We start from the raw sequence: 72,089 nt of genomic DNA, 5'->3' as shown, positions 1-72,089 counted from the left end.
CTTTAAGACACTATTTCAAACAGTTTTTCCAAAGAACATATGTCTACAGAGATGCCCTGTGCATATTTAATAGTTGGGGGACGGGGCATAATAACATGCAGTCTAGAAGAAGGCGGCATTCAGAGAGAAAGTGTTCAGGAAACTGGAATAGTCCATAGAATGGCCGCAGGCTTAGCAAATGAATAATTCTTGTTGAGACACAAACCCTTTTCCCTCAGCAAGACACCCTGATCACCTAGTGGTTAACAAATTATAACCTTCACATTCTGTTTCTCTTTCCTTCTTAATAAGGTGGAGGGGAAAGCAAGCCCTGACCTGAATCGAAATCCCTGGCCATCCTGTGGTCAGAAGCATGTGCCTTGTTTCGAAAGCTCAGTGCTCTGAGTTGAGGTAAGCCGCTCAGAACAAAGTGATTTTCAGCTGCCTATGTTTTTTTTCACCATGGCGAGGCCTTATTATGTGTGGATTTCTTGGTAGTACGTTTGGGGGAACATCCCTGAGAATCTGTCCAAGTAAAACCAAGTGAAAGCAGCTTGCCTTCCAGTGGTGTAGCCAGTAATAGCAGTGAGTCTTACAAAGAGTACTTCACATCCTTAAGAACAAAAATGAAGAGCCATTCCATCTTTCTCTTCTTTCAGAGAAAGGCTTGGTGTGACTCTGTTCATCTTATGCTGAAATGGTCCACATTGGCTTCCTAAATGGGAAAATAATTATATTGCCAAAAATACTAAAAGGTTGCTTTTATTTGGTTTGAAAAGGCCAGTGTCTGACAAATATACTAAAAGTATCACCTATTAAACTCCTAGAAATATACATAATGTTTCAGGAAATGAAATCCCAATTCTCCAGCGGGACTCTCTTGGGTCAACTTCTCCTCGCCACCCTCCTCGCCTCTCTCCTCCTTTGCCTTGTTTGGAAAATGATCTTCAAAGGGGAAGGAAGAGTGATCATATTTAGATTCTATGTCAGACACTATCTTAAAAAAAAAAAGGGGGACTTCCCTGGTGGTGCAGTGGTTGAGCGTCCGCCTGCCGATGCAGGGGACACAGGTTCGTGCCCCGGTCCAGGAAGATACCACGTGCCGCGGAGCGGCTAGGTCCGTGAGCCATGGCCGCTGAGGCTGCGCGTCCGGAGCCTGTGCTCTGCAACGGGAGAGGCCACAACAATGAGAGGCCCGCGTACCGCAAAAAAAAAAAAAAAAGCTTGTGAGATAGCTCATCATATCCCCATTTTATAGGGCAGCAAACCAAGGTTTAGAGCAGCTGATTAACTTGCACACAATAAAACAAATAGTACATGGCAGAATGCATTCAAACCCAGGTATGTGAGACTTCAAATTACTCATCTGTCATGCCTCGATCTACCTGATCTTATTTCGAAAGTGAACTCATACTTATCTTTTTTTTTTGAAATATCATTGCTGAAAAATAAAACTTCCTCTCTCTTGTGCCTACCTAGATTCTCACAACAGCCCTTCCTCTGGTCTTCCTGCTGTGAATGTCCTTCCACTACAATTACACCTGCGAGGGCTGCCTCATTTTCCTTGTTAGAATGCTAACCTGCCATTTCCCATACAGAGGCACTGCATCACTCATCATTCCCACCAGCCATGTACCAGAGTCTGTATTTCCATGTAATCTCATCAGCAGAGTATGTTGGACTTTTGCCAATAGAATAGGTGAGAAATGGGGAAACTATACACTTGTAATGAACTCATTAGCTGCTTTCTGAACAACTATTTCTTTAATACTTACCATGTAAGTATTAAATACTTACCATGTAAGTATTTTAGGAGATACATGATGTACTTTTATTTTTATTGAGGGGGTTATTGAATTAAAGAAGGAGCTGGCAGTTAAAAAAGAATGGTACTAAAATCTGAACTATGAAATGACATTTCTGAAATCTATTTCTTTAAATACAGACGTCCGAACAGTAAAAATCTGGAAGACGAGCACTAGACGAACAGAAAGGCTCTTTAACAGACTAATGCCAAATTCAAGTAGAATGTACCTTAGTCACAGATTTACATCCACGGTGCTTTATTTTTTCTTATTGTTTTATTTCATGAACTACTAGTTTTGATTTTGAGGTAACAGTGCAACAGCACTGCTAACAAATTTTCCTTTGCAGTTTTGACAAGGCATATTCAAGCAGGTGCTGTGGGAGACTCCGTAAGAATGCCATGTATTGGCATTATTACACTTAGAAAGACGTGTCTGCAGCTGCTGTGAAATGTTTAGATTGATTTTCATGCAGGATAATCCTTTAGTGAATGAGATAAAAATGCCCCAAGTAGTGAGGTAAAGCCGTTGTTGATGAGGAAATACTGCCATCCTGACTCTGGAGCCATACATGTGAAATATAGATCTTTCCCTGATTTGTTGGTGCCCTCTTGATTGTTTGTAACCTGCTCAGTCTAGTTGGAAATTCTCTTGTGCACCACTAAGAATAATTTTAAAATTTTGTCAACAAACCAAAAGTTATTTTCTTATTGTGCTGGGTAAACAGCGAAAGAGAGGATTCAATGATAATGGCATATTATATCAAGCATATATTTTTTACTTCAGAAATTGTTAAGAAAAGACAACGTCATCTCTACTTTTCCTACTAGAGTGTCTCTATAACTCAATGAGCAGTTTATAAACTTAAACTAAGTAGAGTGAAGCCTGCCCTTTAACCTCTTAAGGTTCTCTTCTAGATCCTTTTCTCTTCTTAGTTTACTTTTATTCTTACTAAATAATCTCATTCATTGTCACAGCTTTAATGAGCATATGTACGCCGAAGACTTAAATGAGTATATCCAACCTAAACCTGTCGTACCTCTGTGAATCCAACTGCCTATTAAGTATCTTGGTTTGAACAGCCTTTTGACACCTCATCACAATATGTATAAAATTGGACGTGTCACCTCTCTTAACCTGTCCCCTTCCTCCACATTCACAAGCAAAATTCTGCTCTACTCTTCATGACCTCTATCAGTGAACGCTAACACCATCCACTGACTTTCTCAAGCCAGAAGTCAGAACTACCTACTTTCTCTTTCCCTCATTTCTCTTATCCAATCAATCATCAAGTCCTGTTGATTCTTTTTGCTGAATAAATTCTAGGAGCAATCTGCTTTTCTCTATCCCAGTGCAACTATGTTCACCCAGAACATTCTCTTCTCCCCACTGGATTAAACGAGACCTCTCATCACAGGTGTCATTTGTCGCCTCTAATCCAGTCCCCAAAGTGCAACGGGTGGTCTTCAAAAATGCATATGTGTTCATAACACGCTGTTCACTCCGAGCTTAAAACTTTTCACTGCCTTGCTACTACTCCTGATAAAGAGAAAACTTTTAACCCTGTGTTACAAGCTGTGTTATGTTCCAACATCTGCTAATTTTTCATCTTCACCATTTGTCTCTTATTCTCTCCACTCCTGACAGACTTGACTTCCAAAGCAGCACTCCTATTTTTTAACCTCTAGGCTGTCCCAATTACCTGGAATGTTCCTATTTTTCCTTCATATTTTAGTTCTTGAATATCACATCTCTTGGGTGTGAGTTGAGGGTGAGAAGCAGATGCACTGGGAATGTTAGCCATCAGTGCATGTGTGGGTCTTATAATCCTGGACCTGCTTACTCCAGATCTCCTGTGTACCATCACAGAATAAACTGCTGTGGGGCATACCTGACTCTATATGATGGTAAATTAGATAATATCTAGACCAGGACTGGCAACTCAGAAGACCCATTGGTATGTAAGGGTCAGACAATCAGTCTTTATCAGGATCTAGTGGTATGACAGGGACTGTTAATCAAAAGTAGAAATGTTATTTGCTTGGCCCCCAAACTCTAAAAGCCTGCATCATGACTGTCCTATCTGAGATTTCTATACATTTCATATAGCATCTTGATATTCCACAGACCCTTCTAGTCTTGTGGGCCAAGGGGCAGAGCTTCTGACTCTAGGGCCTAGACAGTTTTGTGAGCCATTTCTTTCTCTGGATCCCATTTTAAGATGGAAACTTAAGTTATCTGGTAAATTATTTAGAGTGGCAACTCCCAAATGAGGTATATATTGCCTCCAATGTTTTAAGTTCTATGAGGCAAATAAAATCAGTGCATTTATAGGGAATAACAGGAATATTATAGATTAGATAATGTGGTCAGGGGTGGTCTCTCTAAGGAGTTCACTTTCTTTAAAAAATTTTTAATTTAATTTAATTTATTTTTTTTATACAGCAGGTTCTTATTAGTCATCAATTTTATACACATCAGTGTATACATGTCAATCCCAATCGCCCAATTCAGCACACCACCACCACCCCCACCGCGGTTTTCCCCCCTTGGTGTCCATACGTTTATTCTCTACATCTGTGTCTCAATTTCTGCTCTGCAAACCGGTTCATCTGTACCATTTTTCTAGGTTCCACATATATGTGTTAATATGCAATATTTGTTTTTCTCTTTCTGACTTACTTCACTCTGTATGACAGTCCCTAGATCTATCCACGTCTCTACAAATGACCCAATTTCATTCCTTTTTATGGCTAAGTAATATTCCATTGTATATATGTACCACATCTTTATCTATTCGTCTGTCGATGGGCATTTAGGTTGCTTCCATGACCTGGCTACTGTAAACAGTGCTGCAATGAACATTGGGGTGCGTGTGTCTTTTTGAATTATGGTTTTCTCTGGGTATATGGCCACTCGTGGGATTGCTGGGTCATATGGTAATTCTATTTTTAGTTTTTTAAGGAACCTTCTAAGGAGTTCACTTTTAAGCTAAGATAGGAGAATGAAAAGGGAGTAGCCAAGAGTTAGGGCCCTGGGCAGGCCACCCCAAAATATGCCTTAATGGCATATTGATTATTTTGAATTAAAGTTACTTAAGAAATGGCTGATGCGATGTAAAATAGATAGCTAGTGGGAAGCAGCCGCATAGCACAGGGAGATCAGCTCGGTGCTTTGTGACCACCTAGAGGGGTGGGATAGGCAGGGTGGGAGGGAGGCTCCAGAGGGGGGAGATATGGGGATATATGTATATGTATAGCTGATTCACTTTGTTATAAAGCAGAAACTAGCACACCATTATAAAGCAATTATACTCCAATAAAGATGTTAAAAAAATAAATAAAATAAAACCTCAAAAAAAAAGGCTGATGCAAGAGGGTCTTTTTGCCCCTCCTCTCTCTCTCTGAAAGCAGGAAATAAACCTCCCATTTGAAAGCTGCCCTCGCTGTACTCAGAAGTAGAAAGACATCCTTATCACCAGAGGCAGGGAATTCAGGACCAAGAAGTTTATATAAATAAACCTTGTTACTTCTTTACTAGTTTACTCCCCAAGCCCAGACTTTCCCGAAATTCCTTACTAATTAAGGGCTCAAACCTAAATTTCTTTGTCCTGTCAATTGCTCTCAAATTTATTGTTTCTTTGTCTAAAATGTATAAAAGCTGCCTGCTTTGGCCACTTCTTAGGTACCATTGCTATGAGACCTCCATGGACACAAATGAAAAGTTATTGCTTTTTCTCCTGTTAATATGTATTGTGTCAATTTTATTATTAATCCAGCCACAAGATTGCGAGAGGGGTAGAGAGGGAAATTTCCCTCTCCCCAGCACAAGTGAACCGCAGAAGCATATCCATGAAGAGAGAACAGATGTGAGAAAGAGGGTGGTGTGACTGGAGCATGGTGGACAGAGGGCAGGTGGCATCCAAAGTTTGGAGATGAAATCAGGGATCTGGTTATTTAAGACACTATAGCCATCCATAGATATGGATCTGAATTTTATTCTAAGGTTCTAGAGGCAATTGGAGTCACTTACAAGAGTCAGAAACATGTTAGAAGGCAAAGAAACATAGTAACAATGGAGTTTCACATTGGCAAGCCTGGACTGAATTAGGAAACGTTTTCAAGTTCCCTGAGAAATTATATGTAGTTCTTTGCAAAGTGGATGAAGTTTCAATGTATATCAATGAAAGGAATTTTAAAATGCCTAAAGGGTAGACTAAAGTAGTTCTAGATTCTGGATATTAAGAAAGCTAACTGCGGATTTCTCCAGTTTATAGTCAATATTTTTTCTGAGAAGCCTTAAATTTTTCATTCAGGGAGGTGTTTTCAAAATTATCTAGCTAAACTTTTCATGATACAGGTGCAAAAACTGAGGCCCAAGGGGTGTGGAAATCAGTTGAATTTCACACAGGGAAGGACAGAGACCAATATCCTCCTGCACATTGCGGGGGTGGGGGGGGGAGCGCAGGGGGGAGGGAGAGGGGTGTGGTAGGCAGAAACATGGAAGGAGACGATGATGAACCAGGAAACACTTGGAGTGTAGCAAGTATATCGAGTGTATCTAAATTCAGCAAAAACATTCAACAGACCATTGAGAGAAAGTTTAAGTAGTGACAAGTCAATTGGGAACATGGGAAACGTGGAATGTTGAAAACAAATGGACTCAAATATGGCATAAAAACAACAGGAAATTAGATTAGATCTCTTAGCAAGGCCAGAGGCCTCAGAAAGGGAAAGAAAGTAATTTTTCATAGCCCTGCTTATTTCCCCAGGGGCTAATATGTGGCTGTATATTTAAGGATGCTTTCATTAGATTTCAGTACTTCTGATTTAATAAATTTAGTACACCCTGGGATTTTCCAGGAGGAAAGAAGTTGATATCACGTACATTAAATGAAACTGTAGAAGAGAGAGTATGTGTCAAATCTATCCCTTTTCTTATTTCCCAAGTTTGTTGACATAAAGGAGTCATAGGACACAATAGCGCTAGGGTCAAACCACCATTGTCTATTTGTAAAGCGTTAGAGCACTTACCACCTTATGGGAGTTCCCTAGGTTGCTTGTCAAGTGAAATTTCAAGAATTCCCTTATGAAGGATGAAAAAAGCCAAGTCCAAGATATGAGTTCCCTGTTGAAATGTAATTCATATGGGTGCCTCTGGTTAAACAAGTTGCTGTTAAATATTGCTCTAGTGGCCACCATTTAAGAACTCACATATTTGGAAAACTCCACCACCCTTTTTAAATTTTATTTTTAGAGAAAATAGGTACTTGGAAACATTAAACCCATATGATTATTTTAGATTTTTAGCAGAAAACTTAGTAAAAGATAGGGACACATTTTAAGAAGCACAGTCTTAGAAAAATCAATATTTTTCAGCACAGTGCAATTTTCAAAATATCTCTCATTGCTTATGTCATTAATTATATGTGATAAATAAGACTGGTTCTTCTTAAAGTAAGAGAGTTAGAGGGTTTTGCAAATTTAGTTTGTTACTTAGAAAAATTGGGTCCTTCACTCTTCAGTTCAATGGTCAATAGACCCATGATCAAGTCTTGACTCTATCACTTGAGTATCTCACTTAGCTTCTTCTGATTTTCAGATTCTTCATTTGTAAAATCACTCCAATAATTCCCAGAGCTCTGTAGGATTGTTATGAAAACTAATGAGTAGCTTAAACAAGGGCAAGACAGTAGTATGTTATTTATTTTTGTATTGCCAGTCCCTGAATTGCTCCGTGAAACAGTCTGTAATTAATATATTTCCAAAGAAGTTGATAAACTAAAACATGATAAATTATAAATTAACAGCTCACTGTTAATCAGATAACCTTTTTTTCCACCATCATTGCTTGCTGTGAAGCTTTGTCCCACATACTGCCTAGCTTTCCTATAACAGTCAATATATTCTATTTATAGTAGACAGTATTGTCTAAAATATTTTTTTCTTTAGAATACCAGGCTTTAGAAATGGCACTCTTATTAAACAACATGGTAACTAAAGAGTGATGAAACTAAAAAAAAATATCTTTAAAGAATATGAAATCCAGAGATGGGAGATACGTATTCATACGTTTACAGCCTCATTCAAGGCCCGTAACGGTGCTGATTGTTGCACTTTTTTTTTTTTCTGGGCAGGTTTGCAATAGGAGGTACATCATATATACTTATGCTATGTCTGATCTGATTCAATGTCCTCATTTTACTATGGAGGATTAGTTGACAGGATTGACACAGGATCAAAAATAGACCCATATACTAAGAATGTTACTTTTATCTATGTATTTTAAAATATCTACTATCATCTTGTAAGTAAAACTCTGTTTAAATTTGATTTTGCCCCCATTTTGTCTATATTTTCACAGTGCTCCTTTAAGAAACCACGTGATTAAATGATCTTATATGAGATAGGGATGACAGTGTGTAAATTCATGTGGAAGAAACAGATGCAGATGAAATATTTCTCACTAGAATTAAACAGTAAACAGGTGTAAAGTGTTAATTAACACCTAGCATTTAGATAACAACTGAGTACAAACTGAGAAAACAGAATCAGAGACCATGAACATATCTTGAGGTGATCAAGAAAGAGGAAAGCAAGGGCTTCCCTGGTGGTGCAGTGGTTGAGAGTCTGCCTGCCAATGCAGGGGACACGGGTTCGTGCCCCGGTCTCCACGTGCCGCGGAGCGGCTGGGCCCGTGAGCCACAGCCGCTGAGCCTGCACGTCCGGAGCCTGTGTTCCGCAACGGGAGAGGCCACAACGGTGAGAGGCCCGTGTACCGCAAAAACAGAAACAAAAAAGAAAGAGGAAAGCAAGATAAACCAGAAAAAGAATCTGTTAATAGTACAAATTTAGTAATAAGGGATCATTTGTATTCAGTATAAAATATGGACTACTGGCATCTATTTAAGTGATTTCCATCATTTATTCCCAACTTACACTGCTTATTCAAAATTACGCAACCACTCCTTACCTTCGGCAGATGCTAACCAAATTAAAGGTATATGAACTGGTAAGAACTAAATTCCTAAGACGACTGATTCTGCAGACTTAGCACTTTTTTGAGACGATCCTCCTAGAATATTCTTGTGGACTTCCTTCTAAACCAGAAATGTGAATTTACGTTTAGAGCCCATTTTATTTTTAGAAAAAAAAATTCAGATCTAAATAATTCATCTATTTTTTAATAGAAACACAAATTGAAGTACCATTCTAGGCCAAATAAATGACGCCAAACTTTTTAAGGATGAATTTAACCGATACACGCAGCAAAATATTCAAGTGCAGTTCTTTAAAATGGATGCTAATTCACAAGACTAGGTGATACGGTAATCAATCATTACAGTTGCATTCAATATAATTTATTGTGTAACTCCTATCTTGTTTTATGGAAATAGATGAGCTCTTAATTAGTGTAAAGAAGTCAGAGAATTTTCTCAGGAGAGCTTTTAAGAAGCACGTTTTAGGGGATTTGGAGTAAGACTTTAAAGTCAGTTATGGCTACGAATCCAATAAAAAGCTGTAGGCATTTATGTTCTCATTTTCATTTTGTTTCCTCTTGGTAGTTCAGAGAGACATCAGTCTGTTGCTCTTTGTTCCATTTAAATTTAGGGTCCATTTCTTAAAAATGGCACGGGAGCCGTATATTCCCTTATATAATGTTCCTATAGATAACACCAAGGTCATATCAAGTAGAAAGCACACAGTACATGCAAATTGTTATAAGTGAGGAGCCATTCAATCTAAAGAAAAATTGTTGCAATTGAAAACCCCTGTAACTTCTTTGCATCCGTTTCTCTCTCTCAGGGTTCTGGTTCTTAGCTCTTGGCGAAAGGTAAGCAGGAAATCTGTTGACTTTTAGAATAATTCCAGGAAACTACTCCAGCACCAGATCCAAACAGGTGTGGGGTCTCACGTATAGTTGGGTAGGTTGTTCATTAAGGACTCTTGTTCAAAGAGTGACTACCTCCCCTGAGTCTGGACTGACTGACTGTCTTGAAGCTCAACCATGGTGGCCTCAGGTGACGGAAGGTCATTCCAAACGGAAAAGTGCCACAGAGCGTGTGGGCAGACAGTAAGGGGAGCAAAGGCACAAACTGAAGGATGTAGATAAGACTTGCAGCCCAGAAGTCTATTAAGCCTCATTAAGTCTCAGCCTACCAGACACGTCGATGGCTGTGTTAAATTTGTGCTGCCTGGGGAATAAAATAAATGAAATTTATAAAGTTCAGAGCCAAAAGTTTCTAGGCTCACTTCTGACGCTTCTGATTTATTTTCTCAAACAACACTGACTTTGGAGTTCAGACAGCTCTGTGCCAATGAAACACTTCGAGATGGCTTTAAACTTGTACTTAAAAAGTCATCTTTGTCAGCTCTGTGACCTGGCACCAGAATGGCTTCAAGTGAAGCAAGTTCCCGCTCCAGCTCCTTCCACAGCCCCACTGTGGAAGGAAATTCAAATCAAGCATGAACACACTGCTCTTTTCTTTATTTTCCTTTTCAACCCCAATTAAATTGTATTTTCACACTATGGGGCAGTGTGCAGGACAAGTTATTTACATGGATCTTAGAAGGATAGAGGGTAGAGTGTCACTGTCGCATTTCAGGTCGCAGCGGTAAAAGACCTTTTTTATTTTTCTTAAATAAAGAGCTTGAAAGAAAGTTAAATGTAAGAAGTCTGGCAAAGCAGCAGAGCCTTCAAAAGCAGGCTTGTGAACATTAAGGTTTCCATAGCAACATTATCTTGTCCAAAGAGTTTATTTCTTCCGAATTTATCTACCATAGGATATTACTATTTATTTTGACCTATAGACCCAAAGTGATACTTATTACATGCCCAACGAAATTATAATTTGAAAGGCTCTGATCTCTTAGTAGTATTTCTTACAGCCTATTTTAGAGTATTGCTATTTGCCTCTGTTATATATCCAGCAGTATGGTATAGATCTTATTGTACAAAACCTGCATATTAAATAGTTTCGGTAAATATACTTTTGATAGACAAGATGAGATAATAAATAAAATGAGTTCTAAATATACTCCCCCATTTCTTCAGCTATTTTAAACTACTCAACTTCAGCTTGGAGCATTTGGGTGAAACATAACACTTTCTTGCCTGGGATAGATGCCTTTCATTTTGCAGAGATTTTTGAGGTGAGAACCAAAAGATTTCACTTCATCGGAAACTTACGAAAACATTTTCTGCCAGCTTTGATGTGGTGTCTTTTGCTGATGACTCTTGGCACTGTACATACCATCTCGGTCCATGAACAAACGTTGAGTACCTGTGAGCCAAGTGACTCCCTAGGTGCTCCTGAATTTAAAAAAAAAAAAAAAAAGAATCAGGAGAGGCTTTGACCTCAGTTAGTGAACCATCTTGTTGGAGAGATAAGATATCTATGGATGAATCTGACTAAGAACAACAGAGAAGCAAAAAGTCAAGACTGTAAACAAACATAGCTCCTGTTGAATATTTACCATATGTCACATACTGTCCTGTGAGTTTAATGTTCACTCTGTCTATGATGATGATGATGATTTGCATTTTAGAGAAGAGGAAATAAACTTTCCAAGATCCCGTAGAGTGGCAAAGATAGGATTTGAATGTGTCACCATAAAACTCCTACTTGTAATTCTCTCCCAGTGATACAGCTGTTCAAAAGTGAGTGCTATCATTCTGAACCAAAGACAGCAAAGAAGATATTACAGATGGTCCAGGGCAAAGACTTGGAGGGTGCCTTAGATGTTCTCACCTAGAAAGGACAAGAAAGATTTTGACAGCTGGGAAGGAAGAGGAAATTTTGAATAAAGACCTGGAAACAGAATGCCACAAATCCCGCACAGAAAATCCAAATGCAAATGTAGATTGGGATCAGACGGGGAAGGGCCAAGGTTTCTAACCCAAGCAATTTGAAGCATAATCTGTAGACCCTGATATGTGGGCAGCATTCTTAGCTTGTTGAAGGGGTGCTAGAAACACAGTTCTAAGAAGACAACAGAACACAGAATGAGAGTAGAGATGCTAGAGGCAGGAGGACATGAGGGACAAGAAAAGGTCAGGAACAGAGAGGGACAGATGTGAAAATCTGTCACATCCAAAGAGATCATGTAGAAGTAAATACAGCAAAACTCCACCGAAATGCTTCTACCTATGTCTCATTTAATGATCTGTCTGTAAGTAATTTAATAAAACTAATAGAATTTTATTAACTGGGTTGAATGAAGGAGAGGGGTAGATAGGAGGCTATTCTTAAAAATGGTGTAAATCAGAAAGTGTTGCCCCAAAACATGCATTCATTTCAATAATATAGATGGAATTAAACAAATCCATGCCTAACCAGGTCCTTGGGGCCCTTTTTTTAGTGACTAGATAAGGCAAGTTTTGTAAATGGCATGTTAATTGTAAATAGCTACTTCTCTAATGCAGTAGTACGTGAAAATGTCTTACTTTCCTATGACCCCTAAGTTTTACTTAAACAACTCACCTTCTCTGTGAAGAGATGCTAATGAATTCAAGTGAACTTTAGCCAAGCTCTACTTCACATCATATTATGCCATTTAATAATCAGCAAGCTTTATATTTTTTCCATGTGTGATGGAAACAAGGTCTGAATTATTCCCAACTGCAATGTCTGATGCAACTATTTTAAGAGAATTCGGGAACTCATTCAAGTTCTCAAAGAGTCTCCTTGTTTAAATTGTGGAGAGGCTTACCTGGAGATCACTATGACTAAGACTTAGTTTGTGTTAAAGACAGTATGTATCTCACATGACTGAAACAGGTTAATCTTAATGAGATGGAAACTGGATCCACCTTTTCAAAAGGGGAAAGCACTAGTGTAGGCATCACAGGCAGCAGTATTGTTGGCATTTTCACAGGAATTTGAAAGAGTAGAAGACTTACTTTTGCATCAGACCAACTGGCTAATAGAAATGCTTGGTTACATTGTGTCAGTAACCACAAATAGCAGAAAAATAGCCTGAAAGAGATCTGGTAGATTATTGTGCTCGTAGAGATAATGTGTGAATGATCTTGAACTTCTTTTGTTGGAAGGGGTGTTAGTATAAGGAGGCTTCCCAATGAAGAAAAATAAACAGGCAGCTATTATCATTTAAAGAAGAAAGCTACCAGCAAAGGAATAATGTCATTTCCTAGAAATGGCAAGGGTAATTTGCTACTAATCGAAAAGAAGAAATTACATTTAAAGCATCTATTATTTGTCTTTTTTTAAAATTTATTTTATTTATTTATTTTTGGCTGCATTGGGTCTTCGTTGCTGTGTGCTGGCTTTCTCTAGTTGTGGCGAGTGGGGGCTACTCTTCGTTGCGGTGCGCAGGCTTCTTATCGCAGTGGCTTCTCCTGTTGCGGAGCACGGGCTCTAGGCGTGCAGGCTTCAGTAGTTGTGGCTCACGTGCTCTAGAGCGCAGGCTCAGTAGTTGTGGTGCAGGGGCTTAGTTGCTCCTCGGCATGTGGGATCTTCCCAGACCAGGGCTTGAACCCGTGTCCCCCGCATTGGCAGGCGGATTCTTAACCACTGCGCCATCAGGGAAGTCCTTATTTGTCTTTAAAACTAAAAAACCTCTTCTTGATGTTCTGACATTCTTTCAGAAGCCCCTTTGCCTTATCCAGAAGGCTACTTAGTTGTGTGATTATCACATTGTAGGGTTCTGCAGAGAGGCATAAAAAGCTAAAAAGTGAGCTTGTCAACCCTATGAGCCAGGATTAAAATGTGTTTTAATTTTCAGCTACACTAGCTAGACTGAGTGCCTTGGAGGGAAAGGGAGATTGCTTTGACAGGTTCAGAAATGTTGCTTCAACTGAGGGAGTTATATGCCTCAAAGAAAGCCGGGTGCCTTATACAACAGTAAACCCTGTGAACTCAGGCAGGATTCTTGTTATGTCAGTTGAAGTGCTGATACTTATTCTACTTGCTATACCAGTAAAGAATGTGCTGTAAGTAACAGAAAACCCTACTTATGGTGGCTTAAATAAATAAAAAACTCTAGTTCTTTTCCTATAACAAATCCAGGAATAAGTGTTCCAGGGCTGGTATAGCTGCTCTGTATAACTTTCTGCTCTGGCAACCTTAGTTTGTGGATTTCATCTTCATGATCACAAGATGGCTGCTGAATCTCTAGGCATTGCATCTTTGCTCCTGGCAGGAGGAAGGAGAGGAGTAAATTGGCAAAAGGAGGGTTAAGTCTCTCTGTTGTGAAAATCTTGCCTGGAAGTCCAGAAGACTTCCACTTGCATCTAATTAGACAGAACGGGATCACATGGGAATTTCTAGTTACAAGACGTCAGGAAAGTGGGATTTTATTTTTAAATTTAGATTTCTACTTTCTTTAGGGTTGGATTGCCACATTACAAAATGAGAGTCCTGTTGGTAAGGAAGGAAAGAGAAAGGATATTTGGTATCTAGAACATGTTCATTGTTACTGCATCATCCCAGTTTATTACTTTCAGTTTGGCTGAATTGTTACTCATTTCTCCTGCTTATCTTCAGAGTCTGGTCATTATTCTGATTTCAAACAAACAAAAAAAAAAGATGAGAGATACTTATTCCCAACATGCTTAATAAAAATAAACACAAGAATAATGACTGAAACTTATAAAGAAAGGCAGATTAGAATTTTTTTTTCTTTCTTTTTTTTTTTTTAAAGAACCTCCATACTGTTCTCCATAGTGGCTGTACCAATTTACATTTCTACCAACACTGCAAGAGGGTTCCCTTTTCTCCACACCCTCTCCAGCATTTGCTGTTTGTAGATTTTCTGAAGATGCCCATTCTAACTGGTGTGAGGTGATACCTCATTGTAGTTTTGATTTGCATTTCTCTAATAATTAGTGATGTTGAGCAGCTTTTCATGTGCTTCTTGGCCATCTGTATGTCTTCTTTGGAGAAATGGCTGTTTAGGTCTTCTGCCCATTTTTGGACCGGATTGTTTGTTTTCTTAATATTGAGCTGCATGAGCTGTTTATATATTTTGGAGATTAATCCTTTGTCCGTTGATTCGTTTGCAAATATTTTCTCCCATTCTGAGAGTTGCCTTTTCGTCTTGTTTATGGTTTCCTTTGCTGTGCAAAAGCTTTGAAGTTTCATTAGGTCCCATTTGTTTATTTTTGTTTTTATTTCCATTACTCTAGGAGGTGGATCAAAAAAGATCTTTCTATGATTTTTGTCAAAGAGTGCTCTTCCTATGTTTTCCTCTAAGAGTTTTATACTATCTGATCTTACATTTAGGTCTCTAATCCATTTTGAGTTTATTTTTGTGTATGGTGTTAGGGAGTGTTCTACTTTCATTCTTTTACATGTAGCTGTCCAGTTTTCCCAGCACCACTTGTTGAAAACACTGTCTTTTCTCCATTGTATATCCTTGCCTCCTTTGTCATAGATTAGTTGACCATAGGTGCGTGGGTTTATCTCTGGGCTTTCTACCTTGTTCCATTAATCTATGTTTCTGTTTTTGTGCCAGTACCATATTGTCTTGATTACTGTAGCTTTGTAGTATAGTCTGAAGTCAGGGAGTCTTTGATTCCTCCAGCTCTGTTTTTTCCCCTCAAGAATGCTTTGGCTATTTGGGGTCTTTTGTGTCTCCATACAAATTTTAAGATTTTTTGTTTTAGTTCCTTAAAAAATGCCATTGGTAATTTGATAGGGATTGCATTGAATCTGTAGATTGCATTAGGTAGTATAGTCATTTTCACAATATTGATTCTTCCAATCCAAGAACATGGTATATCTCTCCATCTGTTGGTATCATCTTTAATTTCTTTCATCAGTGTCTTATAGTTTTCTGCATACAGGTCTTTTGTCTCCCTAGGTAGGTTTATTCCTAGGTATTTTATTCCTTTTGTTGCAGTGGTAAAAGGGAGTGTTTCCTTAATTCCTCTTTCAGATATTTCATCATTAGTGTATAGGAATGCAAGAGATTTCTGTGCATTAATTTTGTATCCTGCAACTTTACCACATTCACTGATTAGCTCTAGTAGTTTTCTGGTGGCATCTATAGGATTCTCTATGTATAGTATCATGTCATCTGCAAACAGTGACAGCTTTACTTCTTCTTTTCGAATTTGTATTCCTTTTATTTCTTTTTCTTATCTGATTGCCGTGGCTAGGACTTCCAAAACTATTTTGAATAATAGTGGTGAGAGTGGACATCCTTGTCTTGTTCCTGATCTTAGTGGAAATGCTTTCAGTTTTTCACCATTGAGAATTATGTTTGCTGTGGGTTTGTAGTATATGGCCTTTATTATGTTGAGGTAGTTTCCCTCTCTGCCCACTTTCTGGAGAGTTTTTGTCATAAATTGGTGTTGAATTTTGTCAAAAGCTTTTCCTGCATCTATAGAGATGATCATATGATTTTTATTTTTCTGTTTATTAATATGGAATATCACATTGCTTGATTTATGTATCTTGAAGAATCCTTGCATCCCTGGGATAAATCCCTTTTGATCATGGTGTATAATCCTTTTAATGTGTTGTTGGATTCTGTTTGCTAGTATTTTGTTGAGGAGTTTTACATCTATATTTGTGAGTGATATTGGTCTGTAATTTTCTTTTTTTGTAGTATCTTTGTTTGGTTTTGGTATCAGGGTGTTGGTGGCCTCATAGAATGAGTTTGGGAGTGTTCCTTCCTCCACAGTTTTTTGGAAGAGTTTGAGAAGGATGGGTGTTAGCTCTTCTCTAAATGTTTGATAGACTTCACCTGTGAAGCCATCTGGTCCTGGACTTTTGTTTGTTGGAAGACTTTTAATCACAGTTTCAATTTCATTACTTGTGATTGGTCTGTTCATATTTTCTGTTTCTTCTTGGTTCAGTCTTGGAAGGTTGTGCATTTCTAAGAATTTGTCCGTTTCTTCCAGGTTGTCCATTTTATTGGCATGGAATTGCTTGTAGTAGTCTCTTAGAATGCCTTGTATTTCTGCGGTGTCTGTTGTAACTTCTCCTTTTTCATTTCTAATTTTATTGATTTGAGTCCTCTCCCTGTTTTTCTTGATGAGTCTGGCTAATGGTTTATCAATTTTGTTTATCTTCTCAAAGAACCAGCTTTTAGTTTTATTAATCTTTACTATTGTTTCTATTTCATTTATTTCTGCTCTGATCTTTATGATTTCTTTCCTTCTGCTAACTTTGGGTTTTGTTTGTTCTTCTTTCTCTAGATCCTTTAGGTGTAAGGTTATATTTTTATTTGAGATTTTTGTTGTTTGAGGTAGGCTTGTATAGCTATAAACTTCCCTCTTAGAGATGCTTTTGCTGCATCCTATAGGTTTTGGATCATCGTGTTTTCATTGTCATTTGTCTCTAGGTATTTATTTCCTCTTTGATTTCTTGAGTGATCTCTTGGTTATTTAGTAATGTATTGTTTAGCCTCCATGTGTTTGTGTTTTTTATGTGTTTTTCACTGTAATTGTTTTCTAATCTCATAGCGTTGTGATCAGAAAAGATGCTTGATATGATTTCAATTTTCTTAAATTTAATGAGGCTTGATTTGTGACCCAAGATGTGATCTATCCTGGAGAATGTTCCATGCACACTTAGGACGAAAGTGTAATCTGCTGTTTTTGGATGGAATGTCCTGTAAATATAAATTAAATCTATCTGATCTCTTGTGTCATTTAAACCTTCTGTTTCCTTATTTATTTTCATTTTGGGTGATCTGTCCATTGATGTAAGTGAGGTGTTAAAGTCCCCCACTATTATTGTGTTACTGTCGATTTTCTGTTTTATAGCTGTTAGCAGTTGCCTTATGTATTGAGGTGGTCCTATATTGGGTGCATATATATTTAGAATTGTTATATCTTCTTCTTGGATTGATCCCTTGATTATTATGCAGTGTCCTTCCTTGTCTCTTGTAACATTCTTTATTTTAAAGTCTATTTTATCTGATATGAGTATTGCTACTCCAGCTTTCTTTTGATTTCCATTTGCATGGAATATCTTTTTCCATCCCCTCACTTTCAGTCTGTATGTGTCCCTAGGTCTGAAGTGGGTCTCTTGTAGACAGCCTATAGATGGGTCTTGTTTTTGTATCTATTCAGCAAGCCTATGTCTTTGCATTGGAGCATTTAATCCATTCACGTTTAGGGTAATTATCGATATCTATGTTCCTATGACCATTTTCTTAATTGTTTTGGATTTGCTTTTGTAGGTCCTTTTCTTCTCTTGTGTTTCCCACTTAGAGAAGTTCCTTTAGCATTTGTTGTAGAGCTGGTTTGGTAGTGCTGAATTCTCTTAGCTTTTGCTTGTCTACAAAGCTTTTGATATCTCCATCGAATCTGAATGAGATCCTTGCCCAGTAGAGTAATCTTGGTTGTAGATTCTTCCCTTTCATCACTTTAAATAGATCATGCCACTCCCTTCTGCCTTGTATAATTTCTGCTGAGAAATCAGCTGTTAACCTTATGGAATTTCCCTTGTATGTTATTTCTCGTTTTTCCCTTGCTGCTTTCAATAATTTTTCTTTGTCTTTAATTTTTGCCAGTTTGATTACTATGTGTCTCAGTGTGTTTCTCTTTGGGTTTATCCTGTATGGGACTCTCTGCCCTTCCTGGACTTGGGTGGCTATTTCCTTTCCCATGTTAGGGACATTTTTGACTATAATCTCTTCAGATATTTTCTCGGGTCCTTTCTCTCTTCTCTTTCTGGGGCCCCTATAATGTGAAAGTTGTTGCATTTAATGTTGTCCCAGAGGTCTCTTAGGCTGTCTTCATTTCTTTTCATTCTTTTTTTCTTTATTCTATTCAGCAGCAGTGAATTCCACCATTCTGTCTTCCAGGTCACTTATCCATTCTTCTGCCTCAGTTATTTTGGTATTGATTCCTTCTGGTGTCGTTTTCATTTCAGTTATTGTATTGTTCATCTCTGTTTGTTTGTCCTTTAATTCTTCTAGATCTTTGTTAAACATTTCTTGCATCTTCTCAGTCTTTGCCTCCATTATTTTTCCAAGGTCCTGGATCATCTTCACTATCATTTTTCTGAATTCTTTTTCTGGAAGGTTGCCTATCTCCACTTCATTTAGTTGTTTTTCTGGGATTTTATCTTGTTCCTTCATCTGGTACATAGCTCTCTGCCTTTTCATCTTGTCCATCTTTCTGTGAATGTGGTTTTTGTTCCACAGGCTGCAGGATTATAGTTCTTCTTGCTTCTGCCCTCTGGTGGATGAGGCTATCTAAGAGGCGTGTGCAAGTTTCCTGATGGGAGGGACTGGTGGTGGGTAGAGCTTGCTGTTTCTCTGGTGGGAAAAGCTCAGTAAAACTTTAATCTGCTTGACTGCTGATGGGTGAGGCTGGGTTCCCTCCCTGTTGGTTGTTTGGCCTGAGGCAAGCCAACACTGGAACCTACCTGGGCTGTTTGGTGGGGCTAATAGATTAGAATTTTCTAATAAGAGATCTTTCGAAAAGATTTTGTGTAAAAGTAGCTTTCCCGTGGGTACAAGGTTTTATAGAGCTAAAATGTGGGCAGAATCTTTGGTGAAACATGAAAAATGATTAAGTTCACAGGTAACAAAAACACAGAACTACTCTGATATTTTTAGCCAAAACTAAAAGGTGAGAGTCACTGCCCTAAAGACAAGGATTACTTGGAAGGCTAAAGAAGAGTGATGAGTATAGAGCTATAGAAATGAAGTGAAATGCTGGGGAAGAAGTATTATTTTCTGTAGAGCCCTGCCCTAAGGATGAATAATAAAAAGAATAGAAAAAATTCATTAAATATGAAAGCATATCAATACATGCAAAAATATACATTGTGAGTCTAAAGTGGAAAATATTTTTATGTTTTGATAGGGATCTGTGAAATTACTTCACAAATTGGAATGTACTTTACTTGTAATAGTAAGCAATCATAAGCTTCTATGAAAAATGTACTGGTCCTTGCTTCAGACCTTTAATGGGAAATGCATAGTGTCAGTAGATTTTGAAATTAAAAAAGAAAAAATCTTGATTTGAAAATTCTACAAGCATGATTCTGTTATCCAGTCTGGATTTGAAACTTCAAGCCCTAATTGAGGTTTCCTGGATACTTTTCCACACCTGGAAATTACCCCTAAGTTTATTTAGAGATGATCTGAGGACAAAAGTAAAGGCCATGGGGTCCTGAATATGTGCTTTATTGTTTCTTCCTCTTTCCCCCTCTGGATATATACACAATAAAAAAGAGGTAGGAAGGAGAAGGGTAAGAACAAGTGATCTTTTCCAAGGCATTTATCTGGCTTTGTGAGTTTGATGATGGTAAGGGGTTAAAGAGATCATGACCAAACCCTCCACTGTGTCTTTTGAGCACTGCATTAAACACAGGCCACGTTTGATTTTGTTCCAAGATGACCATTTTGTCATTAAAAAACAGAAAGAGGAAAGAAAAGAAAAAGGAATACTAATGGAAAGTGTATCCACCAGCCTTCTGCCACCGAAACTACAGACCAATTTCAGGGATACATTTGTCTTTAAACACATTATGTTGCCACCAAACATAAGCTACTACTGAATTGCCAGTCCAGGGGAGATTTGCTTATGATTGCATTGGCTGGCTGCTTGGAAAAGACAGCTCATGTGCAGGCATCTAAAACAGTAAAATCTACTTACTCTTAGACACATTCAGTTTTTAGACCCTTGACTGACTCCCATCACCAGAGGGGGGAAAAATGGAACAGCATTATCTGCTCATTTGAATTTAAGAAATAAGGCAGGTAAAGTCTTTTTCTTTGTCTTCTTTTTATCAAGTAGACAAGTACTCTCAAAAAGAAGAGAAGTGGAGTCTGCAAAAGGCTCCAACACTATAATCTGTACTAAATTACAGATGATTGGTGTCTTAGAAACCAGTGTGATTGAAATTGTACATGCAAGCTAACCCACAGGATAACATAGTATCTTTTTACTGTCCTGTAAAACTATATATCAATTTCCCCTAAAATTAGTGACATTCACTAAAGGGTAAGGGGCCATATTTTGACATTAATAAGGAATCACAGAGTTTTAATGGCAAAGCAAGGTAATAAAATTAATTCTTAGCTATAATGGGCATTAAAAAACGGATATAATTTATGATTAGGTCAAAAGTGCTAGGTGTTAGGCTCACAGCAGGTTGGAAGAAGCACCTGAAAAATATTCCTCCCCAGAAGGAATTTTTTTTAATAGTCCAGGAAATTCAAGGAGGTGATGTTAACTAGATAGTACCTAGAATTTTTTTCATTACTAGGAAAAAAGACTGTATTTTTACCTATGCTTTTTTATAGTTTATGTATCTTTATTCTTTATAGAACAATTATTGACTGATACATCAATTTAGCTTGCTAATAAAATTTTCAAAACTAATTTGATTGTGTTGCTTTATTAGAATAGTTGGAGTGTAGGTTTAAGATGGCTGGCAGAATACTTGTCGGTCTTTCTTCCGCTTGAGAACCAAAACAATAGTAAATCTGTAAAGTAAATATCATCCAAAAACAATGGGTCAGTAACAATGATGACAGAACAACGAATTTCAGTAGATGAGAGCTTTTAACAAATATCTCAAATGTGGAAATTGAATGAAAACCTGTGGAATAGTGACATAAGGCAACAGAATCTATAGTTTAGATTATGCATGGAGAAAGTAAGCAGATAAGAGAGCTAATCTCCCCTCTAGTGCCCAAACCTCAGAGAGCCCAGAACTCAGAGATAGAATATATAACAGACCCAGAGTGAAAAGTGGGACTGAAAACTTAGTATGAAGATTTATCCCAACTTTCCTTTCAACCTTAACACATTTCAGGAAAGCAGTTAAGAATGTATTTATTCCCAGTGCAGGGTGGGGGATGCAGGGAATGAAGAGTTCTTCTGAAAATAAACTGAAAAGAATGTCTGGGGACTTTTATTCTATCTATGTGAATGTCTGCACTCGATAATAAAGGCTTTCTATTTCAGCATGGAGTGTGAAGTAGGGGAAGGACCATATAAAGTCTTTCTTTGTCTGCTCACACCAAAGTACCTTGAAGTCCAAGTCAGTCTTTCTATTTAATCACTCTAAAATACAAACAGATAACCCAACAACATAAAGTGTTTGAGGACAGCCTGCGGAATGAAAGAAAAGATTAGAATAAACAAAACACTAAACCCAAAGGAGCAGATATATCAGATAACAAAAAGAAATTAAAGAAACAAAATTCCTTTTGTTACTGTCAGAGATATTTGAGAACATATGACATCTATAAGAAAAGAATAGTTAGTATAAAAATTATAATCTAAAAATAAAAAAGAGCCTAAAACTATGATTACTGAAATTCAATTCACAAAAAGGGATCAAATGTAATGACACAAAGGCTAACGTTTTAGAAATATTCCAGAGAGCATAGAGATGGGAAATATAAGAATAAAGGTAAGAGACATAGAGAATCATTCTGATTGTCAAACATCTTTCAAATCGGAACTTCACAAAGAGAAATCATAGAAACTGCAAAGAGGAAATTATTAAAGACACAAAATAAGAATATCTCCCAGAATTAAACAGAGATAAAAATATTTAGGTGAAAGAACTCATTGAATACTAAGATTGAGATAAGAAAGACCAGTGTCTAAGAAGCAATGAGGATATTTTATAAATACCTGGGGGAAAGAAATGACCCTAAAAGCTTCCAAGAAGAAAAAGGCAAACAAATAAACAAAATACTAGGTTGCCAACTGAGGGGAAAAAATCAGACTGACATCAGACTTTTCATCACCAAAATAAATGCTTAAAGATGAGCATGCATGGCCTTTACATGTTCTGAGGAAAATTAATTTTGATCAAGCAGTCTGTATTTAGTCAGTCATCTCATCAACGGCATTTGGGAGAAAATAAAATAATTTCTAACTGTATAAGTACCTTTTATTTTTACATCCAGTGAACCTTTCCTGAGGGTGTTTCTTGAGGATAGACTCCAACAAAATGAAAGTGAAAAAAATAGGAAGATATGGGATATAAGAAATGGTAAGACTAATCCAGGATCTTTATAACAGGAAATATCAACTGTGCACAATACAAAAGGAAATCAGTGGTTGCTAAGAAGTATATCTTCAAAATGAAGACTAGACAAAAGGCTGAAAGATATTATAGATGGCTTATATTTCTTCTTACCCAAAGAAATAAAGGCTATGAGTTATTTCAAGAAATACCAAACAAAATGTACAAGAAAATAATTTTCCCAACGTAAAGCAAATTCAGGCATGACATGATTTTCAGCACTTGATAGACTATAATAAAGGAGATTCTATTTAATATTTTACTTTGACTAACAGTTAGGTTACAACATTGAGCCCATAGAAAAAGAGTGATAATCATAGACTTCTGGGCTTTGCAATAAGCAATATTTACATAGTCATAATAGCGTAAACACTGTTTTTGCTCTTTCAACTTTTACAATCAAAGTTTAGACAGCTCTCAGATGATTTCATTGTTGTTGCAGAATATAATGTAAATGTTTCTACCAGATGTCTAAATAAAGATTAATTTTCTGATATCAGTGGTGGAGGTTAGAGCATGAATTTTTACACAGACTCAGACCCACTGAGTATGATAAGAACAAAAGCAAGCTTTAATGCCATCCCTCTTTCCTTACAAGCCACAGTAAGGAAGAGAAAAGGAGGATTACCAAAGACAAACGTTAAGATTTATAGTTTCTCACCACTCCAAGCAGAGTAATTCTCAAGCTGAAAGCAGGGAAAGAGTGGGCTTTTTTCAGATGGCCATAAGTAATTAAAAATCTGGTTCCTTTTCATTCCGGAGGAATTCCATCAGCAATGCAGTCATTGCAGCAACAGTTGGCCAAGGCTTTGAACTGTTGCCTCAAGCTATCTTGAAGGAAGTGTCCTTCGTTGGATGGAATAGGCAGCCTAAAGTAATGAGGATGGTCAGTTGCTTATATGCTAATCAGCCATAAGTGGTGGTCAAAAAAAGAGGGGTGGAGTTACATTTGGGTCTCTTGCAGCCAAAAACTACAGTTAGAGCACTGGCATTTGCATCCAGATTGTGCTTCTTTCTAAGGTTTCCGGACCTTAGGAGAATGCTTACTGACCACAGAAGGAAAGACTTGTAAAGTACCTTTTCCTCCCTTGTTGGGCCCTAAATTCTGTAAAAGAATTATCCCAAGGAGCCCTACCAACATATCTTTATAACATAAAAATAAAGGTATAGATGATGGAAGTTAGAATGTGTAGGTGGGGCAGACAGTTGAGACGGAGAGAATGTAGCAGTCTTATAAAAATGGCATTCAAGAAAAACTTATCAAACATCAGTTGAACACAAAAGAGGTTTGTGTATTATTTTGAGTTACATACATAATTAATGCACAAACTAAAAATACTGATTTAACTATCAAACTTAGGAACTGGGTATATAGGTGGAGGTGGTTTCAGTGCATGTGCACTAAAACATCTATACCAGTGGCAACTCAGTAGCTAATGTCAACACTAACAAATTAATTATATGTCTTATAAGCACACTAGAGATGGGAGGACATTCACCAGAAGAAGTACAAGTACCAGTTGACTTGAGGAGTAGGATTAGAGATGGGAGTGGTGGACAGGGGTCTGTTGCTTTTCATTTTAAGCACATTTGTGTTACCTTATTTTTCATCATGAGGAAGCATCACTTTAATAAAAACTAGGCATATATTTAGAAAAGGACAAAACTAATTGGACTAGTTGTTTGATTAAAATGATTAAACAGTAGTATTTGTTTAAGTATTTATTTCCTGAAGCTAATATACTATCTGCCTCATTTTCTTCTTTTCCTATCTTATTCCCAAGTCTACTCCTGTTCACCTCCCTTGTTCTACTCACAACATACTCAACAATTCTTTGTGCTACTTCACACTAAGCATATAATAATCACTAAAATGCCTGTTGAATCAATCTTGCATTTAATATACTATTTTTATGTACTTTACACTGCACAGGGTGATTGATAGATTAGCTAAAAGCTAATTTAGCTATTAATAGCTAATAGATTAGCTAATTTAGATTTAGCTAATAGATTAGCTAAAAGCTGCGATTTTTGGATAAGAAAACTGATATTCCTTGTCAAATTTATTTCAAGGGAGAGTCTGAACAGTAAGTTATTGTATCAATGGTAAGATCATAGTAAAAGAAAATATTTTTTTGAGGGGAAAGAATAGATACTTGTAACCAGAAAATGAGTGATTCAGCAAAGGCAATTATTTTCCTATGAAGCCTCAAAAGACAAAGAAGGACTATTTTCAGAAAATAAAGAGTAACCTTGAAATTTGTCAATAAAGTTCTCATGTTCCTGGCTTGCCTGCATAAAACTATCATTTTACTTTTGCCTTTTGCTTTTTTTGGTACATAGTGGACGTGTCAAAGAATTTTTATTAGTACCCCACCTTTTCACTGGGGACAGATTTCTATAACATCTTTTCATTTATTTAATATTGCTCCCTGTACGTTGCCGCTTCTGGTCTTTGGTGAATTAAGCTTTCTTTATTATATGTTAGGTCTTGGATCTTCCAGTTCTTCTCTACCTTCTTCCAAGTCATCATGCTTCTGCAAAGAGCCCAAAATTCTAGTCACTAAGGTGGTGGCTAGCATCCTTGAGTAGAGATGACAAAACGATGGCTCTTTCACTAAACTCGGCTTATGCACTTCCCCAGATTCCCTTGGCCCCATCAACCTCTCTGGCCTTGGTCACTTCCCTGGCTTCCCAACCTGTAACTACACAGGCCATTCCCATGCTTGCAAAGCCTGGCCACCATCTCTGACCTTATCACAGCTTCTAATACCTCTAGTTGTCTTCTAGTGACAAGGGCCAGGTTTCAGCAAAGTCTCCAATGCAGTCTCTGCAGTGGGAACCAAAGCAATGCTCTGGTCCAATCAGTCAAGTCCAAGAATGCTTTGGCTTTCTCAGCAGCTGCCTGGAGAAGCCAAATAAAACAACCTGGAAGTTCAGGAGAGGTAATGCCCTACAAGTGAAATTTGACCAAAGAAAGGTAGTATGTAGGAGGCAGCGGTCAGATAAATTGAGGGACCGAGTAACCACGTTTGTTTCCTTGTAAAGCTGTGTCAACTTGGTAACACATTCCCTTGTGTTTGCTTTCCTTTCTTCCCTGCATCATTGCCTTTATCCCTTACTCTTGGGGGCGTACACTCAATTCTCTGGGATTGTGTTCCTCCAATAAAATATTTACATGCAAACTTTATTTTAGGCTCTGCTTTCTAGAAACCTGGGCAATGCATTTGGCACCTGTATCTGGAAAACAGACCCTCAGGATAGGAATTTGCAGTTGGATTGCCCACCAGTGGAAGGTAATAGAGTCCCCACCTCTGATGGAAAGTGAAGTGGTAATAACCTACTACATACACAATTATTAAAGTTTTCACTTATGGTTAGCTGAATTGAGGTGTTGGTGAAAGATGGAGCATTGAGAGAGCAAGTGTTTAATGCACTTGATCGATGGATAATTATATGACTGTGGTTGGGATGTCTGGTTTTAACATTATTGGAGAACATATGAAAACATTCTTTGAAAGCCAAAGGTCTTGAATGCAGCTCTGAGGAAGGTTCTTATTCCTTGATGTACAGGGCATTCTCAACTAGAAATGAGGTTTAGAGTTTGAACACAATGGTGGCAGAGCTGCAACATGAAGTTGAATGTACAGCTTCTCCTTTGGAAAGAATGGGACCCTGAAATATGTGATCACATCCTCAGTTTATAAACCTGAGAGTCTTCAACCTTCAAATTCCACTGAAACCTTCTGGCTCATAGAAACACCCAGTTTCCCCTTGCTAGAAAAGAACAGTTTCCCTATATCTGAATACTATGCAATGCCCCACCCGAAAGAAAGGTGATACTTGTTTTCTTTAAGACTTACCCCCATTATCCCTCCTTGCCTCCAGGCCAGTAAAAAACACTGTTCTTGGAATAAAGAGCACACCCACAAAAGGAATTGTACGTAAACGTACTGCTAGGAACTGAGGAAATATGTATGGGAATGTATTTGGAAGGTGTTAATCGGGGGAGATGGAATACAAGGCTGAACAGGGGAGAACTCATTGAAACTGCGGCACTCACTGACACTAACGGTTCAACATTCTGACAAGTATACCCAAAGCTAGTCATAGTAGTTCACTCTGATGGTTCCTTGATGATTGGATATAACTGTGACCTATGATCAATTAGGTGGAGGTTTCAGAATACTCAGCATAGTATTGAGAGAAGGGTTAGACAGAGAGTTGGTGATGCCAGGATGTTAGAATGGATTTAAATAGTAAGTGTAACTGAGAAGCTGCCACCTGCCTATGTTCCCAGGAAGGACCCCAGAGACACTGCTTTCACTATGGCAGTAAAGATGTGTTTCGAGAAGCACTTTGGCGGCTATCTCTGTAGGAAGATACTGCCATGGAACTTGGATTCCAGATATTAATGGGTAAATAGCATTTGGGGCCAGGTGGCAGCATGTAACTATCCGAGACAGAGTAAATGCAATTGCTGAAATGGACAACAAAGCCAGATTAGCAATAAGGATGCCTCAGTTCATAGAGATTTAGAGCGATGGCTCTTAGCTAGCTGTGGTATGCTTAAGTTGTATAATAATAAAACAAACGAAATCTGGCTAGAATACCAGCTGGCGTCAACCGTCAAGATGGAGAAATCATAGGTCCTCACTAGGGTTCCAGGTTTCTCAGTTTATTGGGGTAGCTCATTGATTGACGGGGAGGCCAAGTGCTCTTGAGGAGGACCCGCAAAGACACTGTAAGTGTATACAGTAAATAGTCCTACGATCTTTCTCCAAGCAGACTTACCATTTCTAGGGTAACTGTGCTTTGCTGACAGCTTTCCAGGATTTCTAAGATGTGGGTCTGACATGGTACTGACACCAGTGAACAAAAAAATGCCATTAAGATTCTCTGAGTAAAGTGGAAGTTTACAGAGGCCAAATAAATGAAATTTTGTCCAAATTTCTTAATCGTTGGTCCAATGGGCATGTAAGTTCGTTGTGTGATCATTTTCCTGAGCCTCAAATATTTAATTGTGATGATAGCAGCTGGAAAACACTCCACGTTGATTCTCTGACCTGTGGGTAAGTGCCACTATGGTTGGAAGGGAAAAGAGAAGTTTCTGAAACTGCCCCCTCCCCCAGGTGACATAGTAAATTAGAAGAAATACTATATCTAGAGAGGAATCGCAGGGATTAACCTCAAAATCAAACACTAGAAAGCGATAGGGGTGGTGGCTCCAATCACAGCCCCCTTTAATTCACCTGTTTGATTTCTACCAAAACCTGCTTGGTTGAGGTGTATGTCAATGGACTGTCACAGTTTATCCACATGACAGATCCACTTGCAGTTGCTACAGGAAGGTTTGAAGTAGTGTTAAGTGGATGTACCTACGGGTAGAGGTTAAAAGTGTGTGGATCTTTGTGCTTTTATCCACAAGAAAGCATCTACTGCAGATGAGGTTCTCAACAATCAGGTGCCAGCATGAACTATCTGTGATTGTCAACCAACCTGTTCTCAGCCACAGTGTTGCTTGTGTTGTAGGTACATGAACAGAGAGATACGATTACAAGTTACACATAGGCTCGACCACAGGGATTTCATTCCACCAAGACTGGCTGATGCAACTGTCACCACTACTAAATGTTCAACTTGTCATTTTCCAGGTCCAACTCTAAGCCCGAAAAATGTCACCATCCTCAGTGATACCAGGCAACCTCCTTGTGATGGGTTCATTCCATTGGACCTTGGAGGTGGTAGACATTCTTCCTAACCAAGATCAATACAGTCACTCAAGGACTTATAGAATGCCTGAGCTATCAACATGGCGACCCACATAACATTGTCTCAGACAGAAAGAACCTATTTTAATGCAAAGAGGTTTGAAATGGAGTTACAAATACGGGATTCAATGGCCTTACGTCACCAAGAAGCAGCCATAAGTGGAATGGCATTTTGAAGGTTCAGTTAATTTATCAGTTCAAGGAAAACACCTTGTAGCTGTCCTGTGGGTTGCGGTACATTCACTGAACCGATGGCTGGTACATGGTGTTATGTCCTCAGCAGTAGAAGCCCAGGAACAAAAGAAAGGAAGTATGATTGCGCCTTCACACCATCAGTGTCAGTGAGCCTCTTGTAGAATTTGTTTTCTGCCTCTGCAAAATTAGTCTCTGCCAAGTTGGAATCCTGGTTTCCAATGTTTCCACCAGCAGATAACAGAAAAGTTTTCCACTTAATTGGAAGCCATTATTGCCATCTGGCCACCAACAGTGGACCAGCAGGAAAATAAAAGAACTACTGTTCTGAGTTAAAACATAATCCGGGCTTCCCTGGTGGCGCAGTGGTTGAGAGTCCGCCTGCCGATGCGGGGGACGCGGGTTCGTGCCCCGGTCCGGGAAGATCCCACATGCCGCAGAGCGGCTGGGCCCGTGAGCCATGGCCGCTGAGCCTGCGCGTCGGGAGCCTGTGCTCCACGACGGGAGAGGCCACAGCAGTGAGAGGCCCGTGAACCGCAAAAAAATATATAAATAAATAAAAAAAAAATTGCCGTACTAAGCTGGGGTTGATATTGCACAATTAAGGCAGAGGAGTATATCTGGAAACATGGATTTACTGGGATATCTTTTGGTTTTCAGTGTCCACTGATAACTGCAAACGGACAGTAACAGCAACCACAGGTCCCCGAATAGTAAGGTAAGTAAGGGCTTATACCCCTTGGGGATAAAGGGCTGGGTCATTCCACCAGGAAAGTAACCAAGGCTAGTCAAAGTCTTGGTTAAGAAAAACCCAAGGTGACAGTAGAAGAGGGAGATGATACGTATCAATTATTATTCCAGAACCAGCTTCAACATCAGGGGAGGTAGTTTGTTTTGCTCATCCTCCTTCAGTCTCTTTAGGCTATTGCAACCGTTCACTCTTCCAAGAACTGGATTTGTACCACCCCTCTTAGAGTGGAAGTGAAGGCATCATATGCTTAAACAAAAGAGGATGTAAGCAGATCTGGGCAGTGCCAGAAAGGAATTCTGCCGGATCCAATCTTTGCACCTCTGCTGACGTAATCAGTGCTATTTAGCCCCTAGACCTTAGTCATTTGTCCTGTTTTTCAGATGAAGTAGCCCAATTCAAAATGCTCTTACAGCGTTCATGCCCTGGCCATTGCTGTTGTTGCCTCATCTTCAGATATTACCAGTTGACTCAGTTTCTCCCTGAGACGAGAGCTGAGCCTTAGTGCAACTTTCAAGTGTTAGCTGTCATGGGAGCCATTTAGCCTCTCCAATGCCCAGTTTCAACCTGACTGGACCTGCTGGAACTCTCATTTCCCAGGGGCTACCTGGAAGGGCCAAGTAGAATGCCCAGAAGTGCAGAGAAATTAAAGCATTGTGGTCTGACCCTTGATCAATGAGGAACAGAACTTAAGAAGGAGCTGTCAGTTTAAAATGCTTCCCCTTTCTCTCCTTTGGACAGATTCTCCTAAGAAGGGGTAGCTTCACATGGCCACTCCTTGTTACTACCATGAGTTTTCTTATAAAACTGTGGCCAGCTCTTTAACGCAACGTGTGTTTTCTTGTCATTTTTCCTTGTGTCATGTTCTTTTTTCCACTTACTTTTGTCCTGGGAGCCCACCTCTCAATAAAGCATTAGTATATGAGCCCTGTTCCAGGTGCTGTTTTCTAGAAAATCAGGGGTAAGGCAACTTCTATAGGAAAGACATTGAAGTCATTACAATAAAAATATTTGAAACAGAAAAAACAAATAAGCCCTCCAACCCAAGTGACTTGATATGTGTAAAGAGCTTAATGGAGAAGAGTTTGAGTAATATTTTGGAAGAGGAATAAAGTTTAGCATTCTTTTCTTTCTTATTTTTTAAAATTTAATTTATTTTTGGCTGCGTTGAGTCTTTGTTGCTGTGCGTGGGCTTTTCTTTGGTTGCGGTGAGCGGGCGCTACTCTTCGTTGTGGTGCGGTGGCTTCTCTTGTTGCGGAGCACGGGCTCTAGGCACGTGGGCTTCAGTAGTTGTGGCTCGCAGGCTCTAGAGCGCAGGCTCAGTAGTTGTGGCGCACAGGCTTAGTTGCTCCGCGGCATGTGGGATCTTCCCGGACCAGGGCTCGAACCCGTGTCCCCTGCATTGGCAGGTGGATTCTTAACCACCGCGCCACCAGGAAAGCCCGCATTTTCTCTTTCTGCCTTTCTCTGAGACATCACATTGTGGTAAGGCTTGGAAAGTTGCATTTGAGAGCTGGTAAGATTTGTTCAATTCTTGGGTAGACAGCAAAGTATGAACAGCAAACAGGAAGCAGAGACTTTCAAAATATGCATTCTCTACTGTCCTCTTTAAGAGAAAGATGTAAAGGGGAACTTGAGGTTTTATACTTTCTAGTCTAGACTATAGAAATATAAACCAGTATTCTATTTAAACCAAAAGGGCTGAAACTCTGTGTATTTCTCAAGATTTTCCTGAACTTTCTCCCTAAACCAGCTATTATTTGAGTCTTATCCACCTCAGCAAATGTTAACTCTGTCCTTCCTGGTGCTCAAACTGAGACCTCAGTATTATCCTTGACACTTTTCCTAGTCTCAGAGCCTATATTCAAGCTATCAATAAATCCTATACACTTCATCTTCATTTTCTATTTAAAATCCAATCAATTGAAATCAATTTCAGTATGGTTCAGCACTTTCCAATGGTTTTATGTCTCCCTTAGAGTAAAATTCAAAATATTTTTGTTTTGGTTTATGCACTGATATATCTTCTATACATGTAACGATTCCTGGTTGACATTATGAACTTAATAAATATTTTGTGAATGAATTGATATATGTTAAGCCTGCTTTCTAATCTCTAGAGATAAACAAGGAAAGTTATTTGAAAGTTGAAATATGAATTCATGGATATTTGGAGTAATGTTTCTACCACTGGAAGATGTAAGAATGTTCTAATTTCAGAAATTTTAACTAGTTGACTGTGACATGAACTTGGTAGAGAATAAGATGAAAAAGACAATTTTTCTTTCAAAACTAAAATCTGTGTTTTAATCTGCTGTTAAGCATGATCAGATTGACCCATTGGCTAAACATTTCCAACACCCCCAACTAGCAAAATTTTCTTGGTGACCAAATTGTCTCTCTGTTTAATGCCAGAAACTGATGACACTTTGTGGCTAACGTGATAATAAAAATCTTAAGAAACAGCTATTATTAGCCTCATTAAGAGAAATTGTGAAAGAACACCTCCATCTCCAAGTTCTACAGACAAATTTAGTGACCTAAAAGGAAGATGTGACCAAAAACGAAAGAAAAGAAAAAGTAATGGAACACCAATAAAAGTAGACTACCTTGACATTTAGATAAGAACAGTAAAAATTACCAAATGTCTGTGAAGTGTTTCCCCTATATTTAAAAATCATTTTTGTTGTGATACGTAGCTATGCTGTCATTTAAGATTCAAGAATGATTATATAGTATGTGTGATGTTGTATACTCTTATATTTTTAAAAAAATTATGCCATTTTAAAATGTTCCCCTTATCAGTCCAAAAAATTGAGATTGTAGGCATCTTTGAATTTAGGATTCTGTGCAAACTGCTTTGGCAGAACATGGAAGGACAAACCCCGGTTTGGGGGGTAGAAGACTGGCTCCTCACCCTGGCTCTGCGTCATCCAGCTGTGGGATGATGGCATATCCTTTTGTTGCCTAAACCTTAAATGAGGGATGTGGGTTAGGTCATCTGCAAGGTTTCTCCCAGCTCTGGTAGGCTTTATTGATGATATGACATTTCTAACAGTTTTAAGTTTAACCCCACTGCCATTTCAAACTGTTCTTTCCCCAAGCGCATATGATCCTCCCCTTAAAACTGCTTCTAGGGGCTTCCCTGGTGGCGCAGTGGTTGAGAGTCCACCTGCCGATGCAGGGGACACGGGTTCGTGCCCCGGTCGGGGAAGATCCCACATGCCACGGAGCGGCTGGGCCTGTCAGCCATGGCCGCTGAGCCTGCGCGTCCGGAGCCTGTGCTCCCCAGCGGGAGAGGCCACAACAGTGAGAGGCCCGCGTACCGCAAAAAAAACCCAAAAACTGCTTCTAACTTCCAAGCAACTCCATTTTTTTGTAGCCTTACAGCTTGCCAGAGGTAAAAACTTGCTGTCATTTTTGACTCCTCTGTTATTATCATTTAACTTACTACAAAGTTTGACTGCTTCTTTTTTGGAAATACCTCTTAGATTAACCACTTTATATGTTCTGAAATCTATGATTTTACCTATGCGTTCCTCACCTCCTGGCTATATTACTGCAACAGTTGCCTGGCTGGTTTCACAGTCTCTAATGCTCTGCTCTATTCATCCCATATGTCACTTTCAAAAGAATCTTCCTGTACCAATGCTTTCATCCCACTCACCAGCTTTAGAATCTACCCTGGTTACTCTTTATTCCCTGCTGTTTTCCAATACATATTTACCCTCCAGGTGGCTGTGTCTTCTCAATGTGTTTTTCTCTCCCATGCCCTTCCACCTTCCCAAAACTCCCCACTTGCCAAGTTCAGTTGGGCTTATTCCATCATTAATGCTTTTTCTTTCTATTATTCTTAAAACTAGCTTTTGCTCTGATTATAAGTTACCTATTTCATTGTACCACATTTGAAGATACATAAAGTATAAAGAAGAAAATAAAAGTCAACCATAGTCTAACATTCAAAGGTAGCCATGGAAGGCAAGGTCTTTTCCTTTGTACATTTTTGTATTTGTATATGTAATAACAGCAACAAAATGACACTGATAAGCACTCCTTATAAGCCAGATATTTTGTTTAGCAGTTTCAATGGATTATCTCACTTAATACAACTCTATGATGTAGATACATTTATTTTCATTATTTCCAGATAAACTAAATACTGGGGTTCAATGACTTGTCCAAATTCAGAAATTAAATTTTGACCTACTGTTTCTGGAGTCTGAGTATTTAACCACCATGCAATTCTGCCTACCAAAGTCTTTTCTAAAATTTTTAAAAATTTTATTGAAGTATAATCGATTCACAATGTTGTGTTAATTTCTTCTGTATAGCAAAGTGACTCAGTTATGCATATGTATATATATTCTTTTTCATATTCTTTTCCATTATGGTTTGTCACAGAATATTTAATATAGTCCCCTGTGCTATACAGCATGACCTTGTTGTTTATCCATCCTGTATATAATAGTTTGCCTCTGCTAATCCCAAACTCCCATTCCTTCCCTCCCTTACCTCCCCTCCCCCTTGACAACCACAAGTATGTTCTCTATATGAGTCTGTTTTTGTTTCATAGATACGTTGATTTGTATCGTATCTTAGATTCCACATATAAATGATATCATGTGGTATTTGTCTTTCTCTTTCTGACTTACTTAGTATGACAATCTCTAGGTCCAACTCTGTTGCTGAAAATGGCATTATTTCATTCTTTTTGATGGCTAAGTAATATTCCTGTGTGTGTGTGTGTGTGTGTGTGTGTGTGTGTGTGTGTGTATGTATACTACATCTTCTTTATCCATTCATCTGTCGATGGACATTTAGGTTGTTTCCATGTCTTGGCTATTGTGAACAGTGCTACTATTAACATAGGGGTGCATGTATCTTTTCAAATTATAGTTTTGTCTGGGTATATGCCCAGGAGTGGAATTGCTGGATCATATGGCAACTCTATTTTTAGTTTTTTGAGGAACCTCCATAGTGTTTTCCATAATGGCTGCACCAATTTACATTCCCACCAACAGTGTGAGAGGGTTCCCTTGTCGCCACATCCTCTCCAACGTTTGTTATTTGTAGACTTTTTAATGATAGCCATTCTGACTGGTGAGAGGTGGTACCTCACTGTAGTTTTGATTTGCATTTCTCTAATAATTAGCAATGCTGAGCATCTTTTCATGTGCCTGTTCTGCCTACCAAATTCTTATATAAAGTAAGCATATTTGTTTATCAAATTATTTAAGCCTCATTTGCATATTCCTGTACTGAGATAACACAGTTATCCTCATGTTTTAGAGAAAGATAAATATACCTTTCTTCTATGGAAAATCGAAAAAGGCTTAGTCATTTGCTAGATCCATTTCTGTAATGCTATGGGTAAAAAAGTAATTACAAACGTATAGGCTTCAAAAGGTGGACTGCCTTGTACTCATATTTAAAATTATTTTCCTAAACTGTAACTGAAGTTTTGGGGGGAATTTTGCTGTAAATTTATAATAGTAATTTCATAGAACTGGTAGAGAAAATAATTTGGCAGCCTGAAGCAAAAGGCGAATCATTATAAAATCAGAGTATCTGAAATCATGTACTATGTGAGTTGATAAAGCTGAAGGATAGATCTCCTATGATGATAAGTGAATAGTAAGTTATTGTATGATATCTATATATATAGCTTAACTGTGAACTCCAGTAAGTCATAATAGTTGATAAAAAGAGAATTTTAATTTTAAATTTAGCATAGTTCCAGCACAAAATAATGTCAGATGTAGAAAATGTTCTTTTTTTGAGGTGTAAATCTTTCAGAGTGAAGCCACATCATTCTGTTTACTATAGTTGTATGTATTAATCAGGGCTCCGAAAGATTGAACCAATAGAATGTATGTATATATAGGGAAAAAGAAAAAGATTTATTTTAAGGAATTGGCTATGTGATTGTGGGGCCTGGCATGTCAGAATTCTCCAGGGCACGCCAGCAGGCTCGAGACCCAGGGAAGACTCGATGGTGCAGGTCAAGTCCAAAGTGACTCTGGAGGCAGAATCCTCTCTTCCTTGAGGGACCTCTCAGTCTGTTGTTTCTAAAGCCGTCAACTGATTAGATGGGGCCCACCCACATTATGAAACATATTCTACTTTATTCAAAACATACTGATTTAAATATTAATCACATCTTAAAAATACCTTCACAGCAACATTTAGACTGGTGCTTGATAAAAAGTGGGTACCTTGGATACCATCAAGTTGACATATAAAATTATCATATTAAGCAACAGATTCATTGAAATTTATCAAATAAATTTAAAAGCTCCATTTTTTAATGCACTTACCTGCAATTATTTGTGATAAAAGAATAATCATAAACAAACCAAGCCTAAGGTGTGTTTGGACATGCTGTAGACTGCATCAAAATTTTCACATTCAAAGAAATAACCTTACAATTTTTCAGACTGAGCAAAATTCTGAGGAGTCAGATAGGATTAGGGAAGTTTATAATGGCAAACAAGCAGACTGTCCATGGAAATGAGTTCCTAAGTGAACTTAAGGAAAGCTAATGCTTTAGTAATCTTACATGTAATGAAAAGTTGCTGTGATTGTTTTTAACAAATGAGTTCTATTAACATAAGTCCCTGGTGGTTCTCCAAGAAGAAAACTTTTCTATATGTGAAAAAAATTCATATTTATAGGGAAAATTTTGACCTGCTGGCTCACAGCTCACTTGCTTGATCAATATCATTTGTTAATGACCTCCCATCCTGTGTGCAAAGGAAGGAAGGAAATATAAAATCAAGTCGCTTTTTTCATAAGAAACTTCAGTGTGCATGTGAGTCATTTGAGGCACTTGGTACAAGCGTAATCGAGTAGGCACTATGCCAGAGATTTTGGTGTAGGTCTGGGGTGTACCCCAGGAATTTTCATTTTGAAAAGAGGCTTTAAGATGGTATTGAAGCATGTGATATTCAGGCCACACTTTGACTAATACTGATGACATACGTAAGTATAGATTATGCTTCATTCCTGCTCTAATCTCTGTTGTAAGATTATTTATTTTATTTTTTTTTTATTTTATCCTAACAGCTACTTCCAGTTTTCCTAGAAAAACTGGTATAATTTAGACAGAGGGACTACGATTGTTCCCTTACTTCATTGCTATTTTCTAACAAATAAAAGTCCTACAAGATTGAAGCCAAGGTTATCTTTGATAACAGGGCTATTCTTCACACTTGGAACTCTTGAAACAGTCTCATTTTTATTCTAAGGCACACATTAAAAAAAAAATCTGGACATTGCTAAAATCAGTGTGAATCTTATCATAGATGAAGCTTTGTAATAATTACTGGGGCCAAATGGCCTTAACTGCCATGGTCTGTGCATTTGTCAACTTGGACATAACTCTTTAGTTTGTCATTATTTCAATTGCATTTGTTTATTTTTTAGTATAGATATGTTGAGTTTTGTTGCTATTTAAAATGTCTTCCCAAATTTTTGTTATGTGATTTGGCATTGAAACAAAATTTACTATATTCACAGAAATGCACGTAAACAAAATGATGTTGTATAAACTTAATAGTCAGCAAGATAAAGTCCTTGTCTTTAGAGGAATGACAACAATTCCATATTTTCTTGCAAAGCAACAATCAAGTGCTTTATAGCAGTACTTTTCCACATTTATTATACATAAGAGTCACTGGGGAAGCTCATGAAAATACAGATTCTGCTTCAGTAAGTTTGGGTTGGGGCCTGAGATTACAAATTCCTCACACGCTACCAAATGCTGTCCGTGCCGCTGGGCCATGAACCACAGTATGAGGGCATCACGTTACTCAAAGAGGATAGATGTAAGTAGAGGAAGCTGTGTTACACTTTTTAAAGATACATGTAAAAGAATTATCTGTCATTTATTACTCCACATTTTGGTAACACCTTAGCCATTTATTATATAAATATGATAAATTTATAATAAATACAACATTTTTTTCTCTTCTAGGTATATATGAGTGATTGCTACATGAAAAAAAAAACTCAAGTCTAAATTAATTTTTCAAGTTTAAAAACTTTCTGTTAAGGAATTGTTAAATTGGGAATGTATATACTCCAAAGAATTGGGTGTCAAAGAGGTGTTTGTCTACCTTATTTATAGTACTAACATTATTCATGATAATTAAAACAAGAAAGCAACCCACATATCTACTGATGGATGAATAAATAAGAAAACTGTGGTATATACATACAGGGGAATATTATTCAGCCTCAAAAAGGAAGGAAATTCTGACACATGCTACAGTACGGATGAACCTTGAGGACATTGTGCTGAATGAAATAAGCCTGTCACAAAAAGACAAATATTCTATGATTCCACTCATAGCGGGTATTTAGAATTGTTAAAATCATAGAGACAGAAAGTAGAATGGTGGCTGCCAGGGCCTAGGGACAGGGAGGAATGGGGGTTTATTGTTTAATGGCTATAGAGGTTCGGTTTTACAAGATGAAAAGAATTCTAGGGATGGATGGTGGTGATGGTGGCACAGTAATGTGAATGTTCTTAACATCACTGAACTGTACACTTAACAATGCTTAAGATAGTAAATTTTATGGCCCTTTTAAAACAAATTGAAAAAAATGTATTAGGGATTTTGTTGTCTGATTTCTCATTTAAGGCAGAGCCTATACCTGCGTGACGGATAAGTTTCTCAAACGCGCATCTCAGGCATCCTTGAAAAATTGTGAGGTCTAGCTGCCATTTCTTATTTAGATTTTTTCCCCCCATATCCGTAATGTAGCTGCTCTTAACCACTTTGGGGTCTGCTAAAATCCTTTGTCTAGTACCTATGGACAGAGTCATTCTTTTAATTCTTGATATGGCATATCTGTTGGCTGTTTCATAGGGAAGTGGTCCTATCCTAAGGGAACATTTAAGTTGTCTCAATTTAGCCCTTGGTACTAAACAATTTAACCATTTCCAGTTTGTCCCTGTGCATGTGATAAGATAGACTTGCTGCTAAAGAATTTCATAGATATGAGTCCTACTGCTATGGAATTCACTGTGAAATCATATTGTGGGAAGAAAAAATACTACTTTCAAAGGTAACTGAGAATACCTCTTAGGTCTAAAATAATCTTTCTTTAGAGACCTACCTTATTGGGTGTGTTAATTTGTGGAAGTGGAGCTCTTTTCTTCAAGAGTTGGAAAGCTTTCCTAGACCCCGTCCCTACATCCCCAGGTCCCTACACACACACACACACACACACACACACACGCACACACACACACACACACGCGCACACACACACACACAACTCACAAGGGAAACAATCTTAAATGCAGAAAAGCCATAGCTCAGGATACAGAGCAACAGCAATGGAGTAGCTCAGTCATCATAGTGTCACTTTACATCTTTGATAGCTTTGTGATTCCACCCATCCTTACTTTGCTTTTCTTTCTGCTTCTTCCTTCTGCTCCTAACTTCCCATAACTATTGTTTAAGGATCACGGATATCTCTTCATTCATGAGTCTTCTTGAAAAGAGAGCTAATTGATGAGCGTGTTTCTGTTCATCAGAGAATCCCTGTTGTGCAAAACTGTCCCTTCATGCCACACCCTAGCATGCTGGCCAGGCTATAAATATCTGCATATGTAACCAGTCACCCATTCCTAGTCCAACTAGTTGCGTCAAAAGTGGTGGTGTCGCTAGGTTTGAAATGCACATGAGAAATGCACACAAAAGGGTCTATGGGTGTGGTAGATGCTCTGATGCTACTCGGGGGTTCATTGTAACAGGCAGACATCTGTCCTGGTCTGTTGAAATACATATCGCTGAGACCCAGTGTGGTTTGGGTTAACTGAGTTTTAAATGGATTGCAGTGAGCTGCTAACACTGGAGACTCACTCTTTATAACAAATTGAAGCACTCAAAATATTTGTCCTTTAGGACTGTATTCAACTAGATTTCCACGCAAAATTTCATTCTTCCCCAAAAAGTTTAGATGAAACGTATCTCCATCCCTGCAAACATGTTAAGATTTATTTTGCTGTTAAGAATTTCTAGGGAATTCAAACTAGAATTCCATTCAATTATTTATAAATATGTTGGTGTTTGATAGAATATTTGGGGTGATAATGCACTGAGACAAAGCATCGTCAGGGAAATGATCAGGATTTCAAAGTTTATGTAAACAGACAGACTGCACCACTAGGATGTTCTAAATAGTACAATCCTTACAGCTCCTGACTGAGCAAATGCTTCCAGTAAAGCAAAGGGTCAAACGGTATTGACTTAAAATAGAGCAGGGACAATTTTGGTAGTTACTTATAACAGTGAAGAGAGGATGGGGAAAGAAAGAAGACAGATAGGAAATTCTATTGAAAGAAATACTAATGCCCTCTACCCAACACAGGGAATCATCTCCTAGACCATAATAAATGTAAAAGGCTTATGTGCTTGCAGAGGTCTGGCAGAGCCATTGTTACACCAGTATCAGGTGTAGTCACTCAAAAAAGAAAATCCCTATAGCACATAAGAAGGTCAATATTGGGGTCACATCTGGGAGAATCCCTTTTCTTCAGTTCTGAAAGTTTATATTCGCTGCAGGAAAAAAGAAAACCCCAATTAAGGGAAGGTACAAAAGTCTCTAACAGCAAAGTTACAATAGCTAAAGAAAAGTCTTTAACTATGGGAATAATCAAAACTTTAGTGTGCTTTCTCAATGCATGTTCCTTAAATGAACACATATAGTCATATTTGAAGAGGACGCCAGCTAACAAGAAGTACAGTTTTCCCGTATTCCCTATCCTCCCCTACCATCTATACCAAATTACCATTGTTTGCCTCTCAAGCCTACTTACTCCACGATATTTACACACCTGCTGCAATGCCTTGCCCTTGACAGAAGAAATAAATAGAATAAAAGTTTCAGGGAGACAGAATGTTACAATAATTTTTCAATTAAGTGGCAGACATCTCAAGATCCATGATAACTGAAAGCTAAGATAGGCTCATAGCAAGTTATTTTCAATTGCATTCTATGTAAGGGTACTAAAAGGCAGTTTGGTAATCATACATATGCCCATAATATAATGAAATATATCATTGAACATGTCATTCTCATGTTAAAAGAATGGACATTGAGAGTTACATGAGAACTTAATTCAACCCGTAGAATTATTCAAATAAACCCAGAGTTTGACCCAAGACATGATTCATTTTCATGCCAGTGAGCTGTACAGATTTCCTTGTAGGTGTAAAGTTACAGAATGTAAGAAAATATAGCCTCAAGCTTTCTCCTGGTATTTTAGTTTTTTAAATTCCTATTTTGAAATCAGTGGGATAAACTGCTTTTCATTCTCCAAGTCGTTTATAGTTTTAATCTGGGATGACAGTCTGTTGTTCAAGAGCAGTAACCATTTAATTCAGTCTGATTGTTTCATACACAAATAAATGTACTGTCTATACAGATTTAATAGCTGGTTAGACACTGTCAGCCCTATGTGAGAGTATTTGTAATAATTCACCCCAGTTTCATATTAGTCAACTGAAACATCTTTGGACCTGTCAGCATTATGTTCACAATACTTAGCTCCATGAAAATGTAGTCACGTTATTTGTAGACAAATGTTGCATGCATGATTGACTAAATTGACCCCGAAATTGACTGCACAATGTTCATTATTTAGGAAAAAATGTCAAATCCAATCCAATTCTGACTTTTCTGAAAGGGTGAGTACACAAGACTACTTAACAGTCTGACTTTCTGAAAGTTTTTCCAAGACCCTTGATGGAACATGTATTATCAAGTAAGTAAGTCATTGTAGATAAATAAGAAGCACCCCAATACTCTAGTTAAGTTGTATTGCATGTATTTACATTTTATCTTTTCTTAATTTATAGATTCAGGTGAACAGCCTTCATTATTACTAAATATTTAAGGCACTTTGATGATGCAAAGGCAGATGTTGTATATTTAGTAATTGGGGAGTTGAGGAAGACCAACATTTGAAAGTTTCTGAAAGAAAAACTTTCTTCCTTTTTATTGTTTTTTAACATCATTTCAGTGAGGGTGTCCTGCAGTGATTAAAGACCTATAGGAAGCATACACACATATACACACACACACACACACACACACACACACACACACACACAGAGAAAGGTTTTCACCTAAGCTTTCACCCCTGTTTTTACTAAATAATAAGATAATATTTCACAGATTTAACCTTGTTTTTGACTTTATACCTTAGAAAAAAATGATGGAGGCCAAATAATATAAATGGAAAGAATTGACTCCAAATATTTGTCCACCTGTGTTTAATGAAATATTTGTATATAATATATAATTTTTTTATTATACACAAGTGGGCAAATATTTAAAGTCAGTTTTATGTATGTGTATGCATATATATACATACATATATATGTGTATGCATATATATACATACATATATATATGTATATATATATGTGTGTATATATATATATATATATAGAGAGAGAGAGAGAGAGAGAGAATTCTATAAAAGAGAGAGAGAGAGACCAGGAGAGAGAGTATTCTATAAAAAACATATAGTATATATAGATTTATATATTTCTAACACGTGAATCTTTCCTATAATATAGCAAAATCTTTTTATTCAGGTATAACTTTTCAGTATTCATTGACTTGATAAAGACTTTATAAAGGGCAAGAGAGTAAGAATGAAATGATTCTGGATTTAGCAGGTTGGGAGGAAGGTTATTTTTTCATCAGAGTTTAAAGAACTAAGAAATTCACAACCATGAAAAAAAACAAAGTTAGTTGTTGGAGGAGGTCCTAAAGAGGACGTGACCACTGGTTGACCCTCAAGCTAGACTCAGGCAGTCAGAGGCTCTTCACCCCTCCCCGTCCTTGGAATGTATATTCTGCCCACCATTCCCACAGTGGAAGCCATTTTCAAGGATGCAGCCTTGAGAGAGTAATGTGTTACCGGGACTGAGTGAACCCAGTTAAGGCCTCTCTATAAAATGCTATGATCGTGGTGGACAGGTACAGAGATCTACTTGTCTTGTGATGCGCAAGACAAGCCTCCTATGAAAGTTCCCTTGCTTATTAAACCTGCCACCTACCAGTCTGGAGTGTCCTGCCTCTTTTTTCGGTCTCTCCTTGCCCTCTGTATATGGAAGCCAGTTTGCAAACCAACGTTAGTGGATGCTTGTAATCAAATTGCCCAACTTGATTATGATTATATGTTAGGAAGCAAAATTTCTAAAATTTCCTCTATAAGAACTACTGCATTAAAACTCAGTGCCTTGGCAGTGACAAGCACATAAAAAAGTCTTTATCCTTATTGACTGTTATTAAAAATATTAATAACTATTTCCGTGATAGAAAATGAGCCATTGGGCCAGACCAACTGACATTTAAATGCAGATCCTGTCACGTTGCACAAACATGGAAAGGCTACTTAACATTTCTGATCCCCAGCTTTCTGTTATGTAAAACAAGGTTAAGAATGAATACCTTACATGGCTGTTCTGAGGTGCTAATCAGGTCACACATAGCTCAATAAGTACCTAGTATCTTGCACGTGTTCAACAATTTCGTTGTTGTTTTAATGGAAGGAAATTAAATTGAATTGTGAGGAGTATCAGGCTACAGATATGACTTTGGAAGGTCCTATCAAAAGGAAAATTCTCTTGTTTTTTTTGTTTTTTTTGTTTAAGAAGGTCTTCTCTCCTATTTTTATTGTTATAGTTGAACAAATATGTTGTGGTCACCAGAAACACCCTGTAACCAAGAGTATTTCTATAAATCATGGGTTAATTCATCACATTATAACTGGCTAGCATCTTTTAAAGTTAGAAGGGTACACTTTGAAGGTGCCACGCCAAGAAATTGAGAGAAGCAGCAGAAGACATGGGTACAAAAGACAGCTTTGCCCATTGAGTTGAGAGTAGCACAGCATATGAGATGATTAAAGAAATCCATACCTTCTTTGAGCATATTGAATTAATGTTCTGTTTTTATTAAACACAGGGTTATAAGTTTTGATTTTTATCTTGTTTAGGAAAGCTAGTGACATTTTCTATTGTTTCATAATATTTAGTGTACTTACATATAGATATGAATATGGTTATAGACCTAGATATACAATTTGACTTTCCTAACACCTCCTGAAGTAAGTAGTGTTGGCAGTATGATACCATTATACATGTGAGAAAACAAAAATGAAGGCATGCACTGATTTATTCTGGTTTATGTTGAAGGTCTGATTGGTTCATGTTTACCATTTAAATATCACCATTTTAGTTCCTAACACAAATAGGCTTGCAATTAATGACTCAAAAACTAACATTATGATTACTTTTTTCTTTCTCCTACTGGACAAGAGAGCAATATTTTTTATTGTGGGAGTATTAGCATCAATTTGAGGAAAATATATTAAAAATTAGATGCTCAGTATATATTAAATATGAATGTTCTCTTAGCAAGGCAGGATTGGTATGATTAGTCCCTTAATGCAGTCTAAGATTTTTTTCGTATGTACCCTCAGCTATAATACAGCCATAGGAACAATGAGTAAGACACACCTACACACACACACACACACACACACACACACACACACACACACACACACACACACACACACACACACACACACGAAGAAGCACAGAAGAATGCTTTGTGGGTCCATGGAAGACAACCTCTGAGAAATTCCAGAAATACTTCTGGTGTGCAGACTGAAAAGGGCTCTGGTTCTGCATTAAGGGGCTGGCACAGAATATAAAAACAAAGGTTTAAATTCTAAGGAAATAAACCAGAATATGGAAGAAAAACCTTGAAGCACAAAGGTATTGCTGTAGCATTATTTATAATTATAAAGCTTTTGAAAGCAACCCAAATGTCTAAATACTGAATAATAATAATAAAATGGGCTATGGAATGTTACATAGCTGTCCAAATGATGTTTAAGAAGAGTTTGTAATAACACAGAAACATAGTTTTGATTTAAAGTAAAATGAAACACAGGAGACAATAGAAGAGATAGAATATGATAGGTATGTTTTTGAAAAAAGCATGTACCTATCTGCAAAAAAATATTTAGAGAAAAGAAGCAAAATGTTAGCATATATTCTATGTGCATGATGGGACCGAGTAATAATCTTTCTTTTTCCTGCATTTCTATATTTCTCAAATTTTTTTTTTATAATGGAAAAAAATAGAATGTATTCTCTTTTAAGCTGCCAATCTACTTTTTACATGTAAAAACAGTCACGGACTTCATCTCAACGAGGAAAGCAGAAATATACTAGTCATTTCAAAAGCAAGACTTTACGTGGCGAGTTGGTTGCAGGGTTTGGGTGTTAGAGGCTGGAATCAAATGCCTCTCCTGCGAGAAGTATCATTGCTGAATTGATCCTGACCGGAACTGTAAGTCAATAGAAAGGAAAGGTTAGCTCTCCCATCCTCCACCTACTAATCGCTCCTTGTTGCCCCCTACTGGCAGAACCTAGGAAGCTACTGGCAACTGAGAAATGCAGCTTGCATGGTCCCAGTCAGAGTGAAGCAGGGTATAAAAGGGTGGATTTGGAACAGAAAGACAATAACTTTAAAACAAACACAGGGGCTTCCCTGGGGGCGCAGTGGTTGAGAGTCCGCCTGCCGATGCAGGGTTCACGGGTTCGTGCCCCGGTTCGGGAGGATCCCATGTACCGCGGAGCGGCTGGGCCTGTGAGCCAGGGCCGCTGACCCTGCGCGTCCGGAGCCTGTGCTCCGCAACGGGAGACGCCACAGCAGTGAGAGGCCCGCGTCTGGCAAAAAAAAAAAAAAAAAAAAAACACCACAGGCTTATTCTATGTAAATAATTAGAATAATGTATAAAATGCATTGCTCAAGACTAAAATCTTAGAGTAACAGTATTGAGACACGGAAACCTTTATTAATGACTTTCATTAATTGGATTACCAAAGCCAAAATGCTTCTTAATGGGATGAATTGAGTACAAATAAGTGATGTTAAACTTTTAACATGTATCATTTGTTTTTATTAAAGTGATTCAGCCATCACCATTCTACTCCAATAGATATTTTATTAAGGAAACTAATTTAAATGTACATGATAAATGAACTGTGTTGAAAATTCTATTTTTCTTCCCTTCTAACCTCCTGATCCTAATTAACTTCTCCACTACTGTTCCCATAGAAACCAACAATGCAGTCAATAAGATGCAAAGGTAGTAATGTACGGGCAGAAGCATTCTACAAGTACAGTAACAACATTTATTTTAAATCATGGGACAAATTAGTACTTGCAATTAGATTAGAAGTAATCTACTTCAAAATTCAAAATGAAAAATGCACTCTAATGGTAAACAAAGATGATAAGCTTTCCCTGAACAACTCTGTTTTCTCTATTTCAGTGTAAAATAAGCTTAATGCCCAGGAAATTAAGGTTCATATTTTTATGTGCCACTTCTTTTGGCTTTCTTGATTTTTCTTTAATCATGCCATATCCCATCCCCTTACCCCACACATATTTTCTCATGAATAAATAAAAAAAAAGCAACAAAATGTATAAAACAATGTAAAAGCCAAGCTCCTTTGCATGAAAGACCTGTCCCATTCTGCCCCCTTTTTTCACTCTAGATTCGCAAGCTAATTACAGCTGACCCTTGAACAACACAGGTTTGAACTGCACAGGTCCAGTTATACACAGAATGTTTTCGATAAATATGTATTACAGTACTACACAACCCAATGTTGATTGAATTGGGGGGTATGGAACTAGGGATAGGGAGGGCCGACTGTAAAGTTATATGCAGATTTTTGACTATCGGGGGTTGGTGCCCCTAACTTCTGCATTGTTCAGCAGTCAACTGTATTCACAAAATTCTACATTTGAGGCAGAGACCAAGGCACATTTCTCCTAGAGTTGGCCCTTACCCGATTAAACAAACTCCAGTTGGGTTTAACTCTACAAGTTAGACCATGAATCGAATGCTGAGTACAATAGCTGCTATAATCATGACTGTGTTTCAGTTAGAATGCCCTGGTAGCATTCCAATTTAGCCATTCTGGATGTGGTGACGTTAGCATGCCTCCATCCCTTCTGAGGTTTGTTGCAAGCAGCTTATTACCAATAATAGTTGACAAAGCAAACAAAGGCAAACAATAATTATAAATGTTTTATTAAAAAAAATAAGAATCAAGTCTGTTCATGGTTATTTCTATATACTTTAACTCTCCATCCGTGTATTTTGATGTCGTTTTATAAATGCACAAACGTGTATTAAGAGCTATGGTTTCAGAAACTTTGATTACAATACCTTTATGTTTCCAGTGCATTGTGGAGGAGAAATTGTCAGAACAATTGTGGTAATCCATGCTTACCCTTCTTCTTTCATCTTTCCTGTCCTGCTCCACTATGCAAAAAACGAAAACAAAAAAACTTACTCTTAAATTAGTCTTTACCAATACACCGATAAAATGGTAACGCACTTTCATATCAAATTTGTACCATTGGCTTTTCATTTCTCAGATGGATTTGGTGGTATTTAATTGATTTACTGAACAGGTGGTTATTTCAGGATCTTCTTATATTGTGAATATAGGTAGATAGAGATAGATGGATAGATAATTATAATATAAATAATTAGGTCAACCATTTCTGACTTGTGATATATTCTGGTGTATATTAAGATTAGATTAGGGTGTTTACATTATTTTTAACAATATGACCTCTTTCCTGTCTCTAAATTCTAGCCAAACATGTGAGGGGAATTTAAGACCTACACGGCTCTAGCACATTATCTAAGTTATATACTGTGCTGCTATTTTCCTTTTATTTTTTTTTAATTGACACAGAGGACAGCTAGTCTTCATTGCAATATGCACACTAATGAACTTTGAAGTATACGGATTTCACAATTACTCAAGCCCAGTGAGCCTCAGTGCCATGCCATTTCTCTTCAGCTGTCTTAAAACATGTGACTTTGAACTTCTTCCTTATCTAAAACTGCATCAAGAATTTTAAGCTTGAAATTCCCTTCTCTGACCACAAATCCTTGTTGTCCATTGTATTACTCTTTGCCAGTTCTTAGTTTCCCTCCTCTGTAGGAGATTAATGCTTCCCTGCCCGGTTAAACTCGGGAGTGAACATATGATACGCATGAGCTAATGAAATCCCCGTGAAAATGGTGTATGCCACTTCTGAACAGAAGCTGTAAGAACAAGCGGGTACATTTAAGTTCACTTTTCTCTTTGTTACATTTAAAAGCAGACTTGCAGATTTGGGCTCTTTTGTCAGCTTGGGTCCTAGAGTACCAACAGTGACAATTTGAACCGACCGTCCATCTAACTTGTAATGAAGAGAAAGCGTGAACATGATATAAATCCTTGTTGCTTTAAGTCTGTGGTCAGCAAGCTAAGGTCTGATTTGTTTGTTTTCGTGAGAAAAGTTTTACTGGAACATAGCCATGCTCCTTTGTTTATGTATTGACTGTGGTGCCATTTGTGCTACAATGGCAGAGTTGAGTAGTTGTGACAGACACTGTGACTCATGAAGCCTGAAATATTTACCATCTGGCCCTTACAGAAAGAGTTTCGGACCTAGCTTTAAGTCACTGAGCTTTCAGAGATATTTGTTACTGCAACTTAAACTAGGCCATCATTTCATTTGGTAACTCCTCTCTTTGTATTTGGTCAGAGCCTAAGAAATGGGCATAAATCACAATATTATTTGTTTACAGGAGTGTATGATGGAGGAGGTGACCTTGAAGTAGAGAATGACCTGATTCTAGAGGAGAAACAAAGTGAGCAACGCGCAGAGTCCAAGGGGCAGAGGCAGCTCAGTCACATCTCAGGCAAAATCGATATGAGTAGTGGCAAGACAACCTGTCTCAGGCAGCGTGGGCTGCCATAACAAGTACCATAGGCTGGGTGGCTTAAACAACAGATATTTATCTCTCATAGTTCTGAAGTCAGGGAGTTTGAGACCAGGGTGCCAGCGTGGTGGCGTTCTGGTGAAAACCCTCCTCCTGACTTGCAGATGGCTGCCTTCTCATTGTGTCCTCACCAGGTGGGGGATGGGGAAAAAGACAGCTCTACTCTCTTCCTCTTTTTATAAAGACTCTAATCCCATTATGGGGGTCTTACCTCCCTGATGTCCTCTAAACCTAATGACCTCCTAAAGGCCCTACCTCCAAATACTACCAAATACTACACTGGAGTGTTAGGGCTTCAAAACATATATTTTGGGGGAACACAAACATTCAGTCCACATTACAGCTCAATGCTAGACCACCCAGATGGTGGCCCAGATTAAAGAGTTAGGATGATGGGCAGTTGTCATACGTGAGATCATACAGAAGCCCTTTGCTAGACTAATAACTAGGGCAACGCTCTGGTCTTCAGGATGAAGACAGGCACGTACAGGGCAAAGTAACCTGAAATATGTGGGCAGCATTCTGAGCACTTTTCAACATTTCAGAGGCAATCTGTTAAGAGTAAGGGACAGGACCTAAAACAGGTAACCATCTCTAAAGATTGAGTAGATGGGTGTGGCAGTGGAAGATACGTATTTGCAGACAATTGTGGAGAGGAGGAGAAAAGGGATGGAGGACAGACAGGCAATTGTAGCTAATTCTATGGACATTGGCTCCTGCTGACAAAGAGAAAAAGCACAAGGGTACCACAAGAGGATCTGACTGGGCAATTTAATTCTCAGTAACTCTAGATGAGGGAGGACAGGGGCTGTGGAGGATGGTGATTTATGACTCCTCTTGTTAAGATTGGTGCATAAAAATGCACAGCACTGAGAATGGGAGGAGCAGCAGTCTCAGCTGTGATAATTTGGCAGAAGGTGGAGTAAATATATCTTCTTCCTATTTTATACTAAACTGTACCTTTGCCTTTATGATCTTCAGTCATTTCATCTTTGCGTATTCTCACAGGCTATCCGTCCCTTTTCTGGTTTAGTTTGTTCCTTAAGCAACCTAAATTCTATGTTCAGTGATTTCACGTATATTTTCTTTGTTTGACCTCAAACTCCTTTTAGTCATCTGCTCGCAAATCCTTCTGCAACCACAAACTGTTTTAGATCCCTGAGCTCTCCTTTCCTGGCTTCTTAGCTTCACTTGAGAAACTCACTAACCATTGACGATCAGTTCCACCACAAATGCGTTCTCCCTAAACTTGGCAGGATCCAAAATGAAACGCAGCAATTCTTATTCTTCTCTCATTGATTCCCAATTATAATTCCTGCATTATAATTCCAACAGCTGTTCCACACTATCTTCAAGCCCCGGTTTCAACCCATTTATTCATTCAGTAAATAATATTTTTAGCCTTTACTATATGTCAGGCTCTCTGCTAGCTGTTAGAGAAACAACAGTGAACGAGACAGGCGTGCCTTCATGGAGTTAGTGAGTGAGACAAACAAAAGCCAAGCAACGAAGATGTACCGTGATTAGGGCAATAATAGAGAGAGGACAGGTATGCAGTAGACTTGTATCACAATTCATCCCATATCCTAAGTTTTGCTTTATCAAATTAAAAACTAGAAAAGTGCTTTCCTTGCCTCTCAGCAGTCCAGAGTTTATGCCTGTGACCAGGGTCTACCAACCAGATCTACCAACATGTTGATTCAGAAAAGACTGATTTGAGAAAAAAAGCTAAATGGAACTTAATGTGGCAAGGGTGGGAGAGAGGCAGCCACCCATTCAATTAGCAATGACAGAGGACTAAATGGTGGCAGTTCAAGGAGTCCAGGGTTAATGGTTTTTGTTATACCAGCAGTAACAAAGATAGGGCTTCCTCAGAAGAAACTCAGACATTTCTTTTCCTGGTGGTACAGCCTCCAGGCCAGATTCTCTTAGTCCTCTGCTCTGATACATTGTCTGCTATTTAATATTCTTTAATACAGTTCTTTTCTGCTTAAGCCATCTAATATTTCTTTGGGTAATACCTAAAACTTTAACAGATATAAGAATGTTTGGGACTATATAGGAGGGACACATAACTTGGGTGAGAGTAGACCTTACAATATTGCCTAGAAAAATCAACATTCGCATTGAGACCCAAAGGATACACAGGGTTGATTCAAATAAAGCAAGAGGGGACCAAGTTTCCGGGAAGAGGATATAGTTGAGAAGTGAGGGAACATAGCATATGGATAGAATTCAGTATGACCAAAGGAATACAATGAGGGTGATGAGGTAGGGCATGTTGGCAGTGATAAAAAATGAAGCCATAGGGATAAACAAGGAACATACGAGTCTGATCATTAAAGCCAGGTAAGGAGTTTGAACTGTACTCTAAAAGCAGTGGGGAGCTCCTGAAATATTTTAGGTGGATAGGGAAATAATCAGATATGTACTTTGGGAAGATCACTGTGGCTTCAGTCGGGAAACTATGTTGGAGTGGGACAAGGCAGGAAGGCCGCAGTGGTTTGGGTCAGAATTTCTGGTGGCCTGAGTAGGAGAGGAGCAGGAGAGAAAGGAAGAGAAGAGACTTATTTGGGAAAATGCTTTACAACTTAATTTATAGAAATGACTAAAGTCATTTAAAATGTGCCTCCTTACTTTTTCTCTTTTCCACTTCAAGGTTTATTAATTTGTTTTCAAATATTTATTGTGTTTTTTCATTTGTTTTGTCTTGTTTGTAATGTGTTAGAGACTATTCCAGGTGTCAGGAACATAATCAGTGAATGAGTAAGATGAAGCATCTGTTCTCATGGAGAACAGAGGCGGCAAACCGTAAACAAATAAATACCGAGGAAGATGATTTCAGTGAGTGGTATGTGCCCTATTAATCAAAGCAGGAAGATGTGACAAAAAGTGACCTGAGTAGAAGCTCCATGACACTGGAAGGTCAGAGAAAGCCTCTTCAGGGGTGTCACGTTTGAGCTGAGACTTGAGTTGTGGGAATTTGCTGGCCATTAGGAGGTGCTGGGAATGAGCATTCCAGGTAGAGAGACAAGCCAGGGAAAATGCGAAGGGGGGAATGACCTAGGCTGGGGGAAGAATCTTAAGAAAGCTAGTGTGGTTGGAGCAAGGGGAGAGTGGAGAGAGAAGAAAGAGTGGACGGAGAGACGAACGTTGGACAATTTACGGAAGATCCGGAGAGGGCATTAGGAATTTGGATTCTAAGTATGATGCTGCTGCATTTTCATCCTTCTTCTTTTTAGCTTGTTCTTCAGAGAAAACAATGTACCCTCATCCCTCAGTACCCTTGGGGAATTGATTCCAAGACGCTCCCCGCCACGCATACCAAAACCTGCAGGTGCTCAAGTCTTTTGTATAAGATGACATAGTATAGTCCGCCCTCTGTATCAGTAGGATCTGGGAGGGCTGGCTGTATTACCGGAACCCTACTAGAATTTTTTACAAATTGTCCTATCATACTTCCAGCCTTTTCCTAATAAATGCCAAACATATTCAAGTTATTTATTCAACAAATATTTACTGAACATCTACCTACTATGTGTTAGACACTATGTGTACCTATTTAAAAAGAAATAGCCATTGCCGCCTCTTACTGGGCAATTCCCTTGACAGAAAATTCCATCTCGTACCTTCTGTTCCTTTCCACACAAGTAATAATACTGATCTTCACCCATCAACTTCTACTAATCAGTCCTGCGGTCTTTACACCGTTACCTCACCTTATTGCGGTCTTTACACCGTTACCTCACCTACTCCAGGAAAGTTCATCAGTTAAGACCTACTTGCCAAATCCCAGGGCCTCTCCTTTGTCTCATCCCACTCACTCTTCTATGCATTTGCTTCTTTGATTATCTAGTGCTAAACATCTCCTTTCTTAGTTTCTAAGTCCCTGAATACTCGCCGTTCACCTCCTCTCTGACTGTATGTTGTCAGTCTCATTCACTGCCTTCTTTTTGCATTATCCCTTGGAAATGTAGGCATTTCAGAATTTTCAGTCCTTGAGCTGTGTCTCTTATTTTATCCATTTTTTTCTTTGAAAATTGAGTTGAGTATATTATCTTAGGCTACCACTTCAGAAAAGGATTCGCTGTTTATTTTCATTGGAATATTTTATCAGATCATTGAATTCAGTCTTTGAAGTGAAACATATCTTTCCTACCCCTAAACCCCCTAAATCCTGTAATCCTCCTTTATTTCCTGATCTCATTTTGTTCTTACTGCAACTCTCTTTTTTGGAAGTTCACTCTTTCCTGTCTGAACAATGACCATGGCTCTCAGTCTCATTTTCCTTTCCCCCCATTTTTTTTTCTGCATGCCATAGGCAAAATTAAATTTCCTGAAAGACAGATGCTATTCTGTCATTCCCCAGGCTAAATACACAATGTACAAATGTGGTATTTAAGGTTCTTCTTGATCCCATTACACCTTACTGTTCTAATTTTACCTCTGGTATTCTTCTTCAGACTTCCTCTGCTCCTGTCAATCTCAATTTCTCATTATTATTAAAAGTTACACTTCCCCATCTCCAATAGTATCCAATACTGAGATACTTCTTCTTATTTTTCTCCCTTATTTTGTCTTATTGAGAACCTCACTGATTTTGCAAAGACTGTTTCAAATATTTCCCCCCTTTGAAAAGTAAAAACTATTCTAAGCAATAAATAATGTCCCATTCCCCTACAATGAAAATCAAGAATTCGTTTGCTCAACAAATATTTTTGCGCTCCAACTATTGCCAGACATTGTTTAAGGTACTGGAGATGCAGCCGTGACTAAGACAGAGTTCCTCCTCTCAGGACCTTACATTGAAGAGCGTGTGGAGGGTGGAGACAGACAATAAATTAATATGAAAAGGGATATAAATATAACAACTAGTGTAACTGCTAGGGAGAAAAGTAAAGCAGAGTAAAGGTATAGAGAGTGTCAGAAACTGCCTTTGTAGATAAAGAAGTCAGGAAAAACTGTCCTGAGGAGTTGATGTTTGGGAGAGGAGAGTTGAGTGAAGTGAATAAGTGAACCGTATCTGATGATTAGCCTTATGCGTCAGCTTGGCAGGGCTAAGGGATGCCCAGATAGCCGGTAAAACATTATTTCTGGGTGTGTCTGGGAGAGTCTCTTCAGGAGAAAATAGCATTTGAATCAGTAGACATCATAAAGAAGATGTGGGTAGACATCATCCAATCCTTTGAGGGCCTGAATAGAACAAAAAAGATAGAGGAAGGTTGAATTCACTCTCTTTGCTTGAGCTGAGACATCCATCTTCTGGATCCAGCTATCTGGAGGAGGAATCTTCTAGGAAGAGGGAACAGAAACTGCAAATGCTGAGTATACATGGTGGACAGGTGGGAAAACATGGAGACAAGCGAGGCTGGGGCACAGTGAGTGAGAGAGAGAGCACAGGAAGTAATGTAGGACAGGCAAAGAGGACCCAGACCATTGAGAGCCTTGGAGGCCATGGGAAGAATGTGCGGGAGGCCACTGGAGGGTTTTGAGCAAAGGACTGATGTGATCGGACTTACATTCTAAGAGGGTCATTCTGGCTGCTGTGTATGCGAGATTGTGGGTGGCCAAGGATGGAAATAGTGAGACACGTTAAAAGGTTATTACAGTGATCCACCAAGAGATAATGGTGGTCTAATATGGTGGAGTCACCAAGTGCCTATTATATAGAACACTTAAAACACTGGGCTTTGCATTTTGGGTATTCGTCTGCAAGGATGTCACCACATCCTGAGCAGGGACTACACTTGTCCACTTTCGTATTTTCTAGAGTGCCTGGCCCTGGACTTTACACACAGATTGACAGGATGAGCTGCATTTATCATCCTCTCTCTGTAATGCACACTCTTCGAGAACTTTATTTAGACTTCACTTCGTTTTTTCTTTTAAAGGATGCATAATGCCAGTTTCTTCAAACTTTTCTCCTGGGTCTTAATTTACTATCTTTTAGTTGTCTTTGTGTCCCTTCTCTGAAATGTAGTATAGCTGGCTTCCTTTTAAATTATTAAGTAAAAGTCTCCAGTAATGATATAGTCTTGGGTACACACATGTGAAATCCCTTTATAAACTCTCTGGGCTTTCATATTATTTGGGGGAGGATTTTACTGAAATGAATATTCTATTAAAAATTAAGTGTATAGACTCTGGATCTGAAAGCAAAATGGCTTGCAACTCCAATGTTAAAGAATTATCTGGTGAAAAGAGTGCTTAAAATCTAAAATGGGCAAGTTTTTTTTTTTCAAAATATGGATGATATTAGGGAATTGCTTTATTTTGGTGTGCTGGATTTGGAAGTGAAGAGAAGGAGCCTTGATAATAGTGGGCCATGAAAACCTTAACCTCATACCATTTCCCTTTTTTATTTTTCTATTTACAAGGCAAAAACTACAGTGGGTTTAAGAATGAGGTTAAAATTCATCGTAAGGAAATCATAAGGCAGCGTGGTATTAGATCATCTACCTCTCTCTCTACTTGAGGTCCACCTTAGAAGTGTCTGGTCCAGAGGGGAGGCCTTGTGATCCAGCAGCAATTCTGGCTCATATATAAAATGTTACCTGACTTCTGACAGGGAGACAGTGTTGGGCCTGATCGCACATGATTAGCTATGGGTGAACTGTGACAATTCATTTTAATTTGTCTAAGTTTCAGTTTTCCTTTTTTAGGGAGGAGGAGACAATAATATACCTATATTACGGGATTGTGGGGAGGATTAAAAAAGATAGCTATAAAGTGCTTGTATGAATGTCTGGAAAATACAGAGCACAACAGATACGAACCCTCGCCTCTACATGGCTTTTCTTAGCTGTCATGCCGATATTCTTCATTATCCAACTTAGATCCATTCTTAGCCCAGAAGGCTGACTCTCAGAGACAGCATCATCTGAACTCCCTTGACAACTGGCTTTTCGATGGGTTCATCTAGCAGTCCAGCAGGAGCTGGGACCATGGGAGAGCGGAGGAGGGAGGGTTTCCCCCCTCCCTCTCTGCTTTCATCCTGAGCTCCTGGCAGTGGCTGGGCTCCTCCTTATTTATTGCTTTGCTCATGGTTCCTCCTCCGTGTCTCCAGCCCTCACTGGCTCTACTAATACTACTCCCACTCCCTGTAGCTAGTGACTGGGTCATAACACCCCTCATTGGTCCCCTAAACCCTGTCTATACCTCTGAAAGTAGTCACTGTAATAGTTCTTTGCCCTTGAACCATCAGAGTGGAATTCTGTTTCCTGCTGTGGATTAGACTGACACCTTTCACATTCTTCCTTTCAGCCAAAGCTGGTTTCATTAAATTTAGGAAAGGTTTGGGACCTATGGAGCAGGATTTACATTAATTCAGCAAATATTTGCTACTGTCTAGGCAACAGGGATATTAAATAATCAAGACACAGCCCCTGCTCTCAAAGAGTCAGCAGTCTCCTGGAGGTATGAGTGTTGCAGTGGGTGGGAGGCAAAGGCAATATTTACACAGGTAAATATTGAAGTGCCAAGAGCATAATAATGTCTAAATATACAGGACATTGTAGATAAATAAAGTTAAGAGCCAGCACTCCCACAAAGAGGCTCTTGATTTTGAGGGCGAGTAGAAATCCTTCAGATGGGGATGGTAAGGTATATTTTTTTCAGGCAAGAAAACAAACAGCATATGCAAAGACTTAGAGTTACAAAATTGCTTGGTGCATTTGATGAACCTTTTGAAATAATGAGGGTTTGGAATAATTAAGATATGGGCGGAAGACATGGGGGCGGGGCATGGTAACAGTAAGCATTATTGAAGCAGTAGGAGATGCGGGCGGAGAAGCAGTCAGGGACTACATCATAGAGGTTTTATATGACACTCCAGGGAGCTTGGACTCTATCCTAATAGGTAAATGCTAAGCCACTGATTCCTTTTGAGCAATTGGGTTATTCAGTCCAATTTGTAGTATTGGAAAAGGAACGCGGAAGGGATGTGGATGATGGAGGGGACAAGATTGCAGATTGGGAGACAAGGTAGACTTGCTATGGCCCAGAAAGGAGAGGAGAAGAGACTGGGAAAATTCAGTGAAGCGGGGAGAAAAAGAAAAGGAGACTTATTCTAGAAACTTTGATAAGTGGTCTGGATGAGATTTAGTGACAATCATAGGGGAGCGCAGACAAAGACGCCTAGGGTGGCACTGAATTTCTGACTTGTGGTGGATCTGGGCACCACTGGCTATTAGCGTTCGTGTTGAGGAGAGTTAGTTTATTCCATTTGAATATGTTGAGATGGAATATTTGTGGCAGAGGCAGCTCCAGGTTTTGTGGGAATTGAAGCTAATACAATTTCAGAAACCTCTTTAAGAAAAAGAATTCAAAAGGTTAATACTAATTCTGCTAATGTGTGACCATCAGTCATTGGAAAAACATCTGTACTATATGTGATGAGAAAGTGAGAATAGGGCAGATGAGGTAGTTGAGAATACAGTTTTGCATGAAACCAACTCAAATTGGGGTACATTCTAAAAAATTAAACCAAAAACATGCCCTGAAATCTTTAAAATGTCAGTATCATGAAGTACAAAGAAAGACCCAGAAACTGTTCCAGGTTAGGGAAAGTAAATGGATATAACACTGAATGCAGCACATAATCCTGGCTTTTCTTTTAGCATAAAGGATGTTATTGTGTATGAAAGAGAATGGTCTTTATATTAAGAAAGTAAATAGTGATGTATGTAGGATTAGAAGAGCATCATGTCTGAAACTTACCCTCAAATGTTTCAGGAGAGAGGGAGAGAGAGAGAGAAAGAAGGATAAAACAAATGTAATAAATGTTAACATTTGTGTAGTCTGGGTAAAGGGTACCTGGGAACTCACTGTATTATTTTTGCAACTTTTCTATAAGTCTGGAATTATGTCAAAATAAGAATACTGTTTTTAAGAAGAATAAGGTTTTGGAGGCAGACAATCTTGATTTGAATCGTAGTCATGCCACTTCGTAGCTTTATGTTTTGGTGCAAATTGTATAACTTCTTTGTCTTATTTGCTTTAGATATAAGCTAGAAATAATAGGTTATTATGAGAATTAACTAAAGTGAAAAGATGTAACATTTGTAAATTGCTTGGCAAGATTCCTAGACAAAATTTTCAATAAATGATTACTATTATTATTAATAAAAAGTGATTTGCATTCCAGACAGTTGCAAGGGAAACAACGCCTTCAAAATATAACCAATTTTTAGAATATCTGTTAGGGCAAAAAGATAGAAATGGTTGAGATGTGGAAGAGGCAATGGGTGGTGTTGGTGTAGCATAGGCATTGAAATAGGGCCTGCAGTCAATCAAAGTTTAGTTTTGGGAGTGGGGAGGACAGAGGTTTGAAGGGAGAGAAAAAAATAGGTGATGGGTAGGGGGCTGAGTACAACCTGATGATTCTAGGCATGAGAGGCATGGATGGTGTATCTGGGCTTTAGAGTTCCATGATTGTTGTAAAGTTGTATGGGCCCAGAATTGGCAGAAGGTCCAAGATGATTTTCTAGTGGGGTTTGGGAAGACCCTGGTTTGCAAGATTAGAACAGTAAATACCCTTCGGACAGAATTTCTATAAATTCTTCCCCAGATGTCCAACAAATATGTCTGTGTTGAATCTCTGTAGCTCTATTTTGGGAAGTCAGAGCAGCTGTGTGTTGAGCAAATTTTGTACCGGGATAGAACATGAGCCCAGTTTGATAGATAAAATTTGCTTTGCTATATTGTTATAATTTAAACTTATATTATTAAATTTCTATATTCTCTTTTTCTCAGAATCACCTATTGAATATTTTCTTAGTCTGTTCAGTCAGACTGTAAGATGGGTGGCTTATAAACACTGAAAGTTTAGGGGCTGAAAAATCCATGATCGTGGTGCTGGAGGACTTAGTGTCTGGTGAGAGCCAGCTCCCTAGATGACTATTTTTTTCCACTGTAAACTGGTGGAAGAGACAAGGGAGTTTTCTCCGGTCTCTTTATAAGGGAACTAATGCCATTCGTGAGGGCTCCACCCTCATGATCTAATCACCTCCAAAGGCCTCACTTCATAATATCATCACCTTGGGCATTAGGTGTCAACATATGAATTTTGTGGACACACAAACATTTAGACCATAGCAATTATTATGATCATATTCTGTTCTCCTTTATATTTCTAGAATCTTTCATAATGCCTTTGAGGCATTCAGTAGAGGTATGGTGTTGATTATCAATAAAAGTTTGTTGAATAAATGATTCAATGGGTAAGCGTGTTAATGAAGACATAGGAGTAGTTTTATCACGAAGAGATTTTATTTTTAGTGTTATTTGTTATTGCATTTTACCTGTAAGTCGTTATATTTATGAACTTGATTGTTTCAAGGTTTGGTTTGCAATCTTTAGATGGAGGGGAGAAATAACATGTTAGTCTTGATTTTATAAGCATGTAATGTGAAGCAAGTCTGCAGAAAGCTGTTACAGTTTTCTTTTCTTTTTTAAACAGCATAGGCCCTGTGTTAAGAACAGGGTAACAGCGTTATTACTGGGTGTAGGACATAAAAAATGACATTAACATCCATCTTCATAATGCTCATTCTTTTCCCTCCTCTGAGTGATTTTAAAAATTAATTTGATTACAGAACTGTTCTATAGGGTTAAACAAGAATGATTCTGTCTATTAAAAATAGCAAAGGTATAAATAAACGAAATTAAAATGGCTCCTACCCAGAAATCGTGCTTATAGATCTGCAGGATATTGACTCCGTCGGTATTATGCCACCTCACTCTGTGAGTGTGGTTTCTTAGAATAATGATATGGAGTGTGTACCTATTGTTCTAATTAAAACCCATGGTCATTCATCTATCTAATTGCAGCAATGCCCTCCAGGATACTTCTACTCCAAAGGTACCATTCTTCTTTGGCCTGAACAAGTGACTTTAAAACCACCTGGCTTCTTGACAACACCTGAAGTGAAAAATTTAGTGACTGTGATATCGCACTAGAAACAGCATTATAGAATGAAAAATTTAAGAGGACAGGCAAAGAAGTGAGATTTTCTATCAGGTTTCTGGAGGTATAGCTTATAAGTTTCCGGCATTAGCCGTCATAATATCTAATTTTTTCCACAAATTAATAGAAGTCATCTGTTAATAAGTAACGACTATCTGAAATACACTAAAACCCCTGCGTTCCCAAGCTAAGAGAAAAATGAAGCTTTAAAGAGACAGACACTCTTATTGGCTGTGCTTTGTTATAGATTTAACCCTGAAGGCTGGGAAACTGTATCTAGGAGCACTCAGGGCTGGTACCCAGGCAACACAAAGATGAATTTACCCCATACTAGAAATATCCAATGTTACCGTGAAATAACTTTACAGCATCCTATGGATAAGTATATAAGTGCTATTTTCTTTTAGAATATATTGTGTCATTAGTTTGATTGATTTAGGTTATATGTGAGGGTAGGTTGAAATAGGTGGAAAGTATTTTTTGATATGAACAGTAAGACATCATCATCATTATCAGAATCACGAGAGCTATGATTTATTTCATTATTAACTATGTACCAGATACTACCTAAGTGATTTACACATATTAACTCATTTAAGCCTCAGAACTATTATATTGAAGAGGTGCTATTTTTATCCCATTTTGAACACCTAAAACTGAGGTGTAGAGAGGTAAAGCAACTACATCAATGTCATGTATTCAGGGAGTGACAGAGCTGGATTTAAACAAAGGTTTCTGGCTTCATAGTTCAAATTATATATTATATACATACATGCTACTGGCCGTTTCAATGTTTGAATTTATACATTTGGCAATGAGCTCTCTAGTTTCATTTCCATTTTTATCTCACAGAATGAATATAAGACATTTGGGCTAAATATGTAATATATCCCATTAGGCAATGATATTATTTGTTTGTTTGTTTTGCATTACGCGGGCCTCTCACTGTTGTGGCCTCTCCCGTTGCGGAGCACAGGCTCCGGATGCGCAGGCTCAGCGGCCATGGCTCACGGGCCCAGCCGCTCCGCGGCATGTGGGATCTTCCCGGACCGGGGCACGAACCCGCGTCCCCTGCATCGGCAGGTGGAGTCTCAACCACTGCGCCACCAGGGAAGCCCGGCAATGGTATTATTAACGCGTCTCAAGTAAGTGGTGGCTCTTGAAAACTGGAACAACCGCCCACATACTTAGTTGTAACCGCAGAATGTTTCACGCACAGCACTTATTTGCTCAAAACCTTGCCTCACTTACATCAGTCAATCCAGAGACTTCACATATCCCCCTCCTAATATCCCCCTTCTAACAACCTCTGAGTCTAACCCCTAAACAACAAAATCCATGCTTTTATTTACTTCTACTGAGACTCCATTTCAGAATTGTCTTTGTGGTATTTTTCCTTGCTGAAGAAAGTCAATAAAACTCCCATTGGTTATGTATAACAGGTTTCTTTGCTTAAGGAGGGAGCGAATGTTCCAGTTCGGAGATTCAACAAGATTCAGCTGAGACCCCTCAACTCAGTCTGCTTCAGCACTTATCTTTCAAGGCCATTTGCACCTGGCAAGCTCAAGTTTTCTGGTAGTCAGTGGCGAGTCACATGTTCTGTCTGAGCTCTGATTTTGTAGAAGACAAAAAGTTTCTAGAACACTGAGTTTATTTTATTCGGTGAAAATTAGATTTTACCCATTGCAGTCCTTATTTACCTAAAGAGACTTGTCTTTGTGGTAGGCAAGCTCTACATTGGCCATAGTGATCCTATGATACCTCCTGGTATTTGTGGAGTCCCATTCCATGGAATGTGGGCTGGGCATGGTGGCTTGATTCTAATCAACACAATATGGAAAAGTAGTAAGATGTTACTTCCAAAAGTAGGTTATAAAAAAATTGTTACTTATTGGGTGGGGAGAGAGGAAGAGAGAGAGGAGAGACAGGTCTCTCACTTAATTCAAAGTGAAGCCAGGTGCTGTGTTTTGACCTGGCCTGTGGGGAGGCACAGGTGGCAAGGATCTGGTGCTTCCAGCCAATAGCCTGTGAGGGCTTAAAGGTTGAGTGAGCGTGGAAGTGGGTCCTTCCCCATTTGAGCTTTGAGACGGCTGCAGCTTCAGCAGAAAACTCCACTGCAACCTTGTGAAAGAACCTGAATGAGAGGCTAAGCTATGTTTGGATTTCTGACTCACAAAAACTGTAAGATAACGTTTGTTGTTTTAAGCTGCTGGTTTTGGGGGTGGGTGGGTAACTTGTTATGCATTAATAGATAAATTATACAGCCCTTGTACCTGAAAGTGGAGCGCCACATATAAAACTCTAAATTGTGGAAGTGGTTTGGGAACTGGGTAATGGGCTTTGAAAAGAGGGTTAGTGAAAGGTCAAACTACCTTGAGCTCATTTTAGTAGAAATATGTATTTTGAAGATACCACCAGTGAGGTTTCAAAGGGAGATGGGAAACACGGTATTGGAAAGTATAGGAGGTGGGGTCGGGGAGTCCTTGTTTTAGCAGTGGGAAGCTTGACAACTCTATGGCCTGTAGGGACATGGAAAGTAGAAAATATGCCTTATGAACTGGGTGATCTAGCTACAGAGACTTCCAAGCAACGTGCTGAAGGTGCCGCCTGGTTTCTTTTTGCTGCTGTAATAAAATGGGAGAGAGAGAATTGATGGAAGGGATGTTAAAGGGAGCCAGGCGTTGATGTTTTTGAAAATTCTCAACCTCTTCCCAAAGGCAGGTGATACTAAAATTATGAAATGTGTTCTGAGCATAAATTGAATCCAAGATGCTGTCCAGAAAACATAGTTTAGAGATAGGACCAAGGGTGTGATTCTAAAATCTTTTGTTAAGAGCCCCATCTGATTAAAGGAGGTGCCCTAGAGTACTGTTCCAGCATGCAAAAGGCCCTATGGAGAGATAATGTGTGTGCCTCACAGGTTCTCTCAATAAAAAACTAAAACGAGACAGCCCCGGGCTTCCCTGGTGGCGCAGTGGTTGGGAGTCCGCCTGCCGATGCAGGGGACGCGGGTTCGTGCCCCGGTCCGGGAGGATCCCACATGCCGCGGAGCAGCTGGGCCCGTGAGCCATGGCCGCTGGGCCTGCGCGTCCGGAGCCTGTGCTCCGCGGTGGGAGAGGCCACAACGGTCAGAGGCCCGCGTACCGCAAAACAAACAAACAAAAAAAAACAGCCCCCAAGCAACTCTTATCTTGAAGACGTTTATGAATATAACTTTTGTCTAATGGAGAGAACCTCAATGAGATTCACAGATGGCTCAAAAAATTTTTGAATGAATTATATCAACAGAACCACTGCCGGCTTAGACTGACAGCAACAGACACAGTACAAATAAAAAGAAAGAGTTGGGGCCCTACATTTTATGCCCAAATTTCTTACCACACTCTCCATAGAGTTGGAGACACAACAGGCCTAGGAACCAATATCAGGGCTCTTCTTTCTGGTTCACTTATTTTCTTTCTAGTTTATTATAAATTATTAACCTACCCACAGGGAATTTGCCTTCCCCAAGGAAGTCTTGTTTGTGGTAAATGACACCTACACCCCAGTAGAGTATTATTGTTATGTGAACATCAAACCTTTGCTTGTTTCCCTCACTGTAACCTATCCTGAGTCTGCAGTGTAATTGTCAGAGACTTAAGAAATCCAAGATCCCTGAGCCCTTTATGGACAATGTCTCATTGAGATGTGTGCCCAGGAACTTACAAAGTGAAACCACTATAGATTGTTCTGAAGAATTACTCACAGGGTATACTGACAGACTTTTATGCACATCACCTGGGTGATAGTTTCTACAATGAGGATTATACCACTGGAAAGAATGAGCATTAATCTTAAGTTTTAAATCATACTTTCACAACTTCAGTGCTCAAAAGACAGGTCTAAACTATTTGGCCTCAGTGATAATAGAAAATCTAGTAGCTTTAGACTTTCTATTAACCTGTACCATTCCCAACAGTTTGTGCTGCATTTGGATAAATAGTATTAGTCACGTAGAACACTCCTTTGAACTGGAGGGGTTGGCCGCTTGACTCTCCAAGGTAGATGCTGATACTTTGTGGTCATCTTTCTTATCCTGAGTTCAGTAATTTCTGCACATGGCTTTGAAGCATTCTACAAAATCCAACCATCATTCTTCTTTTCTACTTTGTGTACATCTCCCGTCTTAAATACTGTTGTGTAGCCACTGTCATATCAGATGATCTGACAACTCATCCTTTAACAAAAGAAGCAAAAGATCATACCCTGGTTTGACTCTTAAACTAAGATGATGACATCGGATTATCACAATGCTGTGGATCTGAAATGAGGCTGCTTTTTTTGGTCAACCCTTTGGACTAGCCAGAAGATGGCCCAAAGCTAGTGTGACTTAGGACTAGTCACACTAGTCCTAAGTGTGTGGACTAGTCACACCCCCAGTCCTAGTCACACCCCCCCTTAATCAGTTATGAAATTAGAACCACAGAATATCGTATGACTTACATATGACTTGCAGTTTTACTCAGAACCTCTCACCTAGTTGTGTTAAGTCCTTGTTTTAAGAAATCAACCAACTCAAAGACTCACTCCTTCTTATATCCCAACCTAAGGATTTCTGTCCAATCCATAAGCAATAAAAAGTTGTGCATTCACTTCCTGTGATGAAATGTCAATTCACAATTAATTCCTTACATTCTGTCTTGCTGAAATGAATAAACCTGATTTGCTTATATCATAACAGATTATTTAAGAAGGTTTCCCACCCTGTGTCACTAGAAATATCTAAAGTTAACTTACTTTCTTACTTTGTCATTGTCTAAATTATGCTTTTTAAAGTTTTTATGCATCATTGATTGTCATTAGATAGTATTGTAATTTTTCTTGGCATTTTGTTTATAAAGAAGCTTGGAAGGAGTGATGACATCAAGGATTGTGAATAAACATACCTTGACATTTAAAAATAAAAACTTTCGGGCTTCCCTGGTGGTGCAGTGGTTGAGAGTCTGCCTGCTGATGCAGGGGACGCGGGTTCGTGCCCAGGTCTGGGAAGATCCCACATGCCATGGAGTGGCTGGGCCCATGAGCCATGGCCACTGAGCCTGTGTGTCCGGAGCCTGTGCTCCGCAACGGGAGAGGCCACAACAGTGAGACGCAAAAAATAAAAACTTTCTTTAAAACTTCTATCTTTAATTTATTTTTAATTCTGTCACTAGTGCTAAATAGTTACTTGTAGTAATTTTCCCCCTAATCCTGAATATTTTAAGATTGTATAGATAAGACTTATGTTTATAATAGATTCACCTATGGTATAGTTCAAGGATCTAACCTCTGATATTGAATAAATGCCACTGTACCACATAATCTTTTTTTTTTAACATCTTTATTGGAGTATAATTGCTTTATAATGGTGTGTTAGTTTTTGTTTTATAACAAAGTGAATCAATTTTACATATACATATGTCCCCATATCTCTTTCTTCTTGCATCTCCCACCCTCCCTATCCACCCCTCTAGGTGGTCACAAAGCACCGAGCTGATCTCCCTGTGCTATGCAGCTGCTTCCCACTATACCACATAATCTTAAAAATGATTTAACCTTTCAAAATTTGAGTGCCTGATGTGGGTCTAGCACTTCTCTATATCTGGTGAGTGGTTTAAGAGAAATGTAGGTAGCTTTTCCTTCAAGATTACCATTTTGTTAAGAATACAAAACAAAGACATGAGAAACAGTGACACATTTTGGATTTTCATTTGCTCAGAGCATGTTCAAGGTGGAAGAGCTATTTAAGCATGTGATGATGACTAACCAAAATTGAACCATAACAGTGCCAGTAGAGTTCGTTTTTTTTGATATTCACCTTTTCATTACTAGTTTGATTATATCTGATTTGGAGGTGTAAGGAGTATACAAAATTGGTGAAATTTTCAGTTTTTAAATATTAACAAAGTGATTATGCTTCTTTTATGAAAGTTTAACTTGATTCCTTTCAAAGAATTGATCTTCCATTTTATAAATTCTGTTCGCCCTGGATAGCCTCTTCCTTCTTTAAGTGTACTGGCATACCGTCAGATCAGGAATCCTTGCCGTATAGAATCCCAGGCCTCCATTTCAGATTCATTTTTCATCTCTTGCTAATACTAATTTCCTGCTTACTTCCTGCTGGGGATGTTCCTTGACAATATGGTGGTGTTAAAAAAAAAAAAAAGGTATTAACACTCTAATATAGGTGTAGATGTAAGCATTTAAGAATCCTTTCACATAAGCACTTTGGGAAGGTAATGAACAAAGAGCTAGAAAAAAATAGTAATTGTGAGGCAAGTTAAATATACTGTTTAAGTAGGTCACTTTGTATTCTACTTTAAGTTCAGATAGACCAGAGAACATTTTTATGATGAATTAATGCTGTCCTGTCAAATGCATACCAAATCCCCAGGGAAGCCTGATTATGTTGCCTGAGAGCATATGCTAAGAGGCCAATTGCCCCCTTTCTCTGGTTATGATCATCATTAATGATAATGGACATTGTTCTGGGACTGAGGTAAGGGCATACTCTATTATTGACCGTTGATGCTATTGAAAATAATAGACATTTATATGGGAGAATTTAGGAGCATCTTGGGGAAGGTGTCTAGGGAAGGTCAATTCAGCATAACAGAAATAGCACCCCTCCATTCAAAGGCATTTGGCTGGACCTTGCGTCAGAGGAGGGAAGATGTGTTTGACAGATGTGACATCTCCCACTTCCATATTACTCAGTTGTGTGCTTTCAGTATACTCTCTTTCCATGGAAATTAGTTTCTTGTGTTCATTCATCTGTCCTAGCTACAAAGGTGAGGTGAATAACAGTTTTGCAAAGTCTTCAATTGCGAGGAAATAATAGGGGACAAGCTGGAGAATTAGAAACACTTTGTCTTGCATGATGTGTTCAGTTTTGCCTGACAAGGTGTCTTATGGCTCCAGAAGACCCAGAACTGAGCGGTGTCAGGTGATAGCTGGAAGAATGTTTACACAATCACTGAGCTGAGGAGAAAAAAAAATGAATGTTGTACCTGGACAGAGAACTGAAATCAGAGACATAGGGAAAAAGGCCCACAATTCAAACTGAAAGGGAGAAGAAAAGGCATAAGTGGAGAGAGATTATCAGGATCAATAGCACAAATGACTGAGAAAATGGAAAGACGAGTGAGGGATGGAACAGGTAAGATTAGAGAGTTTGTGCTCCAAGCATCCAGTAGGTCATTTCTATGAAGTTTTTTTAAAACTTTTTTAAATTAATTAATTAATTAATTTTTATTTTTGGCTGTGTTGGGTCTTCGTTTCTGTGCGAGGGCTTTCTCTAGTTGTGGCAAGCGGGGGCCACTCTTCATCGCAGTGCGTGGGCTTCTCACTATCGCTGCCTCTCTTGTTGCGGAGCACAGGCTCCAGATGCGCAGGCTCAGTAGTTGTGGCTCACGGGCCTAGTTGCTCCGTGGCATGTGGGATCTTCCCAGACCAGGGCTCGAACCCGTGTCCCCTGCATTGGCAGGCAGATCCTCAACAACTGCGCCACCAGGAAAGCCCCTCTGTGAAGCTTTTAGGACATAAAATTTGATGGGTGTGTGAGTGAAGGAGACCCCCCAAATAAGAGTGGTGGAAACAGATTAGAACTGTATTTCTCTTTTAAATAGAAGTCTGGGTTTGCACTCCAAAGCTTATATGGTATAGTATGGTGTTGGGGCATAGGATTCTTCTGTCTTGTGTTCTCCCTGGTGATATGATCATGTCCTCTGTGTTCCTAGCAGAGGAAGACATAAAGATAAAGGGCACATGCAATATTTCTTAAGGAAAAGTTTATTAAAATGTTTAAAAGTTTATTAAACATTTCTGCTTATCTCCCATTGGCCAGACCATAGTCATATATGGCCATGCCTAGCAAAAAATGGCTCTGAGAAATGTACTCTTATTCTGGGAAACTGAGTGTCAAGTTAAAATGGGAGAGAGAGTTTTCTTTTAGTGAAGAATAAAGTGAGAAAAGATATTACAAAGTAATTAACTCTGATACAGAGTTAAACTGAACACACTGTAACCATATCACCTGGCAAGTTGCCCACTGACTCATAGCCTACCTAGGCTGTGGCAAGTGGAATGCTTCCATTATTTGGGATTCTTTCTATCTTTGAGAAGGAGTTGAAAATCAGAGTTCAAAGGAGGATGAGAGAATTCAAGGCAAAATCAGGGCGCTTTTGATATCATAGTAAAGTTCTGTCTTTTTAGTAAACTAGCTTCTAATGGTCAAGCATTCAGGAGACTCTTAACTGCTCTGAAACATTCTAGGACTTTAAATTATGGGGACGAGCCCTCTATTTCAATCTGTATGCAACAGAGATGACAGTGGGAGAGAACTTGAACCCATCTCTCATGTGGTATTCACATGTGTACAGATTCATCTGAAAAACTCGGTTTTCCCTGAGCAGATTGAATCCGAGTAAAAGAAAATGAGGCCTCTAAGAGAATATCATCATGAGTTAAAGAATCTGGAAAAATGGACTAGCTTTAACAGCAGAGCTTAGAAAAATGGTTCCAAATAGAGTGTGAGACAGTCAGACCAACTCCTTCCTTCCCACCTGCAGTGTGCCAGTGCTTGCTGGTGAAGAATGAGTGGGCTTTGGTCTAAGGGGAAGATCTCTGCACTAGGGCTCACTTTTTTAAGCTCCCCTGACAGCACTGGCCATATGAAGTGCAGGGTGCTTGCTCTCTGTAAAGGGAGATGGGAACTGAAAATTAACGATGTGGAGAAGGTCAAAGCCCTGCCAGTGAAATGAGCAAAAATCCATTAGAAATGAGATCTCGAGTGATAGGAGCAGTGGAAATCAGAGTGGAAGGGCTATGGATATAACAGGTTTGAGAATCACAATCATTCCTCGCAACCCTAGATTCCAAGAAGGAGAATTTGGGAATGAGATGCCAGGAAAATTCCAGACTTCTGAATTATTGGCCTGGATTCAAAGCTTTGATGATTGCACAGTGTTCTAAATGTGACAAATTTATCTTCATTGGTGTGACACAACAAAAATAATACAGATGGAAACAAGAATGGGGAAAAGAGTGATATTCCAGAATTCAGGTGTGTACAGTCAGGATCTGGGTGGGAAGCAAGAGCGTATGAGTATTTTAGACTAAACTGTTTTGATGCCTCGACTAGAAGTTTAAATTGCACACTAGAACAGTCTTCTCTGCCAATGACATCCTGGTTTCCTGTTCAGTATGCTGCAGTATTCACTGATGAAGAAAGTAGAAAGGCTATGAAATGCTCAAAATACAGCTCAAACCTAAATTCTTATAGGACACAAACCATGCATGCATGGTTTACTGGGATCACAGAGTGGAAGCTCCTTAGTCAGATACATACTGAGGATCAGGCATATTTGAATACGGAGGATTAGTGGGTTGGTCACACAGAAATTTCATGAAAAAAAAGGCAAATGAAAGGATCTCAAAATATGTAGTGGATCATAAGAAAAAGTTTCCTGTGTTTATGAGGAAAAAGATGGATAAGAAATGTGATTGATAAGAAATGACAAACACTGTCTGACCTCTCTTATTTCACTTAGCATAATGCCCTTGAAGTCCATCCATGTAGTCAAAAATGGCAAGATTCCATTCCTTTTAATGGCTGAATAATATTCCATTATATATAATGGAATAAATATATACACATATATTTATAATATACCATAATTTCTATATCTGTTCATTCATCAATGGACACTTAGGTTGTTTCCATCTTGGCTGTTGTAAATAGTGCTGCAATGAACACGGTGCATATACATTTTTGAGGTAATGTTTTCATTTTCTTTGGATAAATACCCAGAAGTGTAATTGCTTCTTTTCTTTGAATAAATACCCAGAAGTGGAATTGCTTCTGGAATATGGTAGTTTATTTTTAATTTTTTGCGGAAACTCCATACTGTGTTCCATAGTGGCTGCACCCATTTACATTCCCACAGTGTACAGGGTTCCCTTTTGTCCACATCCTCACCAACATTTGTTATTTGTAGTTGTTTGTGATAGCCATTCTAAAAGGTATGAGGTGATTTCTCATTGTGGCTTTGATTTGCATTTCCCTGATGCTGACTGATGTTGAGCATCTTTTCGTGTACCTATTGGTCATCTGTATGTCTTCTTTGAAAAAAAAAAGTCTATTCAGATATTCTGCCCATTTTTTAATCAGACTGTTTTTTCATTGTTGAGTTGTAGGAGTTCTTTATATATTTTGGATATTAGCCCCTTATCATATAAATTAATTTGCAAATATTTTCTCCCATTCAATAGGTTGCCTTTTCATTTTGTTGATGGTTTCTTTTGCTGTTCAGAAGCTTTTCAGTTTGATGTAGTCCCACTTTATTTTTGCTTTTGTTGCCTTTGCTTCTGGTGTCAGATCCAAAAAATCATCACCAAGATCTATGCCAAGGAGTTACCATCTTTTTTTTCTTCTAGTAGTTTTAAGGTTTCAGGTTTTACATTGAAGTCATTAATCCATTTTGAGTTAATTTTTGTGTATGGTATAAGATAGTGGTCCAGTTTCATTCTTTTCCATGTGGCCATCCAATTTTTCCAAAATTGTTTAATGAAGACATTATCATGTCCTCATTGTATATTCTTGGCACCTTAGTCATACATGGGTTTATTTCTGAGCTCTCTATTCTGTTCTGTTGATCTATGTTCCTGTTTTTATGCCAATACCATACTGTTTAAATTACTATAGTTTGTAATATAGCTTGAAATTGGGGAATGTGATGCTCCCAGCTTTGTTCTTTCTCAAATTTGCTTTTGGTATTTAGGGTTTCTTGTGGTTTCATACAAATTTTGCGATTGTTTGTTCCAGTTCTATGAAAAACGCCATTGGTATTTTGATAGGGATTGATTTGAATCTGTAGATGGCTTTGGGAAGTATAGACATTTTTTAAAAATTAACTTTTCTAATTTGTAAGCACCGAATATCTTTCCATTTATTTGTTTATTCAGTTTCTTTCATCAGTGTCCTACAGTTTGCAATATGCAGGTCTTTAATCTCCTTGGTTAAATTTATTCCTAGCTATTTTATTGTTTTTGATGTAGTTGTAAATGGAATTGTATTCTTTGTTTCTCTTTATGATAGTTCATTATTAGTGTATAGAAGCACAATAGATTTTTTAATATTGATTTTTCTGGGCTTCCCTGGTGGCGCAGTGGTTGAGAGTCTGCCTGCCAATGCAGGGGACACGGGTTCGAGCCCTGGTCTGAGAAGATCCCACATGCCGCGGAGCAACTAGGCCCGTGAGCCACAACTACTGAGCCTGCACATCTGGAGCCTGTGCTCCGCAATAAGAGAGGCCGCGATAGTGAGAGGCCCGTGCACCGCGATGAAGAGTGGCCCCCGCTTGCCACAACTAGAGAAAGCCCTTTCACAGAAACGAAGACCCAACACAGCCAAAAATAAATAAATAAGTAAATAAATAAATAAAAAGCCAAGCATTTGAAGCCCTTTAAAAAAATATATTGATTTTTCTATCCGGAAACTTTACTGAATTCATTTATTCTAATAGTTTTTTTGATGCAGTCTTTATGTTTTCCTATATATAATACCATGTCATCTGCAAATACTGGCAGTTTTACCTCTTCCTTTCCAATTTGAATGTCTTTTATTTCTTTTCCTTGCCTATTTGCTCTGGCTAGGACTTCCAATACTATGTTAAACAAAAGTGACAAGAGTGGGCATCCTTTTTCTGTTCCTAATCTTGGAGGAAAAGCTTTCATCTTTTCACCATTGAGTATGATATTAGCTGTGGGTTTGTCATATATGGCCTTCATTTTGTTGACCTAAGTTTCTTCTATACCCACTTTCTAGAGAGTTTTTAGCATAAATGAACACTGAATTTTGTCAAATGTTTTTTCTGCATCTGTTGAGATGAACATATGATTTTTATGCTTAATTTTGATAATGTGGTATATCACATTGACTAACTGTGGATGTTGAACTATCCTTGCATCCCTAGAATAAATCTAACTTGCTCATGGTGTCTGATCATTTCAGTGTATTGTTCAATTCAGTTTGCTCATATTTTGCTCATATTTTCTTGAGGAATCTTACATCTATTTTAGGGATATTGGCCTGCAATTTTCTTGTGACATCTTTGTCTGGTTTTGGTATCAGGGTAAGTCTGGCCTCATAATATGAATTTGGAAGAGTCCCCTCTTCTGTTTTTTGGAAGAGTTTGAAAAAGATTGGTATTAATTCTTTGAATGTTTGGTAGAACTCACCAGTGAAGCCATCTTGTCCTGGGAGGGTTTTCATGACTGATTCAATATCCTAACTAGTAATCAGTTTGTTCAGATTTTCTATTTCTTTATGATTTAGTCTTGGTAGGTTGTATGTTCATAGAAATTTATCCATTTCTTCTAGGTTGTCCAGTTTGTTGGTGTATAATTGTTCAGAGTAGTCTCTTATGGTCCTTTGTATTTCCATGGTATCAGTTTTAATATCTCCTCTTTCGTTTCTGATTTTATTTGAGTACTCCCTTTTTTCTTGGTGAGTCTAGCTAGAGGTTTGTCAGTTTTGTTTATCTCTTCAAAGAACCAGCTCTGTTTCATTGATCTTCTCTATTGTCCCTTTAGTCTCTATTTCATATATTTCTGCTCTAATCATTGTTATTTCTTTCCTCTACTAACTTTGGGCTTTATTTGTTTTTTTTCCTAGTTCCTTGAGATATGAAATTTGATGATTTGAAACACTTCTTATTTCTTGAGGTT

This window comes from Grampus griseus (genome assembly GCF_964374135.1).
Source record: "Grampus griseus genome assembly, chromosome: 15".
Taxonomy (NCBI): Eukaryota; Metazoa; Chordata; class Mammalia; order Artiodactyla; family Delphinidae; genus Grampus; species Grampus griseus.
The sequence above is the reverse complement of the archived record's forward strand: the minus strand, read 5'-3'. Positions refer to the sequence as shown.